This window comes from Phoca vitulina, unplaced genomic scaffold (genome assembly GCF_004348235.1).
Source record: "Phoca vitulina isolate PV1807 unplaced genomic scaffold, GSC_HSeal_1.0 scaffold80, whole genome shotgun sequence".
In the NCBI taxonomy this organism is placed as follows: Eukaryota; Metazoa; Chordata; class Mammalia; order Carnivora; family Phocidae; genus Phoca; species Phoca vitulina.
Window position 1 is genome coordinate 3,146,017 of NW_022589783.1, and position 70,772 is coordinate 3,216,788.

General features: G+C 48.0%; 1 protein-coding gene across 2 annotated transcripts; it reads left to right on the forward strand.

Moving 5' to 3' along the window:
- The first annotated feature begins 6,710 nt into the window (after window positions 1–6,710).
- PAXIP1 (PAX interacting protein 1) lies at window positions 6,711–57,413 on the forward strand. 2 transcript variants are annotated; one of them, XM_032394297.1, is made up of 21 exons: window positions 6,711–6,877; window positions 10,656–10,790; window positions 15,000–15,043; window positions 17,311–17,374; window positions 24,454–24,567; window positions 29,405–30,043; window positions 35,502–36,093; window positions 36,729–36,823; window positions 39,909–40,004; window positions 40,942–41,079; window positions 41,738–41,859; window positions 42,275–42,459; window positions 43,462–43,505; window positions 45,348–45,418; window positions 47,738–47,840; window positions 48,719–48,887; window positions 55,183–55,283; window positions 56,251–56,385; window positions 56,477–56,552; window positions 56,635–56,695; window positions 57,329–57,413. In XM_032394297.1, the coding sequence occupies exons 1-21, from the start codon at window positions 6,797–6,799 to the stop codon at window positions 57,342–57,344; spliced, it is 3,081 nt and encodes a 1,026-aa protein (XP_032250188.1). In that variant the 5' UTR covers window positions 6,711–6,796; the 3' UTR covers window positions 57,345–57,413. The 2 variants fall into 2 exon arrangements, with proteins under 2 accessions (XP_032250188.1, XP_032250186.1); XM_032394295.1 differs by lacking the exon at window positions 57,329–57,413 and having other exon boundaries at window positions 56,635–57,044.
- Window positions 57,414–70,772: the final 13,359 nt, after the last annotated feature.

A 70,772-nucleotide genomic window follows, 5' to 3' on the forward strand; every position in this document is an offset into this window, starting at 1 on the left:
CCTGTTTTCCTAATGGTCAAGCATTCAGACAGACCTCCCGAGAGCGCAGAGTTATCAGAGTGAAGCAGAAAGCATGCCAACCGGGGCCATGAGGCCAGTGGCTTAGTTCCTACCTGTTGGGTGTCTGTCTTTGTTTCTTCCACTTTCAAGTCTGTAACCCTGGACCCCCCCACCCCCCACCCCAAGTCGGCAAACCTAGGCCCAAAGGCTAAATCTGGTCCACAGCCTGTTTTTGCAAATAAAGTTCTGTTGCAACATAGCCTTGCTCATGGGTAAGCACATCGCCTAGGGCTTCTTTCACTGCAACAGCTGAGGTAAGAAATCAAAACAGTCTATGGACCATGAGGCCTGAAATCTTTTCTACCTGGCCTTTCACACAAAAACTCTGCTGACCCAAGACCTAACCTCTCTGAACGTTTCCCTATCTGTAAAATAAAACCCAATAGCCAATAGCGTAGCAACTTCGTGAGGAGTTAAGTTTTTAAATTTGCACAATGATGACTGTCTTTCATGGTGCCTCAAAACCAGGGTGAAGAATCCTTAGCAATATATTAATTCATTCAAAATGCATCCATCTACTCTTTAAATATGTGTCCACTGTCCACTTGACATCAGGCACCACTTTAAACAGCGGGGGAAACACATGTTAAGGGAAGTAAGACTTGTTTTAGTTAGTAGTGGAGGGATTATGTAGGGGTGGGTGGGGACGGGGTTGAGATGAAGAAGCATTTAAAGATAGTCTTTTTGGTATTTTAAATATTAAGTATTGGGATGAAGGCAAGCTCTCACATTTTAGGTTTCCTACCTTGTTCTATCACTTGCCCTGAAAATGGTTCACAGACGCATCACACCAGCCATTATGCTGGGTTGAAATAAACTCTCTCATATTTGATTGGCTTAGCCATCCTTGATCCATGCCAAAGAGCCTCCGCTTACATAATTTATTTGTAATCATAAATAGAAGGCACCAGAAAAATTCTATCTCCAGGCATGAGAGATGTTTTGAGAAATGGGCGTTTGATCTTGGCCATAGGAAGAAGAGGTAAGATCTGCATAGGTGTGTTCAGTGGAGAGGGTCATTCCAGATGGAGAGATCGACAGTTTGTAAAAAGCCATGGAGTTCTGGCTGTGCTTCAAGAAAGTCAAATAGTCCAGTTTGGTGGGAAGAGAGCATGGATGAAGGGGAGTGGCAGAGATAAGCCTGGGGTGCTCAGTTCTGGAGAAGGACGGGGTGTGTGTCAGAGTAACAGGAGGTCATGGAGCTCACTGGCGGCAGGCTAATGGGATTGAACTTTGCTCCACAGGCAGTGAGAAGCTCCGGGAAGTGTGGGGCCAGAGCAGGGAGCACTGTGCACCTAGCACTTCTCAAGTACTGTGGAACTCCTGGTAGTACCATGCCTGCTCTACACTGAACAGGACAGATATTTTCCAGATGGGATGCAATGAAAGACCAGCTTCTACTGTCTCAATTTGAGCCCTGATCTATGACAAATTCTGATCTATGAGAACGGTGGGCTATCCTTGTTACTTCCCACACAGCTCTTCCCTGAAGGTCTGTGATCCACTTCTCGGTACGGGTCTTCCAGAGCCCTGCCCACAGCCTCGTCCCCAGGTCAGGAGTTGCCGGCTCGCAATGCTGGCTCTTGGTGCTCCCAACAGGAATGGGTGTCTTCCTCTTCTTCCTATTACCCTGCAGAGTCCCTAATCATCCCAGTCCCCATGGCATCTCCCAACTTTGAATCCCAGGACCCTATGCTACTCATGTTGGCATTTAACATGCTGCTTAGAGAACAGCTCAGTCAGGGGCACCTGGGTGGCTCAGTTGGTTGGGCATCCAACTCTTGATTTCAGCTCAGGTGGTGATCTCAGGGTCGTGAGATTGAGCCTGCGTCGGGCTCTGCGCTCAGCAGTCTGCTTGTCCCTCTCCCTCTGTTCCCGCCCCCCTTTCAAATAAATAAAATCTTTAAAAAAAAAAAAAAAGGCTCTCAGTCATTCTGAGGGTGCGTCTTGACGGCTAAGCAAGGCCTATTTGCTGTGCTCCTGCATGCTCAACAAATGCTTGTTTAACGGAAGTGCATTTCCTATAATCAGACACTTCATTTTACTAAATAGGTTTGCGTTTAAAACTGTACCACCACCCAAGCTTCCCTTACGTAACCTGTGGCGGACCTGGGCTTCTGCCAGGTTGTGTGGGGTCATGGACAGGTGGCGATGAAGAGGCCTGGGTAAGCGAGCAGCTGTGGGCTGTCTCTGTTAGTCTCTGCACAGCAGAGGACTGATCTCTCCAATCTACATTAGAATGTATTGGAAAGTGGGGAAAAGAAACATACAGCCTCATTTTTGCTCTTTAAGAAGTAACTACTGAAATCTTCTTTGTATATCACTTCTTTAAAACATAGTTATCCACAAATTGCTTGTATCTATACACACATAAACACAAAAGAACGGGCCTATTTGGTTTCCACAAGCTATATGGATATTAGGCCATGGTTTTACTGTGTCGTCCCAATTGCCATTGGTGTAGTCCATTAACAAGTCTGAGGAAAATCTGAATATTTTAGTATGTCATTTATACGGGTGATAATTTCAGTCTTTCCATTATAATTAGCATTATTCAAAGCTTCATGATTATTGTATTGTCTTTAACTAAGATCATGTGGTAGGGTTATTTCTTATAAAATCCTATGTCCTAGGATATCTTTTAACCTTAAAGGATATATCCACTGAGTTCTAATTTGATAGAAATTATGGCATCCCAACCTGTTTTTACATGTATCATGTTTCAAAAAAAGGGGGAAAGGGCCTTTGCATGTACCTGATATCTCACCAAAATTCCCCTTCAGCTTGTCCTGTTCCTGCCGCTGATCATCAAGCAGTAAGTGTAAAACTTGGCAATATTCCCTCTTGTCATAAGCTTTCCAATTATTGAAAATTAAGTAACTCCCAATAGAGGAGAAATCATTAAATATATAGTAAATAATGAGGTTAATTAATTTAACCCCTTCTAATTAGGAAACTAATTAAATCAGAAAATTAAAACTGACACAAGACATTAAAATTGGGAAGTTTTGAACTTAGATGTAACGATCATCTCTTCCGTCTTCAGCCAATTCCAAAGGAGGAAGAGACATTAGCTGCAAAAATATTTATCAGTGGACTATTTTTAACTGATACAAAGCTAAATTTTCCATACCATAAATATTATTTTTAGAGATTACCTTTTTTCTATTTATGTGATATTAAACTTGTTCCTTTTAATTCTTCTGAAGACTGAATTAGAGTAAGTCCAAAAAGATGGACCAAATTCTCCTAGTGACTGTGATAAGTTGCTTAACATCTCTGGGCCTCAGGTTTCTCATCCTCAGAGTGTCCTATTAAAGAAGTGAGATTGATTCACAGTATCTTGGAGATGGAAATAGATCTAAAGAGAAGGGAAGGGAAGGGCTCAGGAAGTTAGAGTCGGGGTGTTAAATCTTGGTCAGTGTGACAGAGAACAGAACCACTGTGAATTTTATGATGACTGCTTCATTGCTGCATTGTAATTGTTACATTGCAAACAAATGTGCAAGAGTTGATTAAATTCAGGTACATTAAAAAACTATGGTATATGCATTAAATAATGCACATCTATCTACTGACAAGGAAGGACAATTCTTTAAGTGGCAACAGAAGAGTATGTGTGGTATAATTTTTTTAAGGAGAAACTATATGGGACATCTAGGAGTTCAAGTGTTGCTTCTGGGGATGGGATTTGGGGTAATTTACTCTTTTTCTTGCGTTTTCTAGTTTTTTTTTGTTTTTTTCTTAAGATTTTATTTATTTATTGGAAAGAGAGAGCACGAGAGGAGGGAGGGTCAGAGGGAGAAGCAGACTCCCCGCTGAGCAGAGAGCCCGAAGTGGAACACCATCCTGGAACTCCAGGATCATGACCTGAGCCGAAGGCAGATGCTTACCCGACTGAGCCACCCAGGCGCCCGTTTTCTAGTTTTTATACATTGAATAGCTAGATGATCATTGGCGGCAACTGTGCTGTCAGTTGAATGAACCTTTCCCATAAACATCCTTTGGGTTCCCAGGTTCTGCTGCGATAAAACTCTGGCTTGTTTGTTGCGTTTAACTTAAGTATCCCCTTTCATGAGAAAAGTTAAATGTCTATAAACCCAAATGAAAGGTTTACTAAACATTTCTGATGTCTAACTTTAAGGGGTGTGTGACCAGCTGAATAGAACAAAATGAGAACAAGACTGAGAGTGTTGTATTCAATATACAGAGATGTATTTTAAAAAGACACTTGGAAATACTTTTCTAAATAATGCCTCAAGTTCCCACCAGTAGGTACAATTTAAGTATTCCCAGCTCTACTTTTGCTTTTTCAATTTCACACTTCACTTTTTTGAAGCCCCAGGTTATCTAACTTGCAAAACAGAAAATGTGAAATGTATGACCTTATTTACCAAATTAGCATCAAGCAGTCTGTTTATTCTCTGAAAGTTATCAACAAAATGACCATGCTTTGAGCTTAGTTGGGAGAAGTGAAAAATATTAATGCTCAGTGTCCTGAGGGTAGTACGTGCATCAGTTAAATACAAAGCTTCTGTTCAATGAGCAGATGCTGTTATTACCCCTAAACTGGGACATCTTCTAAGTGCTACAAAAATCAATGAGAAATATCTATTTGTGAAAAAATACAGCGGTCTCAACGTGTTATTTTTCTTCCATAACTTTGCATATGGACATCTTATAGAAATGAACCTTTTCTGAAAATCATTTTTATGAGTCTTAGCGCTAGTTTTAAAAAACGGAACTGCCAACTCTAGTCCTTTGGCAGATGGGTATTCATGACTCCAGGATGTCAGTCTTGTGACTTCCTCAGAGCAGCCACCACCCACATGAAATCAGATCTCGTCTAAAGGTTTTTATTTTTCGTCCCTGGCAAGGCAGCCGTGTTCAGTGCACTCTCCTGCTTCCTCGCGTGCCGACACCCGCCTTCCGGGGGCTGGTGCCGCGCACGGGTGCGCCATCGCGGGCCCGCGCAGTTCCCGGGCATGAAGGCTGGTACTTTACACAGCGCCGAGTTAAAGCACACACCCCAGTCCCCTAGTCCGCCTTACTGAGTCATGTAAGTCCCAGCAGGTAAGTCTGTCCTGCTAAACGCTACGAGTTCTTTTCTAACCTAGAACAGAATACCTATGCGGTATGCTTTTCGTTTTTTAAAGTTATGTGCTTAGTTTGTGTTTAATCAGAGAAGAAATGAGCTAAACAAGTTCTGTCACGCAATAAAGGGCGAGCTAATTTTGGTTCGGTCTTTACAAGGGATTTATTACACCGACACTTTCGTAACATCGAACATAAAATGTGGTAGTGATCAACATCAGATACATTGTCCGGTATTCAGAGAGAGGAGAGCGATTCTTATTCAAACAAGCACTCGTGTTTTTATTTTTCATCTCAGGAATGTGCTGGCTGCCAAGCACACAGGGAAGCGACGAGCCCGCACGCACACTACGCCCGCGAGCCGGCCGCCGCTTCCCGCCTCCCCGTCCCGCCACCCGTCCTACCTCGTCCTCCTCCGTCCCCCCTCCTGCCCCATCCTCCCCGGCCACTCAGTCCCACCATCCCGTCCTGCACCATCCTTCCTGACCGCCCCTCCTGCCCCGTCTTCCCTGGCCGCCCAGGCCTCTCCGCCCCCCCGGCCCGAGCGCCTGTCACCGCAGACCGCACCTGGGGACAGAGGCCAGCTCAGGCAGGCCTCCGAAGGGAACTCCGGAAGTTCCCGGGTCTTTAAAGGACCAACTGCACTAACACTGAATTGAGAACGCTTATCACTCAGCAGCTGACAGCAGCGGCGGGCGGCCACCTCGGTCTCGGCGTCCTCCGTCTCCAGTTCCCGGCCGCACTCCCCGGCCCACGGCGCCGGCGTCCACTGGCTCCCGGGGATCCGCGGCGCCGCCAGGTGACGTCAGGGCGAGGATACGTTAGGGCGGCGTCGCCAAGGTGACGTCAGAGGGCGCACGTCACGGCGGACCGCCGCCCGGGGCTATAGGGGGAGGGGAGCAAGGCCTCCCTCAGCAGGAGTGCGGTGCGGGTGCGACTGGGAGAAGCCCACCGGCGAGGCCTGGGGCCCTCGGCCAGCCCGTGGCGCTCTCGGTCTGGGACGCTGTCCAGCGCCCGCCCCTCAGCTGGGACCCGGCGCCCGTGACCTGGCCTCTATCGGCCGCGGGCGCTGAGGCGTTACCTCAGGTCCCTTCGGGCAGCCACCGGCGACGTGGGCTCCTTCGGAGCCCGAGGCCAGCTCGCGCCCCTCGCCTCGGCCGGTCGGCCGCAAACCCCGCCCCCTCCGCCGCGCGCCTGCGCCGCTCGAGCGGCCGCGCGTGTTGATGGGAGGGGCCTCCGCGTTCCCTTCTTTCCCGGGACCGGCCCACTCGGGCCGCACCAAGGGGGGGGCGCGTTTCTCCGCGTCCCTGGGGCCCCCCTCGCGAGGAAGCGGCGGCCACGGGCTCCGGGTCTGCGGAGTGGGCTGCGCGGTGCCCTTGCCCTCGGGGCCGCGGGCCGCGGCGCAAGCGCGGGGCGGCGCCGGCTGGCAGCCAGCTCCTCGGCGCTCCCCCTCGGCGGCCGGCGGGATGGTGCGTCCCGCAGGGCGCGCGCGGCTCCCGCGCTTGGGCCACTCGGCGCGGGCGGGGGCGCAGAGGGAGGGGGAGCGGGCCCGACTCGCAGGACCGGGCCCCGGCCGCGCCGTTGGGGAGCGGGCCCCGCGGGGCGGGGCGGGAGCCGCCGCGGAGCTCTGGCCGCCGCGACCATGTCGGACCCGGCGCTCAAAGTTCCCGAGGAGATGTTCCGAGAGGTCAAGTACTACGCGGTGGGCGACATCGACCCGCAGGTACCGCGCCGCCCCCGCTCGCCGCCCTCCGCCCTCCGCGTTTCCGGCCCGTCCCCGCTCCCGCCGCGGGCGCGCGCCTGGGCGCAAAACGTAGGGACCCCGCCGCCCGGGCCCCGCCGGCCCTGCCGGCCTGCCTGTGCGGAGGCTGGGCCACCCGGCGCAGAGCAGGCCTGGGGACGGGGGGGCGGGGGATGCGGGACCCGTGGCACCAGAGGCAGGGGACCTGGGAGAGGGGACCTGGAGCGGGGACCTGGGGGGTGGTCTGCGGGACCTTCTGGAGGGAGAGGCAGGGGACTTGGGGGCGGGGGTTCTGCGGGATCTGCTACCGGCGGGAAGCAGAGGAGAGGGAGGGGACGTGGGGGTGGTCTTTGAGACCCGCGGCCCGGAGGCTGGAGGGCAGGGGTCTTCGGGAACCACGATTAGGGGGAGCATGAGGGGAGGGACGGAGATCTGGGTCGTGCTCTACTGGGACCATCAGCGGGCAGGGCACCTGGAAGGTGAGCTCAGGGAGGGGATGACGTGGAGAGGAGGCTACTTTCTGACCAGAGAGGAGGGGAGGGCATGGGGGGGGCATACCTCGGGCCTAGCACGGATTGTCACCGGCCTCCGCCTGGTGGGGGACCGGCGTCCTGTCGCATGTGGTAAGTCCCCCAAGCCTGCCACCTCAGCCAACTGCTACTTTGCCCCTTTCTGGGGCAAATTCGGACTGGGAGCATCCTTCTTGCTGCCCACCCCGTGTGCCGGGGTTCCGAGAGCAGACAGGGTGAAGCGGATGGAGCTCAACTAGGAGCCCCAGGTCCAGGCTGCTGGGGGCTTAAGTGAACCGCCCCTGGTGTGGCCGGCCACCGGAGCTCACACGTCTGGGCTGTGCAGCCTCAGTCGTGTGCAAAGCGGTCAGTTTGCCACCCGCGAATTCCCATTCTTTGATTTTCCTAATTGGGGGGATTAAACAGTAAATGTGGAAAATACCCAGGTAGCACCATCACTGTAAACATTTAACAGGCTCACGCCAAAGGATATTGTGTTTTTTTGTAAGTTTAAATAATACTTCTGTTTAAACATCGGAGTGTTACTCTTCTGCCATGGAAGCAAATCTTAGTTGAATATCTTTTTCAGGTCAATCCTCATAGTATTCCCTTTATTAAAGTTTGTGCAGTTAAAGTTACCTGGGGTGTCTCCTTTGCTGTGAGTGCTAAGCGTGGAGGCGAGGGAAAGCAAAGCCAGGTGATCAGACCTTAGTCCTCAGGAGTGGAGACAGGTGTTTAACCAATAATCTTGGTTGGCATGGAAGGAATTATGGAAGGCTGATTGTCTTGGCCTTCTGAGGCTGGTCTGTTAGTATCTTAGTAAACTAAACTAACTCCCTTGCATGACCCCCAAGGTGGATCCTTTTTCTACCGTAACTATAGGGTAAAGAGATTGAGCCTTGAATCTAAAGATACACAGGTGTTGAACCCAGAGTGATCACGATGAGTGCCTGTAACAGTGGCAGCTTTTTCCAGTATTGATAATTTTCCTGTCTTTCACTATCCATCCTTCTCCCCCACCTCCTTCCTACACTCTTTATTTCGTTTTAGGACTTTGGCTCTTATGAGGGACTTGAACCAAATGTTACTTAAAACCTGGAACAAGTTGAATTGAAACCATATTTGCTCAACTATGAGTCAAATTTAAGTGCTTAAAAATGTCCTTGGCAAACCACTTTGATGTGAAACAGTATATTTTCTAAACGATTTAGAGCCAGAAAATTGATTCCCTGAATCTTGTAAAAATGGATTCAGAAAGTTCACGTATATTGAACATCTTGTACCTGTTAAGGCGTTGGCCTAGATGGCGGATGTAATCTGAAGATAAATGGAACCTGATACCTCTCCTTGAGGTTCCCTCATTGCTGAGGGTTGGGGAGCACACCTGAAGACATTATGGTATAGGTGGTAGGTGCGGCAAGGACAGACTTTTCTGCTGGGGTGCCTAAGAAGAGGCACCACTGAACTTTTTGAAAGTAGGTGTCTTCTCAGTGGGGTGTTGAGCTATACACAGAAGTTAAGAAGAGGGTGAGGTGATGTCCTTTTTGTGGAATGTATGTGCTGAGGAACGGAGGCGTTGATATATTTGGGATACACCAGGATGACCAGTACACCTGGTGCAGAGTGATGTGAGTTAAATCTAGTCAGATTCAGTAGTGTGGAGACTGGAAAGATGCCTGTGGTTTGGGGATCTTTCAGTCCATGAGAAATCAGTATTTCAGTAGAGTTGTAGAAAAGGCAGGCGACAGTGGGTGAAGAGTGAGCAGGAAGTGAGGAAGTGAAGACAGGTCGGTCTGTTGTTCCAAGCGATTTGTCAGCAAGAGGAAGCAGAGTAGGGGCCTGGATGTGTGTGAGTGCGTGTGAGGACCAGTGGGAACTTCATTCTTCGTGGGTGGAAGGGGAGAGATTGAAATCTCAAGACTCCTAAAAAAGGCAATATGGTTGGAAATGCAGACTGGAGGATAGATAAAAGGAGGGTGCCATATTCTGTGGGTCAAGTTGAGTGAATGTGGAAACTAAAGATGCTTGGAGGTGAAGGGAGGAAAGTGGAGGTGACCTGTGGCTACAAACCACTGTTTCTTTTTATTTAGAACAAATACTTAGCATTGGCTCCAGTTGCCATCTCTGGGTGGTCAGTAAAATACTCTGAAAAAATTTACCCAACTTGTGGGAAAATTGAGCTATGTAGGCATCAGGTCACCTTCATATGTGGTGCACACCTGGGCTCTTCAGGCTCTACCCTCACCTCCACCTGTCTCTGAAGTCTCTGGCAGGTGAGTAGCCTCCGGTTCACTTACCTCTCTGCACCTGGGGACCCCACTCTCAGAACTTTGGCCACCATTGACTCCCCATCTGGTGGGGGCCCACATCTTCCAGGTACCAGTGAAGTCTTTTCCTAGGCTTTCCACATGGCATCAGAAGGATGTGCCCTAAACTGAAGTACTTTTCTTGCTTCCCCACCGCTGCACTCATAACCTGTTTCTCCGTGAATGCTACTGTTGTGTCCCCAGCACTTTGTCTCTTGCACTCCTACCCCTTCCAGGCACCGAGTCTTGTGCATTCTCACTTCTTTCTTCCTCCTTTCCCTAGTGACAGTCCTTGGTTCAGTTACCTGCTGCTTTCCCCTGGACTACTGCCGTTGTCTCAAACTCAGTCCATTCTTTTTGCACTGACCATAATCTTTCGATAAAATCTGGTCATGCCATTTCCCTGCTTAGAACACTTGCGTCGTTCAGAAGACACTTCTGTATGAGAATAAATTGCAAACAGTTTTGCATAGCACGTGACAGTCTGACCCTGTCACCTGTCCAGTGTGTGAATGCTGCTCTCTCCCCCCGTATGTATTTTTGTCTCGCTAACTCCTTAAGTTCATCAAGATTCTGCTCATGTAGCTCCTCTTCTAGAAACTTTACCATTTGTGGTGAAACTACCTGTCCCTAAGCCTTGAAGTTTGAGCCTGGGCACCCAGTCTCAGCCCTGAAATGTTGTCTGTCAGACCTTCTGTTTTCAAGACAGAGACGCTACCTAGTACCTGGCTCACAGTCTCCATGCTTGCTGGGTCAGTGGGTCAGGATCTGCTGCTTTCCACTGTCCTCAAATGTTTGATGGCATATGATTCAGAGTGAAAGGTTATTAATTCTGTGTGGTGAACATGGTGTGTTTTTATTAGAATTTTCATTGTTTACAACAATTTGTGTAAAACAAGAATGAAATGCAGTGTTTTTCATTTTAATTTGTGTGGTTTTTTGAAGGTTATCCAGCTTCTCAAAGCTGGGAAAGCTAAGGAAGTGTCCTACAACGCACTAGCCTCACACATAATTTCGGAAGACGGGGACAATCCTGAGGTTGGAGAAGCTCGGGAAGTCTTTGATTTACCTGTAGTTAAGGTTAGTAGAAAGTCTCATTAATTTTATATACTTCATCATGTGTCTTGAGATCAATACAAAGTCTTACCGTAACTCAGAGTGTTTGCCGAAATACTGCTTTGTATGGGAAGTAGCGTGAAGCCCGTTGTGTTAAATCATGCTGTGGCCAGGTTTCTGTGCATTACAGGTAACTCTTGATGGGTCCGCTCATGCACCTGCGGTGGTGTGGCCCGGGTTCCTCTCTGCCCAGAGCTCTCTACGCCAGGGACGTGTCCTGCAAATGGGTGTGTCAGCCTACAGCGATGGGCACTGGGGATTCATGAGAAAGTGTGCTCTCTCCCAGGCCGGCAGAGTCCTGTCAGGATATGGCCCCTGGAGGGACCACTTTCTATCCCCACTGTGGCAAGTGGTCTTAATTTCCAGCTAGACACATTGGAGGGAGTCCTGCCTCCCATTTGCTGTGCTGTTTAACTGCTCTCCAACAGTGGTCACCGTGACTGTTTCTCTCACTGTCCACCCGGTGGCCATTATTGGTACTGTCTAGCTGACTCGGGGTGGTTGGTTCTAGAAAGTGGGGGGCCTCACCTCATGGGTGACTTGTTCAGAGTTTGTTGATCTACACACGGTGCTGTTCTCTTGCTGCTTGTAGTTGAGTTGACTGATGTTAAATGCATGTTTTGAAATGTAATTTTGTAGTTTTGGTCCTTCAGTTTTTTTTTTTTAATCGTAGCTGTTATATGTTTGTTTTAAAATAGTTCAGTTCCACTACCACTCTTTTCTTTATGCTATCAAATACTTTGCCTAAAAATCAGTATGAAAATCATTATGGTTTAATAACAAGAGAGGCTAGGAGTTAGGAAAGATTGCCAGTCAGTTAGACTGGGGTGCCGAGAAGCTGGCTGGCCACTGGGAAGTCTGCACCTCAGTACCCAGGTCTGAAGCTGCCTTGCAGGCTTAGGAACCTGATTTTTGAAAATAAACCTGAAAGCAGATCTGTCTCATGAGAAGGTTCTCAGAAACCAGACTCTCCAGAGATGGCATGTCAGTCAGAGTGACTACTAATTTACAGCAGTGACATGCGGTGGTCACGATCCTGCCCTAGACTCCTTGTTTCGGCATGGCCGGCTCCCTCGTGAAGCCGGAGCATCGGCAGGTTTCCTGCTCGATTAACCTGACCCCACGTGGTGAGAGAGACAGGCTTGTGACCGGCGCACTTGCCTCCCTGGGACCCTGCTTTTGTCTCTGGTTTGCTTCCATTCTTCCTTAGCTGTGGGGACGGTATCTCCGCTCCCTCAGCAGCCTGGAGCCCCTGTCTCATGACAGTGACTTCCCCTAGATTGTGCGGGTTGCTGCGTGAACCTGAAAAGGGCAGCCTTAGTAACCAGTGTTGGGGACTAAGGTCATTGTTGCCAGACCATTTAGAGCAGTGGTGCTTAGATCTCATGACGCTCCAATCCCTTTTCGCAGCAAGCGCTTTGTAATACCCCCTCTACTATCCCTTTGTTTATATGTAAGAGGATATTATGTAATTTAAAACCTATGTGTACGCATTATGTATAAATTGCCCAACCTGAAATGTAAAGGAGAAAAAAAGGAAAATAAATGTGTGTTTCAGTGTATAAATCCTTGGGCACAAGTCCGTGGAGGATGGGGTAAGGAGGTGAGCTGCTGGGACTGGTCCGATGGGAAGGGACTGCCACAGATGTGGGCTGGTCCCCCGAGCTCGAGGGTGAGGGAACCAGCTGGGGGGTAGCATTTCAGAGTGGTGACCCGTCCTTGCTAGAAGGCCAAGCTCAAAAGGCAGTCTTCTTCATTTTACGTGTTGTGTTTCTGGAAAAGTCAGGCTGTAGTAAGGCTGTGTAAAATACCTATTACCCAGCTTCTGTAATTACCACCATTGCGCCAGTCTGGCTTGATAGACCCCCATCCTGCTCTTCCCCTTTGGCTGTGCTAGCATGAAAGGAGGCCCCAGGCACCCTCATCTTTCGTCCGCTCCACAGCTCCAGGCTGCTTGTGGTTTGTGGCAGCGCCTGTTCTGTCCAGGGACTGCAGTGCCCCAGGACAGGATGATGGAACCTGTCAGAGCTGACCCAGCAGTTGGTGTGCACCCCACGATGGTGCTGCTAGACCCTCAAGTTCTTAGTCTGCGTTCAGCTGGTGGAGGCAGAGGCCCGGTTCCATAAGCACAGATCCTTGGCCTTTGACTTATTAAATTTGTCAAGTGGATTTTATTATTACTATTTTTTAATTTTTTTAAAGATTTTATTTATTTATTTGACAGAGAGAGACATAACGAGAGGGGGACCATAAGCAGGGGGAGTGGGGGGGGGAGAAGCAGGGGCCCGGGGCGGGGCTTGATCCCTGGAGCCTGGGACCATGACCTTAGCCAAAGGCAGCCGCTCAACAACTGAGCCACCCAGGCGCCCCCAGAATAATTTTTTTAATGGAAATCTTTTTCTCAGTGGCCTTAGGGCATCATTGGAAATGCTAATTATGCTGACTTAGAGTGGGCTTATTTTTATATATTGTCATTGGCCTTTGGGATAAATAACTCCTTGTTACTATGCTTTTCTAGTTCTCCATTTCTGCTTTATTATTATTGGTGTGTCCTACTGACTTGGCATTATTTTATCTAGACTCCTGTAAGTGAGGGTCTGAGGATGGGTCTGCTCTGCATGGACATTATGACTAGCCCTAAATCCTTGAATGAAGATACCTATACTTGCCTCCTCCCCCAAGTTCTCAAAGGCACACTTCCCAGGGTGTGTGCTGCATGAGAGTTGGAAGGGGTACCTTTCCAGAGTGTCAGCTTCCGTGGTCACACTCCTGTGCTCAAAGGCACCTCTCCCAGTGTCCTCAAGAAAAGTTGCACCTTCACCTGCCCAAATCCTATCACAGTGCATCACCCCTAGGCTCTGAAAATCCTCCTGCACTCTAGACGAAGGGATTAGTAAAGCAGCCTCGTGCTAAGCCATGCAGCCAAGGATCTCCACGGGGCTCTGGGTGTTCCTGTGGAGAATAAAGCTCGCCCACGGGATGATGTTGACCGTAGACGAGTCAGAGCCAGTAATGGTTCCTCACGCTGGCCAGCCCCCTTGGATTAACTGAGGTTTGCCCAGGATTATCAAAAAACGTGAAGACACATTGCTGGAATGCATGAATAGAAACATGAAGTGCTGTCTGTCATTGTGGTGCGCTTAATCCAGTTAAGTTAGTGTGCTCGGCAGAATCACCAAATCATCGTGAAATAATGATCCCAAGTACGACCAGTCTTTATTTAATTTTTTTATATATCCAGTATTCTACACCCTGTTCACAGAAGACACTCTGTTATAAACTGAGGCTAAAACATTGTTGAGGTCACCTGAAAAACGAGGGGATTTGGTTTTCTAAAGTCCTTTTAAGGTCTGCATGACTAGACTGGAAGGTCAGTGAAGATCAGGGGCCTGGACTACGAGGTGCAGGAGAGCAGAGAGCACATTTCCCTCTTTGGTGGTTCCGTTCGCAGTGCCTTGCACCGTCTCTGGTACAAAATAAATTCTTGATAAATACTTGATGAATAAATTGATGCATAAACAGTAAGCACGTATGTACATTTCAGTGGGTTGAAGTTTCTGGACTTTTCAGCTGGCTAAATGGGATATTATGTAGTTGAATGTAACTTTAAAAATTAAATGTAGAAATGTAAGATAATTTTTAAAAAATATAAATTACCCCAAAAGGTGGTAATTAAGCTAAGGTTTTATAATTAATCTGAATTTCGGAATTTGAGGTACTTTTCATGGTTTACAAATGTTCTGTCTATTGGGGTTTACTGAAAACACTCATGAATTTACACTTGGTTGGATTCAGGATTGAAGACAGGATGTTCCTGGGATGGGGAGGGGGTGGGGATGACTGTCGGGTCCCTGTCCTTACAGTTGTGAGGACAGTGTTTCTGGCTGGCCTAGACGCTCACGCTGTAGTAAGTGTGTACACCTAGAATTTAAATTTTTATAGGTAATAATTTTTAAAATATCTGGTGGTGCTTCATTCTATAATTGAGCTTTTCACCTTGGGCATTAATAACTAATCTGATATTTTTTACTACTTCAATACTCATGATCTGGGTGCTTTGTAATCTATTATAACAGAGCTTTTAATTTCTACAAGCAATGCTGATGAAAAAAATGTCATTTTGATTATAAATTGAAAATATTTTTTGATTTGAGTTCATATTTTCTTTTTCAGCCATCTTGGGTGATTTTGTCCGTACAGTGTGGAGCTCTTCTGCCGTATCCTTTTTGGGGAAGGGAGGAGGGAATCTGGGTTTAAGACTGACACGGTAACCAAGTGGATTCATTAGTTAGGACAGTTTGTGTGTGTGCATTCTCTGTCCCTCCTGTTTTCCCTTCTGTATCAGATTTGATATACTTGATCCTTGTCACCCCTGGAGGGAGGGGCACCAGCTGTGGGGGGCATCTCTGGGCTGGAGCTTGGGGCACGAGCCCTAGTTCTGGGACTGGGCTTTATGATCTCAGGCATAAGATCATGCCTGGACCTTCTCTGGACCTCAGTTTTCTTGTGTCTGGAATAGACCATTTTTTTGATGTCCAGTTAGGTGGAATATTTCTAAAATTGTAAGTCTACCTGAACCAAATCATGAGTTACTTGAAGAGTAGATAGGGGAAGAGAACAGCAGAACATTTTTAGTTTCATGTATTGTTACTTACGATTACGTTGGATTAAAGGTTTGTTTAACAGGTGTTGACACCTGCTGTGGGCTGAGTACTAAAACCAGAGGGGTCACAGAGATTTCATTGCTGCCCTCAAGGAGCGCCCTTGCTCCCTCCCATGCCCGTGTCCCTTGCCTCATTTCTTGAGTGTGGCTCTGGTGCACAGTCCTCCCCGTCTTGTGTGAGCTGTCAGGCTGCGGTTAGTGCCCTGAGCCTCACGACTTCTGTTTCCCTCTGCCAGCGTGGAGCTGCGCTGGAGAGTCCTCCACGCGTAACCTGCTTGTGGAAGTCACTTCTCGTAAGGGGACCTGGTGCCACACCATGGTGTTAAAATTGCAGCCTCCGGCAGAGATGATGTCCTTCCTCTGTTTTGTTTTGCCCCTGTGCCAGGCAGTTCCTGTGAATGCATTTTTACTTATTGAACTGATGGAGATGGAGGGAATCTTTTTATATTAAATATTTATAGGTGGCCTCACATAAACAGAAAACATCCCTTTGTAAGCAGTTCTTGGAGGATGTGCAGAACTTAGCATCTCCAACTCAAAAGTTCTAAGATTCCTCATAATTTGAAGAGTTAAAGGAAATCCGTTCCTGTTTTGTTTTAGTTTTTGTTCTTTTGGTTTCTTGGGAGTTGTAGTCTTTATAAGCCCAGGGTGGAAAAAGCCTGGGAGAGAGAGGGGTAGTTTTGAAGATGAGAGGTTAGTTCTTCCTGCTCTGGATCATTTATTCTCCGTACAAGATGCCTTAAGAAGCTGTCACTCCCCTGGCGTTCATACTCGCCTGTTCCAGAGCAGCTTGAAGGGACATAAAGGGAAGCCTGCAGACTGTTGGACAACACTAGATTTGCCTTTGTTCATGTTTCCCCAAGTCTTTGGAAGTAGAAAGTCCTTGAGGTAAAGGTAGGAGGATGGAAACTGATCATGGATAGCGGGCCTGAGGGCATGATGATGGGTCTGCAGAGCGTATTGCAGTCAGACAGGCTCCGGTCTTTCTAAGGTTTCTCAGCAGGGCTGTGTAAGAGACTTCCAGATGGCAGTGGAATTTTCAGTCTGATCTGTTTTTCTTAATTCACTTATCTCAGTGGGTATACTCTTCTCCTGTAGGGAGAACAAAGTCATACTTTAACCCATTTTGAATTGTAGACACTCCAAATTCTTCAAAAAGTCATTGTGTTTGAGTAGAGTGCAGGCACCTAGAGGTCATTTCTGCTTGCGTAGACACATGTGCCCGGTGTCTGGCCCACAGTAAGCTCTCTCGAGGGAATTTTATCTTGAATGAATTTTAAAAATCAGAAAACTGAAGCTCAGAGTTGGTCTTGCCCACATTCATAAAGTTAGTGGTAATAAGACTAGAACTCAGGTTCTTTTATGGAAGATTCTCTGCCAAACCACATAAGTTCCATTAATGTTTCCTTCTAAAATAAACCCGAGACTTTTCATCTGCTTTTAAAATAATGGCTGTGCCATATGTGTGTGTAAATATGTATCCGTGTGTGTTTGTGTGTGTGTGTGTGTGTGTAGTGAGCTAGCTCTCAGAGGTCAGAGGTTTTCCCCGTGAGTGTGCTGTGCCCGGGTTATTGAAACGACGTCCTTGGAGATGCTGGATCAGAAAGTGTGCTTCACACACCTCCCCGTTCTTTCTGTGCTGTCCACTGCCCCTTCCTCCTCCAGTCTGCCCCGTCTCACTCTGGTCAGCCTGCCTCTTTCCTGCGTGGTTCCAGTGGGAGGGAGAGGGTGGGTCACGTCCACATGGGCAAAGAGGATGTCTTAGTGAAATGCAGGTTGCACTAATCTCATTTAATTGGAATCTTAATAACTTTCAAACAGAGTAAATGGTTTTTCTCCAGAGTCATGTCAGATTTTTTTTGGAATCACTGCCTGCCTCTCCCAGGTAAGCATGGTTATAAGCTGTCTGGTGGTGTTCACACGTAACGTTCTGCACTTTTAGAACATTGGGTTTATGACCTGTTGGTAAACCAGTTTTAAAGAAGCTCTTTACTAAACTGCATATTTGGTGTGACCTTATGACACATTTATGATTATTTAAATATTCATGCTTAGTCTTAAGATACAAAGTTTTAACGGGTGAAAATGGTCTTTCTAATCTAAAGGGTTACAAAGATACAGAATTTGAATATGAAAAACTAGTAAAAATGAAATTAAGATGACAAGAAAAATTCAGTCATAAAGGCAAAGAATTATTTTAATAAAGGGCTCATTTAGATCAATAAGAAAAATAAAACCTCAGTAGATAAGGCAGAGAAATGAACTCACAACTTTCTATAAAGAGGAATTACAAAACAAGTGTGACAGAACATTTGACACACTTTATTATCCAAGATGTGAACGTTTTCACAGCGCTGAGATGAGCCTTTCCACTCGAGCTGGTGACCGAGCGTCCAGCACCGGCGCCCCCCGCAGACATGCTCCCCTCCCTGCCGGCGCGAGCGCAGGTCCGTGCGGCTGTTGTCTACAAAAGTTGCTGAATCAAGGGCCCTAAGATACTCCTTTTCTTTTCCGCTGCAGTTCTCTTATGTTTAGAAATTTATCCCGAACTGGTAGAAATAAGGGTAGACTGATGGATACAGGTGTTTAGCAGAGCATTATGTAGACTAGGGTAAAATTGGAAAAAAAAGATCAGATCCTCCTGTGTTTGGAAACAGTTCAGAAACCTCTTCTGTGCACTTACATGATAGCCTAACTACGGAGCCAGGTTTGAATTCTGCTCTTTGAAAATATGGAAAGAGATGGGAAAGGCTTTCAGTGGGGAAGGAGGCAGGTCATTAACAGCGTGTGCAGTGTTAGGAGTAACCAAGTAAAATATAGGAGAAAGAGCCGAAAGGGGGGACCAAAATGTCAGCAGTGGGGAATTCTAAGTAGTGGGAAAGTGAACAGTCAGTATTTTTAAATTGTATTTGTCCCCTGCACCGCCAGCTGGTAAACCCTCAGACTATAAAAAACCATTATAACAAATCCAGCGGGTGTTGCTGGAACTCAGCTGGAAGTTGCACAGGGCGGTGTGCTGAGCGTGAGGACGGGGAGGGGCGTTGCCGGTGCTGCTTCGCGGACCCGCTCCCACGGCGACCCTGGCGGGGAGCAGCGGGGCCCCTCCCTGTGGCAGCCTTGAGGAGAGGGCGTGGGGGGGCGTTGGGTGAGCTGGGAGTCCTGTCCCTGTGACGGGGGGTCATGGAGCCAGGTGACGCGCTCTCCCAGTGGCCGCCTCGTCTCCCCTCCACCCCTCCACCCTTCCCTGACCACACAGCAGGCAGGCTCAGAGAGGGCTACTTTGTTTGTATCTCTTGTGGATTCCTGAAGTTCTTTAAAATTATAAAATTCTTTTTGTTTTTGTTTCATTCATTTAATAGGGACCCTTGAAATCTTAGCTTTTTTTTGTCTTTTAAGAACAGGAATTCTGTTGATACTTGTATTTTTCACTGTTTTTCACATCTGTGCTGTAAATGTATATAATGATAATGATCTTTGAAGTGGGCCAAAATGGAAACCTTTTAATGACAGGTTCTGTGGCTCTGTATGACTTTTATTCCCTTATACGTCTCTGTATGTTCCAAACGTACAATAAATATCAGAAAAGTTTTAAAAATGAGGACATTATTATTATTCCTTAATGTATAAACACATGTTGGCTAAAATGTGAGTTTTGCATTTAATTATATTTTCATTTATTGGATTTGTGGGTTCAGAGATATGGAGCCCACTATCCAGAGGGTTCAGGTTGAATGAGAGAGGAAGAAGCTGGGGTAGGGAGTCCCGAGGTATTTTCAGGGACTGAGGTGACAGTGACACGGTATTTGCAGACCTGACTTGGGGAAATAAGAAAATCAAAAATATGTGAGTATAAGATGATTTCAGGGTTTTAAATTTGGTAATCAGACGTCCTTAAATATTAACTGAATTTAGCATTAGAGAACATTTTCAGTCTTAGAAAAAACCAATAGTTACATTTAACAAAGGTTGTAATAAATGTACCAGATTATTATTTGTAAATGCTCGAGTCTCTGCCATCATTATTATAATGTCAGGCTTATGGTACACACACCACCTGCTGTGTGCTGTGGTAAATCCCGTGGCCCCGATGTCAGTGTGTGAGTTCACAAGAACAGGCCCGAGTGTGGACGGCAGAGTCAGGGAAGCCTGTGGGGAGGGGAGAGGTCAGACCTGAGGGGCCTGAAAGAGTGGGCAGAATTAGAGCAAAAATGGGGAAGGCGGGGTGTGTTTGTGGTAGAGCCACATGGAAGGAGAGAGGAGGAGGGCGCCGGGGAACAAAGCATGTTCTCGAGATGCAGGGGGGTGGATGGTGGGGAACACGGGACCTGAAACCAGGTGTTGGAGTTTGAGCTCCCTAAAGTAGCCGGTAGGATGCTTCTTTCCTTTTTTCTTATATATTTAATTTTGCATTACACAATTTACATTAGGACATTTAGAAAACACAGGAAAGCAAACAAATTTAAAATCCTTGCAGTCCCATAGGTGCAACCCGTCTGGGAGCAGTAGCAGGACACAGGGGCGGGGCAGGGATGGGAGTTAGGGCCGGAGGGAAAGGCGTGGTCTTGGACTCGAGGCAGAGGTTTGGATTTGGGATGGCGCTGTGCACGCAAGGCCCAGACAGGAAGCAGCAGGACTTGGTGACTTGGGCACACTTGGGACGAAGGAGAAGGCAGCGCCCACGGTACTTCTCTGCACCAAGTCCTGCAGGAGCTGCCTCCACGGTAGTGAATCATGAGTCCTGGGCGATGTCCTCCATCAGACCAGGAGCCTGGGGGCAATGCTATCTAGCATCACTCCTGGAGATGGGAAACGGGAGCCTGGCTTCTCAGGGAAGATGGTGAAGTCGGTTTGAAACACGTTGAGTTTGGGGTGTTGATCAGCTACCCAGATGGGGGGCCGTGGAGATGCGGCATGAAGGGCAGAGAATTAGCTTCTTGCAGAAGAAGGTAGAAAGGCACATAACCAGGAAGAGAGTCTTGGGTTGCGTGCAGTGAAGATTTGGGAAGAAGAGAGACTTGAGCATAAATAGAAGTGGTGCTGGAGGAGTAGGGTATTGTTTTTAGAAACCAAGGATGAAATCAGATGCAACTAGTTTTTATTGCTGGAAAGGAGCAGCACCCCAGGTAAAGGTCTGGAGCACTACTTTGTGGCAGGTAGTTGTGCATAGCTTCGTGTGTCCCCTCAGTCCTGCCTGTGACCCGGGAGAGGAGGAGGGCAAGGGTGCTGGACAGGGACACAGGACTGCCGACTGGCCTGGGGGCCATCATGCTGCCTTAGGGGTCCATGTGGATCTCAGGTTCTGGGCTGAGCAGACGCAGATGTAGTCAGCAGAGGGGTGGGGAGGGGGAGAATGGAGAGCCCGTGGAAAAGGTACCAACTAGGTGGTAGAGAGCACAGGCAGAGGTGAGCAGGCGTCCCTCGGTCGTGTGGTCTGGGAAGTGGCCCAGCCTGTGGTTTTATCTGGGTGCGAAACTCACTGTGGGCAATGGCTGGGTCCATGGGGGACAGAAAAGTTAATTTAGAAGGACCTTTGACAGTGTCTTTATATCCTTTTAGCAAATTCATTAGGTAATAAAAACTGGAATCCAGAATCAGAATGGTCTTTATGGATCACTTAGTACACCGTTCATCACTGAGGATGATGAACTGGAATCCCGAATGTGTCATGGGATCACATAATAAAAAGCTGTGCTTTTGAGTTCATGAAGATTGATCAGATAAGGATGGACAAGATTTTACTTGATAGTTTTTCATGTGCCCAAACCCTGGTTAAGAAAAGTGCACTGGGGACACTAATATTTTGTGGTTGCTAAAAAGTATTAATGTCAGTTTTAAGATGTGTTAACAGACAACATGCACAGTGTGCGTGCAGCTGAGGGACTTTGGTGTGACAGATACCTAATGAGCACTTCCTTCGTGACAGGAGCAATGCCCAGGGGTACAAATCAATTTAGATAGGCTGTCTTCCCCTCAGTAAACGTACATTCTAGAAGGGGAGACAGACCCATGAATAAAGTGCACGTTGTAGTGCACACAGAGGTAAAGGAGGGTGTGAGCAGGGAGCCATCGGATGGTTGATCTGCACCAGGTGGAGGCTCTTTGGGTGTCTGCACCTCTTCCTGAACACTGGAGCACTTGCATGTGCACACATGCGCACGCCAGGCAGGACCCCGCCCTGACGAGAGGACTGTTTGCTCGGTGGCTCTCAGTGACCTGTCTTTTCCCCGTCAGGGTGTTGATACAAGCTGGAGCTCTTTGTTGGAGTCTTCCAGAGCTCTCCCAGGGAGAGGTAGGGAAGGGAGCTTGTGCCGGCGGGAGCTGAGCAGCACAGACACCATCCGCCTTCCCCTGACCCGGTATCGATGCAGGCGGGGGCCCCGTGGTAACACGCTGGGTGGGTTTCTGGGGATAGGTCAGGAGTCTGATGGAGAGCCTGGCCAGGTCGTAATTTAAATCTTGAAGACTAAAAGGAAAAGCCCTTTCCATTCTGTATCTCAATCGACAAGTATTTCTTGACTGCCTACCCATGTGCCTTGCACTGTGCTAGGTACTGTGAGCGAGACCCCCATCTTTAATCAGGACGGCTGTAGTTTCTAATCAGGGTGGGACAAGGACATACTCGGGGGGTGGCTAGAACCAAGGAGTGTCCTACTTGTGTGAGACCTCCCGAGAAGGGCGGCTGTTCCTGATCACTGTGAAGGAAGCTCTTAGTCAGTGCGGGCCGTGGCTGAGATGACCGTCCTCTGCTCCATGTTCTTTGAGGAGAGCGGAGTGGGGACAGTCAGCCTGCAGGTCACTGGAGCGTGACCGGCCCGTAGATGCCTGTGTAGCTTGCTGCGGGAGTCCAGGGGCAATGGTCGGGGAGCGGGAGTCGAGGGTGGGTAAGGCGTGGAGCCAGAGCGCCCCGCACACATGGTGTGGTTGAGACACAGACGTGGGCGCGGCACCGGGGGGTCGGCAGCCACACGGTCAGGATGGTCTGACCTGCCACTGAAGCAGTTGGGTTGGGTCTTCAGGTCTCGAGGTCACATCCAGGCTTTGTTAGCCAAGATGACGAGATGGGTAGTTTATGAAGATTGTTTTCTTTAAAAGAAAAAAAAAAGGAAGACACTTTTCCCCAGTTATAAAATTAACGCTCTTGAAAATTTGGAAAATACAGAAAAGTATAAAAATGAAAACAGAAATGTCCCCATAATTCCATCACCACTACGTAACTATTAACATTTTGGTGTGGAAAGAGCATTCTTAGTTATTAATTATGCGGACACAGATTCATTAAATGAGCTGGTGTGGATGTTTGAAGCCATTTAACCCAGACGCGCATCGAGGAAGAATCTGGTTCATGGAAGTTCTCTGAGTTGCCAGGAGCTACTTCTGGAGACCGTGTATCCATTCTGGGTCTCCCTCTCTCCCAACCGATGTTCTTTCCGCAGCAATACACTTCTCCCTGTTGAGCCCCAGGCCTGTGACGCAGGCCGAGGAGGGCCGCGGACTAGGCTCGCTGCGGTCAGTTCACCTGGGGCTGCCCGTAACTGGCTAGTAGCCCCGGCGCTCCAAAGAAGGCACATCGCGGTTATGTTTCTTTAATTTCGTTTTTAATAAAGATGATGTAATGATTCATTGGAGTAGTCTGTATTATCATGTAATTAAATCTCACCTCTCCAAACGCTGCAGGAGATAAATGTTTTCGTGAAAGCCTCTAGTAAAAATAAAATTTTCTGATCCAGTCTCTGAAATGTGACAGTGACTAACTAAAAGAGATATAAAATAGTGATTTTTGAAGGTGATTTTATAAAATTAATGTGTTCTTACTAGTAGTCACAGTAGTGTGGAATGCAAAATAATTTCTAGAAACATTTGTAAACTGGATGAAAGTGGATGTAAAACGTTAAGAGTTCTGGTGAGCTGAATAATGGCAGGTTTTAAAACATGCTGTTTATAATACTTTACAGAATTAACATGAGACAGTGTTCAGAATTCTTAACAACCATAACCCTCAATTTATAATAAATTACCCAGGAAAAAAATTTACTTCGTTAAATGATTACCTTAGAATTAATTAACACACCTTTACCTTTCTTGTTTCCTTTGTCTTTTAGATCTAAAACTTTATTTTTTAGAAATTATTTTTGGTAGTAACTGCCCTTAGAGAAGGATAGAACAGTGGGAAAATGCAGATAGGCCTGGGTTTAGACAGACCTGGGTTTTAAAAGCCAGCTTTTCTGATGATTAGCTGTAATTTTTGTAAGTTTGTTTCCTGGTCTATACAATGGGTCTAATGATTCCGACTTCACATGGTGGTCATCAGGATTAGGAATGTTTACAAAGCCCTTGGCACAGTTCCTGGCACATAGTAGGCAGGCAATAAACGGGAGCTGTTTCTGTTCCCGTGAAAGCCTCTTTTCCAACATGAGCCACTTGATCTGGAGTCGACTTCATCACTTACGCAAGCATAACAATTATTCCTTTTATGCTTGCCTTATTTCCTTTTATGTGTTAAGTAATTACGTTTTTCCCTGAGCTTACAAAGAACTATTTTTATCTTTTTATTTTATTTATTTCATAATTAGTATTTATCTATTAATGACTAAGGAGTTCCTTAATGATTTTGATACTGCTATTTAAACATTTTAAAACATGACAGTTGTAAGATGGAATGATGTACTAGTTCCTTCTTTTTTTCCCTATCCGTTGTTGAAATAATCCTCCATTTTTTTGGAGTGTGGATGTAAGTTTTTTTATTCATTTGGTGACGAAGCAAAAAAAAAGATGTCTATAAAACTATCATGATAGGAATGAAAGTTTTTGTTATGCTAAGCAAATAGCGAAAAGCTCATCTATTTTCCCCACTAATACCCTTAAGTTTATTTCATTTAAGTAGATCGAGCAGAATCGTTACGATGTTAGAGTGTATTTTAATGATAGCCCTGCGTGGATTGAAATGTGTGTGTACCCCTCTGTCAGGTGTCGTCTGACGACAGGAGTACCCTGTGGGCTCTGCTCACCTTCTACGGGGGCGCGTGTCGGCTACAGCTGGACGGGACGTGCACGCATCTGGTCGTTCCAGAGCCGAAGGGGGTAAGCGCTTCACGTTCTCTTCCTTGTCCGTATTTCCAGCAGTCACGTGTTGTTGTTGCGTTTCTCTTAAATTAATGATTAGATTCCATGTACAAAAGCTGGTTCTCTCAGTTTGTATTCTTTAGACCCGGCTTCGTTCCACAGAGGATGTGCGAGGGTTATCAATCCAATGCTGAGCCAGATGTCACCTCTAAATACAGAGAAACGTGGGTTTATTTCATGGAGAAAATGGGAAAGTTTTTTGAATCCCTTGAGTTTCCTTTCAAATCCAGTCAACCTTCAGTTCATTTTTATTTGTGAAAATATGTAATTTTAGTCTTCGTGCTTCACAGTGTTTAAAAAGGCCTCGCACTGAGGATAACTTTGTAAACGTGTATTTGGTGACGTTTTCAAGTCTGTTTCCTTTTTAATAATCTAGAATATATAAAAACACATTTATCTTGATAATACAGGGTTCCTGTGTCTCACCCCTGGTGAGGTCACAGACTTTTGGTTCTCCAAGTGGGCCCCGGGTCAGCCTCATCAGCCCGTCCTGTGGATTTGTTAGAAATGCAGACTGCGCGCCTGCCCGAGGGCGCGTGGGGAGCCCAGTCACCTGTGTCAGGCCCTCCCGGTGATTCTGATGCACACGAGAGTTTGAGAACCACCGCTCTCTGGAAGCCAAACTCTGGTCCTCCCATGAACAGTTATTTATAACTTTGAGAGGCAAGACCAGTGTATTTATGCCGAGTCAACCTTCCACATATTGGTATCCCCTCCATTTTTCCTTATTTCAATCTAAATCAGCGCTGTCCTCCTGTTTTCCACGCGGGTGAGCTGCCGTGGGAGGAGCGAGGTGTGTGCAGTACGAGGCCAGGGCGCCGCCACCCGGTGCGCGGCTCGGGGCTGATACACTCCTGCCCTGCCGGGCAGACCCCTTTCACGGGCTTTGAGGCTGAGCAGGGCCGATCCACAGGCGTGTGCCATGCACCACCCTGGTTTCCTGACAGCAAATTTTGAGCCAGTGGGTGTGGTTAACGTAGTAAGCCACACAAACCAAGAAGACTTGTCTTCTGTGAAAATTTAAGATTTGAATCTTAAAATCTATTTGAGTAAAAAATTAGATTTTGCATAACAGTTTAAGAAACATAGTATGCTTTGGTTATACTATTTTATATTAAATTTTATAATTTATGGCTAAAAGTAAATCATTTGATTTTAGGTGGTAGTTTGAAAGGAAACAAAGTCTTTATAGCTTTTGTAGGGATGAGCAATACTTCTGAAGAGCCAGATGATAATTTAAGAGGCAGTATATGAGTGGGGTGGGTTTATCAAACAGACCAGCTGATTGCACACAAAAATCAATGGCATCTCTTTAAATCTTTTCTTTTTTTTAATGAACAAAGAAATGTTTAAATGTCATAGCGAAACTACCTTTCATACTCTTGAATTTTTAAAAATGCTCAGTTAAGTGGAGAAGAACGGAAGTATTTAGTAAAATCCACAGGACAAAGTATGCTCATTCGATCCTGGCCGCTGCAGGCTTCTGCGTGTAAGCGCACCCGCCGGGGTGGCACCGCGCCGGCCCCCGCCCCCACCGACCCCAGCAGCCTCACTGCTGGCGCCTGGGTCCGCGACATTGAATAACTTGTAACCTTGAGGATTCAAGAATTAGAATGACGTAGCTGGTAAATTAGCCCTGGCAAAGGCATTCGACATTGCTTTATTCTTGGGTCGCCTTGGTTTAAGCAGTAACTGTCCTTCGCTGACAAAAACTACTCATTGGTGAGAAGGGAGAGAAAAACCCGAGTGAAATATACCGTGTTTGACTTGAGTGTTGTGCGTGGGTTTGTATAGGAAGCAGGCAGGTCATTCCTGACATGCTCAGGGCCCGCACTCTGTGCAGACGAAGAACCCAGGGCTACCGACGTGGATCCCAGCGCTAAGCCAGACGTTTCTCGCTGATGTCCAGTATGCTCAGCAACTGCACTTCATGGCAGTGGTTTTATTTTTGCTACTTGTTAACAGAATTTAAAAAATTTATTTCCTATTACTTCAACAAACATCTTTCTACCTTGGAAAATGGAATATATAAACTGTTATTAGGTCATCTTGTATATTTGTATTATGTAGTTTATAAATGCTTTGGTATATATCCGGACTTGATGTTCTCCTGAGACAGCTCTGGCTCTTTTGGGACAGGTAGTCAAGAAATTAAGTGTCTAGTCTGCTATAAAGACTTAGTCATCTCTATTTATTGTGGGAGGGTTGATTTAACATTTCATACTTAAATATTTCAGAATGATTTTTAGAATAAAGAATACCAAGTTTTTTTATTTTTGTTAATGTTTATGTTAATTCCCATTGGCACACAGTGCTGTGTTAGTTTCAGGTACACGGTACCGTGATCACTTGCCCACGTTGCCCGGCGCAGGTGAGCACGTGGCCGTCTTCATGGGCATCTGCACACGAGTGTACAAACGCTTCTATCTTAATGAAAGATGTTACGGTTGATACATGCCGTAGTTTTATTGAGTTAAGCATTTAGCTGTCCCCACATGCTTCAACACATATGTTTAAAATAAGTTTAAGATACACTTGTATCTTTTTTTTTTAAAAGATTTTATTTATTTGTCAGAGAGAGAGAGACAGAGAGCAAGCACAAGCAGGGGGAGCGGCAGGCAGAGGGAGAAGCAGGCTTCCCAATGAGCAGGGAGCCCGATGCGGGGCTCAATCCCAGGACCCTGGGATCATGACCTGAGCTGAAGGCAGACGCTTCACCGACTGAGCCACCCAGGTGTCCCAAGATACACTTGTATCTTAATAAGAAAACCTGTCACTTCAGTCATGGTGTAAACACAGTGCAGTTTCACGGAGTTAAACGTGCGGGGTGGGGGGTGGGGGCGAATCGACACAGTCCTATGGAGTCGACACAGTCCTATGGAGTTGGTGGCCTGGCCCGTTTGGAGGGGGATGTAGTTACAGATAATGAAGCCTTAAAGTACTTTGCATCCTTTCATTCGAGAACCTGGGAATTCACCTTACACAAACAGTTGAGATTTAACTGCAGTTTTTCATAGCAGCAAAACACTATGAAGAGTAGAAACAGCTGGAGTAACTAGATGGCGCTGGAGGTGACCGAGCAGTAGCCCGCGACACCGGGGGCTGCCTGAGCACACAGCTGGGCAGCACAGCGGCGGGCTCGGGGTGACACGTGCAAGCCGTGGTGTGAGATGGCCTGATAGCGAGCGTGGAGGCCCTGAGGGTGGAGGTTTACCAGTTAGAGGTGCGTGAACAGTGTCATGGAGGAGCCAGGCCAAGCAGGAGTGCAGAAGGTTACTGGAGCTGAGCGACGGGTGCAGGGATTTATCATGGCTGTCTCCACTCTCAGCTTTGTTCGAAAACGTACATTAAGAAGTTAAAAACCAAGTGCCAATGTGGAAGTGCACATATGGACGTGGGAGGTTGTTCGTAAGACATTCAGTGAAAACACATCATAAAGTATCTACGCTGCGACAGAAGGGTGCCTCTCTCAGTGTGTATATATACGTATATATTCATAACAAAAATAATCACAGTGGTGATCGCTCATCGTAGGGTCGTGATTATATGTTTTCTTTTTGCTTCACTTGTTATTTGTGTGCTCTCCCATGACCAAGTGTTCCTTGTGTTTTAAAAAGGTTTAAAGTAGAATATCCTCAGCAGTAACAGTGAAATCCCGTAGATGTGGGTGGTCTCCTTCCTTCCTGGGAGGCCGATCCCAGCCGCGCGGTGCTGCTGTCGGCCTCGCCACACTGAGAGCGGCCGTCTGTCCGGCACCTGCACCTCCGGGGCAGCCCTGTGACTGTCACCCTTGCCCTGACTGTAAGCAGCAAGTGCCACCTTCAGTCCCCTCGACAGGAAACGGATTTTAGTGTAGGGCCCTAATGACGTGTTTGCCAGAGAACTGCTGTTATCCTGGGCTGTGGGAGCAGGGCCGTGAGATTCTGTTAGTAAAGCGAGCCACGGTTACCAACTCATGGATTTTAGAGCTCCTGCATCCTATTACCCTTGCTTCCTATTTCCCATTTATTTCTTTCTTCCTTTGGGATTTGTTCCGTTCTACACCCTTACTTGCAGGAGAGAGAGCCCCTGCCTGTGACCCCCTTTTCCCGGGGCTGGACGCTTTGCTCAGCGACACCCCCACCAGGCCTCACTGTGCAGTGCGGCTTTCCCCGAGCCATGCGGCTCACCTAGTGGAGCCCTTCTCTAGTCTTATTCCCACATCACTCAGCCGTGGCTTCACATCATACTCTCGCTGGCCTTTGCTTTCTCTCCAAAGCTAAGTCGTAAACCTCATTAGGTCAGAGACGTGTTGTGTCCTTTGTGTCTGTGTGGAGTGAGCTCAATAAACTCTAGACGCCTCAGTAGGAAAGCCTCCCCATGAAAAGTCGTCCGCCCTCCCGTGACTGTGTCTGATGTCCTGAAGGAGCTCTGCCCTGCAGGTACAGCTTTGTAAAGTTGTCAAATAAAAACTAGACGAGGTGGCAACTATTTTCATTGTAAGAATTTTCCATGGGATTGCTAGCTCTACTTTTTCCTAAAATACCGTATTTTATAAAAGTTCATTTTAAACAAAATCTTCTATGACTACTGTTGCAGGGATGAGGCCGGCCTGAGATCATAGATCTGTGGTTCATTTTGGCTCTAGTCCTGCATCTGAAAGGAGTTTAAGCTTTTCTGTGAATGAAATGACAGTTACAGGTGCTGAACGTTTCAGCCGTGTGCCTGTCCTAAAGTTCTGTTTTTAAATTCACACTTCTAGGGAATTTGATAAAACTTACAGCTTTGTTTGTGTGTGTTTGTGCTTTGCTTGTAGGAGAAATATGAATGTGCGTTAAAGAGAGCAAGCATTAAAATCGTGACCCCTGACTGGGTCCTGGATTGCGTATCTGAAAAAACCAAAAAGGATGAAGCATTTTATCATCCTCGACTTATCATTTATGAAGAGGAAGAGGAGGAAGAAGAAGAGGAGGAGGAGGAGGTAGAAAATGAGGAACAGGAGTCCCCAAATGAGGGTAGTTCAGATGGAAAATCAAGCCCTGGCAGTTCTCAAGAAGGATCTCCTTCAGGGGACCAGCAGTTCTCACCCAAATCCAACACTGAAAAATCTAAAGGGGAGTTGATGTTTGACGACTCTTCAGATTCATCACCCGAAAAACAAGAGAGAAATTTAAACTGGACCCCCGCTGAAGTCCCACAGTTAGCTTCAGCGAAACGCAGACTGCCCACGGGAAAGGAGCCTGGCTTAATTAACTTGTGCGCCAATGTGCCACCCGTCCCAGGCAACATCTTACCTCCTGAGGTCCGGGGCAACCTCATGGCTTCGGGACAGAATCTCCAAAGTTCTGACAGATCAGAAATGATCGCTACTTGGAGTCCAGCTGTGCGGACACTGAGAAACATTACTAATAATGCTGATATTCAGCAGATTAGCCGACCGTCAAATGTAGCACACGTAAGTCACTCTTTAAAGAACGGAAATTTAAATAACAGATTTTAGAGTTGGGTTCTATAGTCTGTTTCGGTATAGTTTAGTATTTTCTGCTTCTTCAGAACAGTTAACTTACAAGCAGTATTTGTGTGAGAACTTGTTTTACAGTTGTGTGTGTGTATAGATCGGTGTCTCTCAAATTCCAGCAGGATGCCGGTGACGAGAGTGCTTGCCCCTGAAGAAGGGTTTCCACTCTTCCTTAACTTAGAGTTAGCAGTGGCAGCAGAGAGAGGCATGATGTTGACCAGGTGGTCCTTATTTGCTTACAGTTAACTTCTGGGTAGGGAAATGACATAACATGAATTACTCGTTCATTACGGAAGCCTTAATCTTAGTTGATAGTTTTATGATTGGAGCTTGTTGATACGGAATGGATTTTAAAAGTTTTAGTAGATAATGTCTTTCAATTTAAAACTAAAAGAAAGTAGTTGAGGTGGTATATCGGCCACTGGGTACATTTCTATAGGTCAAGGAGACAAGGTGGCAAATAGGAAAGACAAGTTTCAGGTGGAGAAGACAGACAAATATGAACAAAAGGGCTTCTGTAGGTCTGGGTGTTTTGAAGACTGTAGTAGGGGCTCATATAATAGCCGTTGGGGGAAGGAGGCTATTTAGACGAGGTGGTCCGGGAGGGCCTTATGACGGAGGGGGCGTGAATGACAAAGGGGCCATGGGAAGAGCTGGGGGCAGAGAGTTCCAGGCGAAAGGAACAGCAACTGTGAAGACCCAGAAGCAGGCGTGAATTTGCTGTGTTGTAAGGGAAGAAAGAAAAGTGAGACTTGATGTAGTGGGGAGAGCTGGAGCACTTGCGGGGGCCTGTGCCCCCAGCACCCGCACTGTTCTCCCAAAGGGGCGAGGCCGCCTTCTGAACAAGTTGTTGGGGCTCTAGGAAGGGTGACCAAACAGGTATTTCTTACCGTACATGACAGTGTCACTGTTGAGTATGATTGTGGTGGTGGTTTTAAAAAGTCTTTTATTGGAGATGGCGTGTTAAAAATACTCTTTTCTTCCTGTCCTCCCTCCCTTGACTTGGCAGTGAGTAACTGATAGTATGTGGTTCTTGAGACTCTGGAAGGTGGTGTCATCCAGAATAAGGTCGAAGAAAAGAAAACATGTTCTTGAGATATCAGAAGGAAGAAAATTAAGATGGCATGAAGCAACGTGTGTAGGGGAAGAGGGGTAATCGGGTTTGAGGAGGATGGAAAATTCTGGAATAGTTGATACAGAGATCCTGGGAAAACAGTATTGTTGGACCTGGTTAGGACCCAGTTTCAGGTTGGCAACCTAGCTTGGGATATTAGGAAGAGTGAGTAAGATGGTAACCAAGTCAGGAGGGGGTGGAGGGGCAGGGACGATGACGAAGGAAGAGGCAGAGCAGCGGCGGTCAGAGCCTGGTGTAGTTGACTTAGCGATTTGGGATGTCTGCTGGCTTTGCAGAGGAAAGAGGGAGAGCAGGGTTGCACGCCAGGAACTGACGTCACCTTTTGCCTGACACCTTTGGTTTGGTCCAAATAATTTTTTGAATTTTTTTGCCAAAATCATGAGATTCTTCATAAAAGTGGGATTTTTGGCATTTCTCAAGAAGTGGATGAGCCCGTATTTTGCAGTCTGAATGGTGACAGTGCTTGGTGGCTGAACCGCATTTTCCCCTTTTGCAGTGAGGCGCCTTTGGCCTCCACGCCCAAACTTACTACCCCTGTCCCATCGCACTCTCTCTGACTTCCCGGGGCCCAGGAGGTGACTGAGTTTGCATAGAGGACAGTCTGGAGGGTGACTGGGAGTGAGGGCTGAGGAGAAGGTCCCTGAGGTGAGGTGGTCAGAGCACGGCACAGCCAGGCTTGTCCAGGTGCTGCCCGTGCTCCCATGGGGTCCCCAGAGGGGAGGGGAGAAGACGGAACGCAGAGAGAGCGCGGTCGGGGGGTCTGTGGGCAGCAGCACCCCTGCTGAGGAGTGGGTGGCAAAGCCATGAGGGGTGGTCCCAGCACCAGGGGGCTGTCGGGGGAGCAGAGGTGATGGTCAGAAAGCTCTGGAAGGCCAGGGGCTTGGGGCGGGTGGGAGAAGGCAGCAGGGAGACAGCCTGGAGGCAGTCCGAAACCAGGGAATGGTGGTGTCCCTGAGGTGGGAGAGGCTGGGGCGTGCAGGCAGACCTGTCCTGTGCAGATGAAAAGAGGAGACGTGAGGATTCAGTGAGCCGGCATGCTCAGCTCTCAGCCTGCAGCCCGCAGCCAGCCCGGGGAGTGCTCGCGTAGCCCTCCTGGAGTTGAGGGATCAGGAACGGGGTCAGCCATTCAAACAGGACAGACGTGCTCCCTGCTCTTCATTTGCTGGCTCTGCAGAGAGTGGCGGGGATCGCTGCTGGGCCTTTGCTGCTGTATTTTGTAGTGTCGCCTTGAATCCCTCGCTCCCTAAATTAGTACTTGGATATGGAATAATCTCATGTGAGGTGGAGATGAGTGACCACACCAGGGAGTTGGGGTGCACCCTGCAGGAGAGGTGTCAGAAGCCGGCTTGGCGCTCGCCATGTGCTGTGAGGCGGGAAGCGGGGAGGGCCCGGCCCAGCTCCAGGGAGAGCGGCTGTGAAGAGGTTTTCTGAGTTTTCAGCTGTGTAAGAACCTAGGACATTTTGCTGCCACCAGATGTGAAGAAAATGAATTTTTCAAATGTTACAAATGGAAGACAGATTTAGCTTAAAATTAGATCGGGGCTTGGAAGGATATAGCTAACCATCAAAATGTGTTTAAATTGCAGATTTTTAGTGGTTAGGAGCCATGTTGTTTGTATTGTAATTCTTTATGTATTGGGGCACTCAATAAGTAAGTAATTTAAAGACTATGAAGGAAAAATTCAGACTTGACATGCATTAAAAACTGTTTGCAGTATGGCAAATTATGTGATCACGCAGCTAAGAATCTTCTTTCTTTGATTCCTCGGGACTAACATACGTGTTCAGCCAGAGGCAGATCAGAGGGTTGAGATGCCGTCTGATGAGGACAGGAGGTGTCCTGAGAGTCCTCTCACTGGCTGGCCTGCCGGGTGCCCGGCTTTCCAGGCCAGTGTCCGTCTCACTGTGGCCGGTGCTCTTGTCCTGACCTCCATCTGCTCCCAGCTGCCCTGTGCTCACAGCCTGGCTTCCCCCAGCTTCTCAGCTCATGGTCACCACACAGAAGGTGCCCCGGCCCTCCTGGCCTCCTGCAGAGTCCTCCTGGCTGCTCTGAAACGTGAGAGCTGAGAGGGCAGCCTCGGGCTCCTGGCCGTGGAGAGTACATGAAGGGTCTTTGGACCCTCCAGAGCTCCCCTTTCATCTGGGGGTGGGGGCACAGGGGCAGCAGCACGAGGCAAACGACCGGCTCGACCCTGCTCATTGTGGCAGACAGGCCTTTATTCCTTACTACCAATCAAATTTACATGGGTTGTTACTTCTGAGAGTAAAAAAAAAAATACATGTACAAAATTTTAAAAATTCAAATGGCATCCAAGGCTATAAAGTGAAAAACTCCCTCCCACCCCTTACTCCTGTTTCCCCTCCAGAAGCAGCCACTGTTCCTGACTCTGCTCTGTGCTTACAGACTCGTGGTTGGTTCACGTAAATACAAGCAGGTGTTTGCCGTCCTGCCCCACGTGGTTTTCTCTGGAGGTGTGAGCCTCGCAGTTGCTGTTCTGCCGTCTGGGTGTGGTGCATGCTGAGGTCGATTTCCCTCCACAGGGTATTTTTTAATACTTTAAAGCATAGGAAGAAATTGTTACCCTGCTATTTTGAATTTGTTAAAATTTTTTTTCTGTTTAGAGCTCCACTGAGGAGTTTTTAAAGTACGCAGAGAACTCCTTACAGAGCTAGAGGTCTTACCGGTGAGGCGGTGGCACGGACAGCTGTACCGAGTGCTCGTATTTGACCTGCTTCAGTTTTAAGCCCCGATGTTTCATCACTAAATCCAGAGTCTCTGTTACTTTGCAAATTATATGACCTTTATGTTTTGGAGTCTATTTAAGTGGAAGGTAATATTTTAAGATCCTATTTGAGATTTCCTTATAGCTGTGGCTTACGTTAAGATTAAATGTCTAGAGTTTTATTTAAGTGGCAAGTGTGCTTTTGGTAGGGTTAAGTTGTATTTCTTGAGTTTTAGTGAAATCTATTTGATTGTTATAGTTCTTTTTTTTTTAATATTTATTTGACAGAGATAGCGAGAGCAGGAACACAAGCAGGGGGAGTGGGAGAGGGAGAAGCAGGCTTCCTGCTGAGCAGGGAGCCCGATGCGGGGCTCGATCCCAGGACCCTGGGATCGTGACCTGAGCTGAAGGCAGACGCTTAACGGCTGAGCCACCCAGGCGCCCCTGTTATAGTTCTCTTGACCATCAGAAGATGGTTTCCAATTTTTGCTATTTGAGCATATTGGAGTAAAAGATTCATTGTAGAACATTTCTTTGGTTTTATTCGGCACTGTGCAGGATAATAAAGTAACCCGCCATCTGGTACTCTGGCATCTCCTGACTCCCTGTCCTGCCCACTCCCACCCCTCAGCTTGTACAGAGCTCTCCGCTTACTCCTGTCATTGTGAAGCAGAATGAAGTAGAACAGAAACAGTCTGGCTAGTTGGGTTTTTCTCTAGCTCAGAACACTTTTGCTCCATCTAAAGAGCCCCAAGTCCTTTTTGAGGAAGGCTAATTTACCAGCTGTACTGATGATTTCTCAATTGGGGGAACGTTTACCATTTAAACAAACCTCCTGTTGGTGCTTTTTCTCTCCCCTGTTGACAGAGCGGGCAGCGCACAGGGCAGGGTAACCACAGATGAGGAGGTGCTGGTCGCTTTGGTGGGGTTGTCTGCTGTCCGTGTCGGGTGCTGTCACTTGGGGTGGTCTTTATGTTGCCTCTCACTGGGCCGCTTTTGTTGTTGGAAAGGAGCTCGGGTCAGGCTGAGGGCTGCTGGGTCCGCTGACGTTCCCTGGAGCATCCCTGGGTTAGGAGAAGTCTGTGGAGCGTTGTGGAGGGAGAAGGGGTCCAGGTGGGGCGCTGTGCACCGCAGCACATTGCATGGTGGCACCCAGACGCACGCTCAGGCCCTGGGAGTAAGTAGGACACCTTTGTTTTATTTTCCTTTTTTTTTGCAGCCCTGTCACTGTGGTCTATAGAACACATCAGCCTTGTGAGTTGGTATGTTTGTCAGCTCTAAGTCATTAGCTTATTCCATTTTACTTATTTTCGAGTTTTGGTGGTCTCAGAATAGGAATTCACTTACCTTATTGAAGTTGGTGAGGCTTTCATAAATATAAAAGAAAAACGCCCTATTATTTTTGAAGTTGTTTGGTGCCTTCTGTTTCGTTCAACATTAAGGAAATGTAGGAGATGCTCGTATTGTCTCCATGAAGGGAACAGGAGTACATTTCAGTAACGATTGCTAATGACTCTGCCTAATTTTTGTTTTCTAGATCTTACAGTCCCTTTCCGCACCTACAAAAAACTTAGAGCAGCAGGTGAATCACAGCCAGCAGGGCCACGCAAATGCCAACGCAGTGCTGTTCGGCCAGGTGAAGGTGGCTCCCGAGCCACACGTGCCGCAGCAGCCGCCACAGCCCCCGCCGCCGCCCCCGCCGCCGCCCCCGGTGCTGCACCTCCCCGCCCAGCAGCTCTTGCAGCTCCAGCCGCAGCCACAGATCTCCCAGCAGCCTTATCCCCAGCCGCCGCCGCACGCCTTCCCCCCGCAGCCGCTGCCCTTCCCCCAGCCGCCGCTGCACCGGCCCCAGCAGCCCCTGCAGCCCCTGCAGCAGCAGCACGCCCTGCAGCAGCTGCACCAGCTCCAGCAGCAGCAGCTCCAGCAGCACCAGCTGGCCCAGCTCCAGCAGCAGCAGCTCCAGCGCCTGCACCAGCAGCAGCACGCTCAGAGCCAGCCCCCGCAGGCCCCGCAGCCCCCGGCGCAGCCCCCGCACCAGCCCCCGCAGCCGCACCAGCAGCCCCCGCACCAGCAGCCCCCGCACCAGCAGCCCCAGCACCAGCTCTTTGGACACGACCCAGCAGTGGAAAGTGAGTCCTGTGGGGTTTGTCTGTCTTTCCCCCAAATGCTGAGAGAGGGGGGCTGAGGGCAGGCCGAGGATTCATCTCAGAGCCTTGCACCCGGCGGAGGACCGGGTTCTAACAGTAGAGCAGGTGTACGGTCTGCCGTTGGGGACGGCGTCCCCCTCGAAGGAGACGCAGAGTAGTCCGCGCCAGGCCTTGGCTCGTCGGTTCTGGTTTTTGGGTTTTTTTAAGATTGTATTTATTTATTTGACAGAGACAGACACAGCGAGAGAGGGAACACAAACAGGGGGAGTGGAGGAGGGAGAAGCAGGCTTCCCGCTGAGCAGGGAGCCCGATGCGGGGCTCGATCCCAGGATGCTGGGATCATGACCTGAGCCGAAGGCAGACGCTTAACGACTGAGTCACCCAGGTGCCCCAGACTCGTCGGTTCTGTTTTCTAATCATGAATACAGGCATCTGGCTAGTGTATTCCTCGCAGTATTTCCAGTGTGGCACTCCCGCTCTGGCTGGACGTGTCCTGGTCGGGAGTGATTCACTTTGTAAATTCAGATTGAGCTCAGCAAAATGAACGCTTTATTAGTTTTTGTGCACACATGCTCATATTCACGGGGTTTTACTTTTCTTGTATAATTCTCTGCCAGTTCCGGAAGAAAGCTTCTTACTGGGCTGTGTGTTTGCAATTGCCGATTATCCGGAGCAGATGTCTGATAAGCAGCTGCTAGCTACCTGGAAAAGGGTAAGTTTTGCTTGAGGAAGAAAAACTTTGTCCTGAATGCTCCTCCAAATGTGGACTGGACTTGATTCATCTGGCTGCCCTCCCTGACGTACGCATATTATGTTGTGAATGTATATTACGGGCATTTTTATTCACGTTCTCTGTGACCTTGGGCAAACCACTTTTCTGGGCTTTGGTGTTTAGCTGTAAGGGGAAAATGTTGGACTGTGTCATTCTTCAGTTTCTTTCAGCTCTTAAATTCTACGGGGCACGAATTATTTGTATGTATGTGGGGCTGTGAGAGTAAGATGAGGGTTTTGGTGCCCTGCACCAGGGACCATCAACTTAGTCGTTTCTGTCTCCAGAGGCAAGTGCTGGGGAATCGTAGCCTCTCCAGCTGCGAAGGGACCTCACAGTCGCTAGTCTAGTGGTGGGGCTGTAGTCCCAGTGTTCATTATTCTGTATGGTGGCCTTTAAAGAAAAGGAGAAGTAAATATTTTCCCCTTCAGTGCCACAAATCCAAAGTGATTGAAATTTAAAAGAAAAAAAAAACAAGTCTAGTAAGTGTGCTTCAAGTACACCTTGAATGGGCTTCCCTCTGGACATTCCTGTTGTGTAAATCCTGTTCTGTGCCGAGCATGCTGGAAGATGTAGGGAATATTGATGAGTGTACAAGATGGAGAAAACTGTGTCTCGCCTGGAGAAATAGCCGTCTGTGCAGGGGATGATGAGGCAGGACGGCAGGTGCAGGGTGAGCCATGACACAGAACGTCCCCCTTTGGGTGGGAGGTCTGTGCCTTGGAGAGTGGTCTGTGGGACCAGGTGGTTCCTGAACTCGGTCTTAAAGGACAAGTAGGAGTGGGTGCTGGAGGGTGTCCCAGCTAGAGCGGCACAGGTAGACCGGTGGTGCGTTTGGGGGTGGGGCCACGGGAAGGCACATACTCCGGGCTGGGCCATCCCTTGTGGACGCTGGCTTTTCTCCCTGTAGCTATTAAAGCACAGAGAGAGAGGAGAGATGCACGTGTAAATCATGAAATGTTGAATTAAGGGAGAAGAGGGAAGTGATGCCAGTAACCTGAACTGGGGCAGTGGTCAGAGGGAGGAGGGGGAGAGGCCTGTTTGAGAATTACAGCTGCAGAAAATTCTTCAAAAATCATGGAAGTGTTAGGAGGTCATGTGTAGAAACTGTCCTAAAAAGCAGTAGAATAACTCGAAGATAGAAAAGGTAGAGAAAAGTTTGCTTTCGTTTTGTTAGGTTAAAGCATTAGTCCGGGAGGGCCGGCGTTAAGTAACAGGAGTGGGAGAGCAGGGGTGAGGAGGGCGCCGCGGTCAGCGGGTCAGCGGCCTCACTGCGGCCTAGGACGGCGTGTGCGGTCCGTCCGTCCCGTGCCCCGGGGAGGACGGCCTCCTCACACCTCCACGGTCAGCTGTCCCTCCCGCGGTCCCCAGAGCGGCGCTGACGCAGAGATGGGAGAGGGCTTGTCGGGCTGAGGCCGCACAGATGGGACGGTGAGCGGAGCAGGGAGCCGGCCTCCGCTGGGGCAGGAAGAGCGGTCCCCGAGGGGTGGGGGTGGGGGGCCGCTGCTGCCAGGCCGCTCGGCGGGCTTTATCGGTGAGGGACACGCCGTGCCATCTGCTGCGGGGGGACAGGTGCCCCCACAGCGTAGTGACTCGCAGCAGCGACACCTGGCAGCCCAGCGTCTCCTCACGGGTGGGACAGCCAGCCGCGGGGTCGTGGGCTCGGGCTCTCTGCCGCGGCGCGGTCGGCGGGATGACGGGGGCCGCTGGCGCGCTGCGTGGCTGTTGGCGGGAGGCCTCCGGGCCTGGCCGCACGGGCCCCTCCATAGGGCTGGCGTGGCCCTGGCTCCCCCCAGGGCGCGTGAGCTGAGGCAGAGCAGGGGGGAAGCCTCCGTGTGTCTCCCGACTGTGTCTTAGAAGCCACACGCGGTCGCTCCATATCCTGTGGGACCAGCCCATACCCAAGCGAGGGGATCAGGCTGACGTCCAAAGGGAGGCACATCCGGGGATGTGTGGGCAGCTTTAACCACCGTGGTGTTCTCTGAAGGGTTTGGGAGTGACCTAGGGAAAGGTACGCAGAAAAGGAAGAGAAAGGCGGGAGGGCAGGAGTCCGGCTCTGGACCAGCCTGCGGTGGTAGATGCGGTGGGAGCCCCGGCCGCAGCCCCGGAGGCCGAGCTCCGGTGGATTAAATTACACGCGAATGGTGATGTAGCCACCTGAGGAAGGCTGGGGGCAGGGGTGTAGATGCGGGCCAGGTCGGGTACGTTAGTCATCACCGGAAGACACGGCAAGAGCGCGGAGTTTGGCTGCTTCAGGGGACTGAGAACCAGTGGCGTGGGAAATGCCGTGTTCATCGTGCCTTACTAAACTATGTGCGCGAGCTGCTAGGATAACGAAATTTCAAAAGTAAACGAAGCAGAATTGTTTTGCGGGGCACCTCTCTTTTAACAGCCAGTGGAAGTCTGTCTGGTGCACAGTTGTTTGGACTGTGACGCTCGCTGGCCTGCCGCGTTGAACGCCCGCAGTCCGACACAGAGCAGCTGCTCACCCCCAACTCGGAGTCTGCTGTTAACAGTTTCTGGTATTCACTAACGTCAGCCTTCTTTTTCTTTTTTCCCTTTAGAGAAATGGTTTTTAACCAGGGTGGCTCTGCCCCCCAGGGGCTAAGAATCTGGCCTTGTCTGAAGACAGTTGTCATTGTCACACCTGGGGGGTACTGTTGGCTTCCAAGGGTGCGGGTCCGGGTGTGACCCGCGTCCCACCAAGCGCGGGGCTGCTCTCCACGGTGCGGCATGAGCTGACCTAAAACAGCCGCAGCGCCAGGTGGGGAAAACCCTGTTTCAGAAAGAGGACGTTCCATTTCTCTGTCTTTCCTTCTGGAAATTCAGATTCAGTGAGCTCTGGAGTTCATTTCCGTTTTATGGGGCTGGGTGGGAAATCCCGTAAATACAGCCGATACACATCGTACATCGTTTGGTGAAATAATGATGGATTTTTTTGATAGCAGTCTAGTTTGAAATTATAATTCTACTCTGTTTTCCTGAGTACTTGAAGCTGGTTACGACTTGGGGTCTTGTGTGTGTCTAGATAATCCAGACGCACGGCGGTGCCGTGGACCCTACGTTCTCCAGCCGGTGCACACATCTCCTGTGTGAGAGTCAGGTCAGCAGTATGTATGCACAGGTGAGTGGGGTCGCCTCAGCTGTGACCGCAACAGGTCTGTCCCTTTTCATGGACCATCCGAGGCTTCTAGAGACTAGTGTGTTTGGAAAGGACTCTTTGTGCCTCTGAAAGTAGGGACGTACCTTCTTAGTAATTGTCATCGATCTTCAGTGGGATAGGTAAGTTGGTGGAATCCTGGCCTGTCTTTGAGCACGGAGGAAGTGAAGGCGATCCCAGGTAGTGTTAAGGAAAGGACACAGTCCTGTTACTCGATTCAGAGCAGCACGACGGAGTGGGGGCGGAAGCAGGATTTCCTGCTGCTGCGGGGCTGTGTACGCAGGGCTGGATGGAGACGCTGTAACGCCCTGCAGGGCACCGGCGCTCTCGGGGCGTCACCTCCTCCGTCCCCTGCAGTCCCTTCTCTCCTAACGATGTTGTTATTGGGAGACAGGCCGCTGTCGATAGCTATGTGATGAATTGCCTCCCAGAAACTCCTCTTAAACACCGGAACCATGCACTGGATCCACTTTCCAACTGAAAACATAGAAATGCTTGTGAGGGTTTTTTTTTTCTCCTCTGTGGTTAATTTTAGGTAGGCAATTACTCTTTTTCGAACTTGTTCTCTTTGGGGCCCTCTGTGTTCTTAAGGGAAATTTTAATTTTGATCATAAACTTTAATCATTCCATGATCAAAGTTATTTTTAAGGTTGTTATAAAATTTGTTGCTTTCGTCCCCTGTTGCAGGCTGTTGGTGTGTAGGTAGTCCCATTCTTGTGTGAAGATCAGCCTGCTTCTGTTGTCATTTGTCACTTTGGTAAATCGAGTGCTTGGTGTCATGCAGTCCCTACGGGGCTTCTGACGACGGTGTCACTGTAGTTTCACGACCTGACCGTTTGGTATTGGATCCTGCAGCTACACGCACCCCAGCCCAGCAAACCTGTAATCTTATGTTTGGCAGGCGATCAGGGAAAGGAAGAGGTGTGTCACCGCGCACTGGCTGAACATGGTCCTGAAGAAGAAGAAACTAGTGCCGCCTCACCGTGCCCTCCACTTCCCGGTGGCGTTCCCCCCAGGAGGAAAGCCCTGCTCTCAGCACGTAAGGGACATCCCTTTGCTTCGCGATCCTGCAGCGGCTTCCTGTCTCCTGCGTGGGCCTCTGAGTCCCTGTCCCCGCATGCTCCCTCCGGCCTAGCTCGACAGGGCCCGGTGGTGCCAGTCCCTCATTTCCCTCATTTCCTGGGTCCCTTAAAACCGTCACGGTTCCCTGCGTGGAGCAGAACTTAACCGAGGCTCTCAAATCTCTGACACTACTTAAAATCCTAAAGTAAACCAGGCATCTTGCACTGGGAGTGGCCCCTGCTGGTGGGACTGTGACCGTAGTTGTAGGTTCTCTCGCTCCAGTAACCTCCAAATTGGGATCAGTGAGGAGAATGATGAACTGGCCGATTAATTTTTACATGCTTAATAAAAGAGCTTTGTTAAAATGATCTGAACAGTGTCCTGTTAACACAAGAAAGGTTTTCCCATATTTGGCGTCATGGTTGTTGCTCCCCGTCTGATGGCGACACATGTAACCTGTCGACCATGAACAGGAGGCTGGTTTTGACTTTCGTAGGAGGGGCGTTACCGCCTCTATGCAGAACGCAGGTAAAGAGTGGAAACACGGGTGTGTAAAACAGCAAGGCACGGAGAAGCAAGCGTTCACGGGTTAAATGCTGCTGCGTCTGGGCCTTATTTGCTCTCTTTGTGCTTAGATTATTTCTGTGACTGGATTTGTCGACAGTGACAGAGACGACCTGAAGCTAATGGCTTACCTGGCGGGCGCCAAGTACACGGGCTACCTGTGCCGCAGCAACACGGTGCTCATCTGCAAAGAGTAAGCGCGGCTCCGTGGCCTCGGGTGGCCTCCAGGCCACACCGCGAACCGCGGGGACTGGCTCCGCAGGCTGCCTCGTTCTTGGGAGCGTGGGAACCTGGGTCGGTTAGAAGAATGGCAGTGCTGGGTTTGATACAAGCAGAAGTACCTGTAAAACACGGGGACGAAATTGGATGCGTTAATGAGATCAGAATTAAGTGAGGTACTGGGAATAAGATAAACTTACTGAACTAGTGGACGACCTGCTGACCCAGCATGAGGGGGGCGTGTCCTGGAATTACCAGCCAGGGGTTATTGTCAACTCTGCCGAGCTGTCCCTGCTAGTTCTGTGGTACCATACTGAAAAGAAATGTTACGTTCAACAGCGTCGACAAGCCTAACATTTAGTAAAATGTGTTTTTTCCCCCCAAAAAAGACCAACTGGTTTAAAGTATGAAAAAGCCAAGGAGTGGAGGATCCCCTGTGTGAACGCGCAGTGGCTCGGCGACATTCTCCTGGGGAACTTCGAGGCGCTGAGGCAGATCCACTATGGTCGCTACACGGCGTTCAATCTGCAGGAGCCATTTGCCCCGACTCAGCACTTGGTTTTCAGTCTTCTGGGTGAGTGGAGTTTCTTGTGCTGCCCGATTTATCGGTGTGAGGCTTCCACGTGCTCCCGCCACCTTTATTTACCCGAGGCACAGCCGTGGCGTTAGCTGTCCCGTCGTTTTTAATTCCTGTCGTTTCCTGTCTCCTTCCCACACTCCCTTCCTTCTGCCCACCCTGCGCAGGAGGTCTGTTGGTTCCATGGTCTTGGTCGCCGTCTTAACAGACGCTCACAGATGGAAGGAGCACTCCAAGCGTTGGCGTCCTGTCTCTCCAGCCGATGACTGCTTCTCTAAAACGCCCCCACCCCGTGCCCCGTGCCCGGCTTTCTCTGCTTCAGTTGTAGGCGAGCTCCCCATCTCCTGCCTTTGCCCTTGTCGGGCCCGGCTGCACAGACCCCTGCCCTGGGGTCCGTTACAATACTCAGCTGTGCTGTGTGTGCTCGAGGACGTCTGCTCAGGAAAACGGTCGTTCAGACTCTGCTTTAGTGTGCTCGCTTTTCAGAAGGCTCATTCAGTTTGATTTCCAGACGGTTTTAATCACGGGAAAGCTCTTCAGTTTAAGCCATAATCTCCGTCCCGGGAACAAATGTGCCCGTCTGCCTTCCATTCTGAAATGAAAGGGTTGTAACGACTCCTCGTCCTTCCTTGAAGAGTTCAGCCCGGCCGGCATGTGGGGGATGTGCTGCGGTCCTTCACGCTGGCCTCCCGTCGCCACGGGTGGTGGTGGTTCCCAGACGTGGCTGACGGCGGCCACAGTGGGCTGCACTGCTCTTTGTCCTAGAGCTCCTCACCTAGAGAAGGCTCGAGCACAGGCCCGGCAGCTGCTCGCTGCTCTCCCCTGCCCTTGTCCTGGAAGGGTTTTTTAGCACAAGCATAGTTCTTTGATATATCCTTGATAAATGTCCACAAAGCCACCTGCGTGTCTAAGGTTACCAGCCCCAGAAAAGGGTTTCCCAAGCAGGCTTTTCCACTTACGCAGTGTATTGTTGTAAAAATAACTTCTTTCTCTCTCTAGATGCTTGGAGAGTCCCGCTGAAAGTGTCGGCGGAGCTGCTGATGGTACGTCCGTGGCCTAGTCGCCTAGGCCGTCACTGTCTTGTAAAATCGCCGTAGGCATAGATCTGTATCTGTCAGTTACAAACTCTTCAAGTAACTTGTCCACACAGCAAATGAAGGTTGGATCTTCTCACCTGTCATAGATGTTCAGCATGCCCTGGGTCCTTTCCCCCCTTAATTGGCGGTATCGTCAGTCGTGGGCGCTTCTACGTGGAGGAGCCCCATTGGCTTCCGAGAGCTGTGTAGCTGCTAGGTGGGGTGGGGAAGGGAGTAGGATGCGCGCCTGTGAGCGGGGCGGGAGCCCTGAGCGGCCCCAGCAGCTCCGACTCGCCCTGAGCTGCAGAGGACACGGGGAGGGGGTAGGTTGGAATGCCAGTGACAGTCAGTTAGGAAACAAGGCTGGGCTGCCCTCTGGGTGGGGCCATCGGTCAGGTGTGACGGTAGGACACGAATGGCGTTTCGGGCTGTGTTTCCAGGACACATCTCAGTGACGTCACACTGTAGAACTCACCTCCTGGTCACTGTCACCGCTGACGTGCCCGCCGCTGTGAGGACAGCCGCGGTTTCCGTGGTGGTGGCAGTTCAAGGCTGGGGGTGATGTGCGTGTTACCATATATACTCTCCTGGGGGTTTTAACTGCTGGACTTCATGTGCACGGACACTCAGCACGTCCCTGGGAGCTGCGGAGGTGAGGGAGGCTCTGTGTCCCCTGAACAGCTAACTGAGGAGCGTGCTCTTGTCAGGGTTACAAGGAACAGCTCAGCCTGTGTTCTGATTCGTGAGGATCTGCCGTGCTGTTTCCAGATCTAACCTGGAAGCCGAGGATGAGCGTCCAGAGTCTGTTCCCTTCATGCTGATGATAACGTGGTCACATGGGGTTTTTTCCCTTTACTTAAACTAGTAATGATGATTTTAAGAAAACACGAGCAGCTCTGACACATCAGCAAAAGCAGATATTCTTCTAATTCATGTGGATGAAAGCAGCATTACGGGGGCCTTCGGGATGAAGCTGGGAACGTGGTCCTCAGGGAGGAGCCCTCCCAGGTCCCCGGGGCCCAGACGGCTCCATGTCAGAGTCGCAGAGCAGCCCCGTTACCCTTGTCTGCGTCCCGCTGCGTGTTTCCTGCTGCTGCTGTGTGTGGTGCTGGGGACGCTTGAAGTGCTCGCGGCTGCGAGGGCCGAGGCCGTGTCCTTGTCCGGGTGCGCGGAGAGGAGGGGGCTGGCCCCGGGTCTGGCGGGGCGAGCGGGTCTCAGGCGTTTGCCGTGTACACGCGGACTTCTGGGGCTTGTCTGCATACGGCAGCAGTATTTAGAAGATGGAAAGGGGAGGCTTCGGACAGTGAAACAGACAGTGTGTCTTTGGAAACAGCTCTGGAAAAGCTGCCCCGCTCCCAGGAGAGCTGCTCATCTGTCCAGTGAGATCTGTGAACCGTCCTAGCCGGAATTCCTACTTGAGGAAGTGTCAGTTTTTAGGGGATGTAACTGCACTGAGAACGTTTTCCAAATTCCAAATTGGGACACAGGACAACACATTTGAAGTGAAAACTGCCATGCGGTGTTGAGGGTGGAGGACTGCATGTGCAGCGGGGGGACGGAGACGCCCTGAGGACCGGAAGGGTTTGGGGAACCTGGAAGGCAGGCCGAGGGTCACACACAGGTTCTCTGGAAAGCCTTCCCGCTCCTGGGTGGTGACCTCCTTGTCACTGTCCTGGGCAAATGCTAGTTCTGATGCGGTGGAGAGCACGAATGTTGTAGGAGAGGGTTTGGTTACTTGACACATAAGTCTCTTAGAAGCTCCTGTATTACTTGTGAGATTGATGAAAGCGAGTGATATTTTAATTACAGGGTGTGAGACTACCTCCCAAACTGAAACAGAATGAAGTGACCAACATCCAGCCTTCTTCCAAAAGAGCCAGGTATGAAGGATCCCCTACATCTGCTGTGGTTGGTTATCGTTTACAGGTCCGTTTTAGAAACTGGTCACAAGTGGGGAAATTTCTGAACATTTTCATAGTAAATAGGATTTGCTTATTACTTCACAACTTTGTTGTGATCTGTCTCATTACTGGACATAAAGGTGGATAGACAAGTATTTTTTTTTTATTTAAAAAAAATTGAATCTTTTTTTTGTTTTTGGGTTTTTTGTTTTGTTTTGTTTTTTGTTTTTTTAAGCAAAACCTTATCAGAACCTCAGGAACGCGCAGCTGCTGTGGCGGACCAGGTGGGAGGCCTGGCGGGGCTGGCCGCGGCGCACCAGCGTGCGCAGGACGGTGCCCTCTGGCTGCGCCCCATGGGCCGGGTGGGCAGGGGCCGAGAGCCCTTTGGAAGCACGTGTGGGGTGGCACTGGTCTCACCTGCTGAAGACCTGGCTGGCCGGTGTGGGTCAGTAATGAAGTCCTGGCTTTCGTTTGATTAGTAAGGTACCCCAGATACAGGATGAACTAGGGAGCTTTCTTGAAAGCCATTATTTCCAAGCTGCCTGTGGTGAACCACAGTTGATTTGCTTGGGCTGCCCTCTGCAGTCAGCCACCAGTTTCCCCTCGTCTCTCCCCTGCTCTGCATCCTACGTGTTCCACCCCCACATCACAGTCTGAGTTATGGAAGTATTCACTAACATCCTAATTATGTGATTATACATATATAAAACTTTTAGTATGGCAAGAGCATGAGCAGTGGGGGTGGGGGGCAGAGGGAGAGAGAGTCCCAAGCAGACTCCGTGCCCGGTGCAGAGCTTGACGCTGGGCTTGGTCTCACGGCCCTGAGATCAGACCTGAGCTGAAATCAAGAATTGGACGCTTAACCGACTGAGGCACTCAGGTGCCCCTGTGATTACATAGTTTTAAGATGGTCATCAAAATCCACAAATAAACCTTAAAAAATTATTTTATCTAGACGGTCTCAAATGTAAGCTAAAAATGGAATTTGAAAATTCTAAGGATATGTAAAATACTGATTTAATTTAAAAGGTTTGCTTAAGTCCGATAGCTTGTTTTGAGCCTCTTGTGTAAGACAGGGCTGGGGGGGGGCAGAGGGCCTGTAAGAGGCTGCAGCTGCCGGGACACCCCCTCAGTGACTGACGACCCAGAACAGGCCTGTTAGGAACGGTTATCCTGGCAGAACCAGCGAGACGGGGAGTCCACCCAAAGGGTGCCACCTTTTTTTTTTTTTTTTAAGCTTCCATTTTTATTTATTTATTTACTTATTTTTATGATGTTAATCACCATACATTACATCATTAGTTTTTGATGTAGTGATCCATGATTCATTGTTTGCGTATAACACCCAGTGCTCCATGCAGAACGTGCCCTCCTTAATATCCATCACCGGGCTAACCCATCCTCCCACCCCCCTCCCCTCTAGTTTCCCGGAGTCCATAGTCTCTCATGGTTCGTCTCCCCCTCCGATTTCGCCCCCTTTATTCTTGCCCTCCTGCTAGCTGCTTCTTTTTTTTTTTTTTTAACATATAATGTATTATTTGTTTCAGAGGTACAGGTCTGTGATTCAACAGTCTTACACAATTCACAGCGCTCACCATAGCACATACCCTCCCCAGTGTCCATCACCCAGCCACCCCATCCCTCCCACCCCCCACCACTCCAGCAACCCTCAGTTTCTCTCCTGAGATTAAGAATTCCTCATGTCAGTGAGGTGAGGTCATATGATACATGTCTTTCTCTGGTTGACTTATTTCGCTCAGCATAATACCCTCCAGTTCCATTCACGTCGTTGCAAATGGCAAGATTTCATTCTTTTGCCGCCTTTTTAAAGCCGTTGAAAACATTTGTAATTGGGAGGGGGAGGGGATCAATGGGTTACTTTCCTTGGAGGTGCCATGCACAGTCTTTTAGGGGAGACCGTGTAAGAGGAAAGAAAGGACAGGTGCCTCGCATTCTCCTTGATGGAAAAATCCCCACACACTTAAAGCTCCCGAACAGTTACTAAAACAATCCTTTGTTTGCTAAAGAACATTTTTATTTTAAGTAAACAGGGTGCCTGGGTGGCTCAGTTGGTTGGGCGTCTGCCTTCGGCTCAGGTCATGATCCCGGAGTCCTGGGATCGAGTCCCGCATTGGGCTCCTGGCTCAGCGGGGAGCCTGCTTCTCCCTCTGACCCTCCCCCCTCTCATGCTGTTTCTCTGTCTCTCTTTCTCTCAAATAAATAAAATCGTTAAAAAAAAAAAAGTTTATATTTTAAGTAAACGAAGTCACCTTTGTGTTTTGTGTATGTATTTTATAGAATTGAAGATATACCACCTCCCACTAAAAAGTTAACACCAGAATTGACCCCTTTTGTGCTTTTCACTGGGTTTGAGCCTGTCCAAGTTCAACAGTATATTAAGGTAAAATTATATTCTACTTTCTATAAGGATATTTAGCACTGTGCCTTTCTGTATATATTTGCTTTGGGTAGCAGTTAATTAAAATAACATTTAATCAGGAATATCCTAATAATCTTAACAGCATATACTTACAAAGGAGTTGTAGTAGTTTTTATGGCAATAAGTAGTCATTAAATTGTTAATTTTTCACCTTGTTCTGTGCTTTTTATATTTAGTTTTATACTTAGACACCTGCTTTCTTAGTAGGACTCTGGCGATTAGACCACGGCCCATTCTTATAGCCATGTGAACATGAGCAAGCCTGCTCGAAGGCCATCGTCCTAGAAAGCCCCAGCTTAGGGGGTGCGCCGGCCACTCTGCATCCCCCAGTGAAGCCGCAGGCCACCTGGGGGGGCGCAGGGGGAGTTGGGCATGTGTGTACTTGGACAGGAAGTGGGACACGACCTTAGATCCACGTTCTGGAGTAGTAGTTTCCTGCTGTTGGGCGGCAGGGGTGGGGTGGGGTGAAAAGTTCACCTGTGTCGTGTTGGATTCCTACATTGTGCTTTTCACTGTTCTTAAGGAAGAGAAATCGTAACAAATGCCATTCTAAAATTAGTACAATTTAATTTTTTTACGTTTACAATTGAGTGTAGTCACTGAGGTCTTTTCCATGTGTTTGCGTCTTCTCAGTCACGTCCTCTGCTGGGATTCCTTGACACCGGGGACTAGGTTGCTGTGCTTCACTAACCCCCGTTTCAGCTGCAGGTCTGAGATGTGCCGCCTGGTTCTCAGGGACTTGATGTGGAGGGCTGTGGCGTCTGTGGCCGTGATGACAGCGTGCGCACCGGGCCCCCGTCAGTGCCGCGCTCATCTCTGCTCTGTGCTCCTCCCTTCAGAAGCTCTACATCCTTGGCGGTGAGGTCGCCGAGTCTGCGCAGAAGTGCACACACCTCATCGCCAGCAAAGTGACACGCACGGTGAAGTTCCTGACGGCCATCTCTGTGGTGAGGCACATCGTGACCCCGGAGTGGCTGGAGGAGTGTTTCAAGTGTCAGAAGTTCATTGGTAGGTGCTAGCGTCACTGCCGTAGTGTTTCGTGCTGAAAACACACCTTTTTTTCCCTTGAGTTTGTCCGTTTTCATCCCAACAAACATCTAGTTTGCTATTTCACTCCTGACAACTCACCATTAAATTTATAAATTTCTTCCATGTCCCAGCGAGTCAGTGGATAGTTTTGCACTGTACTATGAAAGAGAAAGGTTTCGGTCATTTGGGCAATGTTAGGGGAAAATAAGCTCTCTGCCACTGCTTTGTTTGCTGATATTTTGTTTGGACATTGGCTGTTTCCAGTCGAAAGGCGATTCTCCCGTGCAGTGGTGTCCGTGACGGTCCTGGCCCGGGTTTGATGGCAGGTTCCGTCGGAGGGATGGGTGTCTGCCTCCCCTTGCCCGCCTCCCGTCATTCAGAGCCCCAGGAGTGGATTCCTTCTGGGCAGTGGGGAGAGGCTTTCTCTTAGTGCACCCTACTACACATAGAGTGAATATAAATTCCACACAGTTTCTCCACGAAGCTATATGGCCAAAATTGATTTGAGCCTTCGTTAGCCTAAGGAGCAGTGGTGTTGTCTTCCCTGTGTGGGCCTTCCCAGCCCATCGTGACCCCTGCACGTGCATCCTCAGCCCTCACCTGGCCACTGGTCTGGGTGGAGCGGGAGAAAGGAGCTCGGCCCCGTGACAAGCGTCACCGCAGTCTGTTTGGTTTCTTGTTTTAGGTTTTTAAGCCCCAACCGCAGTGGTGCTAAGACTTAACTCCCTCCCTTGTGTCCCCCCCCACCCGCCCTCACGTGGCAGTGACAGCGGTTACCGACCTCTGGTTAGGGCGCGCGCACAGACGCACACAGACGCGCACACTCGTGTTCCTCTGCCCTGGATGCTGCCCCCCCCTTGTCCCCGCCCCTGGAGCTGTAGGATGATATGGGTCCACCAGACCCCCCGAGACCCTCCTGGTCCCCACTGGCCTCGCACTGTTCTGACCCATGAAACTAACCATATTTGTCCCTAACAGGGGCAAGTGGTTGTTAATGTTAAATTGAAGCATTTCAGATCCATGTTATTTTCTTGGACACTGGTGTTTAAACCTAATTCAGTCTTTAATTTAAAACAATTAATAAAAAGTATATATATTTTAAAGTTCATGTAGTCTAATATACAGATGAGAAATTACGATCCAGAAAAATAAGTTATCTTCTTACTTATAGCAAAGCTAGAACCAAACTTAAAATTCCATGATTGTATATCCACGTCAATCATAGGAAAGAATCCTTTATATGAAAATCAATAATAAATTCTCAATTACAATAATACAGCCGATTCTTGTTATTCATGGTAATTACATGCTCTACAGAGTGGCCACAGACCCCAGATTCGTGCACACTGAGCTGTTGCTCCCAGAGGAGACTCGGGGCTGGGTTCCCCAAGCCCTGGTCACATTTTCATCAGCTAATCGATACCTACCCTCGTGGGCTCCGTAAAGCCCGGTTGGCTATGTGCCTCTGTTTAAGGACACTACTAATACCTCTCCTTGCTCCTTCCCACTGACGACCCGGCCGGCGGTAGCCGGCATAGCTGAGCCTGAGTGGAGCCGTCGTGACTCGTGCTTTGTCCCCACGGCACGGCACGGCCTCTTCCCTGGGGGGCACTGCGGCACCACGCTCCATGCTGGGCATTTGAAACTAGAGTCACCAACAAAAAGCATGAAAATGTGAACAAATTAACACTAAGTAGCCCACGAAAAGGAAAACTTGATGGTATACAGCTTCGCCTTCTGGGAACAGGTGCGTCTGGCAGCTCGGGTTTGGCCCGTTACGAGCGTCTCTGCGAAAATGCCACCAATGCTGATCTGTGGTTACAAATACATTGTACCAAGTAGGCCAGTTCACAAACACAAAATCCACAAATAGGATAACTGTGTTAATACTTAGAAAATTTTTCAATTGAAATTAATTTTTTGTTCTTAAAAGATATTAATGAAATACAAAACCTAACGATGTAGGCAAAAGAAAAAAGTTGTAGAAACAATTCCCATAAATTTATGTATTAGCTCCCAATTTTGTAGACGAGCTATAAAATTTAGAATATGACAGTCTGTTCCTTCATTGAAATTTGAGTTGCTTTTATCAACTTTACCAATTTGTGAAACATGATTCTTTTATCTGTTTATGAAGTTTACAGCAATTCTTATTTCACGAAGTTTTGGTTGACTGACTTTCATTTGTATGGTGTAACTGTTGATCTCTGAGGGTTAGAAGGTGATTTAGTCACACTGTAAACATTTCGTGTTTAATAGTAAATATTCAAACATTTCATATTTGATCCCCCAAATATCAGGATTTCAGAGAATTTTTCCAGGTTACAGTAATTGCCTTTTCTAGGTGCCATGTAGTTAGTACATACCCTTTTCAGAGTGGCTTCTTTCACTTAGACGCATCTCCGTTTCCTCCCTGTCTTTTCATGGCTTCGTAGCTCGTTTCTTTGTGGCGCTGAGCGATACTCCATTGTCTGCCTGGACCACAGTTTATCTGTTCACCGACTGAAGGGCATCTTGGCTGCTTCTAAGTTTTGACAGTTATGAATACAGCCACCGTCATCGTTCTTGTATAGCTTTTGTGTGGATGTAAGTTTTCAACTCCTTTGAGTCCATACCAAGAGGTGTGATTGCTCGATCATGTGGTAAAAGTATGTGTTTAGTTTGGTAAGAAGCCACCATTCTTCCAAGTTAGCTGCACCATTTTGCATTCCTGCCAACGGGGAGGGAGAGTTCCCATTGCTCCACATCCTTGCTTGCATTTGATGTTATCAGTGTTTTGAGTTTCTACCATTTTAATGGTTGTGTAGTGGTCATCTCATTTTTGTTTTAATTTGCAGTTCAATGATGACCTAGATCATGGAACATCTTCTCAGGTGCATATTTGCCATCTCTGTCTTCTCTGGTGACGTGCTCGCTTCGGCAGCGCATACACTGCATCTTCTCTGGTGACATGTCTGTCCAGACTTTTTGCCCATTTTTTAAATTGGGTGGTTTTCTTATGTTGAATCTTATGAGTTCTTTGTATATTTTGGACAGCAGTCCTTAATCAGTTGTGTCTTTTCCAACTATTTTCTCCCAATCTATGGCTTGTCTTCTCATTCTGTTGACATTGTTTTCCTAGAACACAAATTTTTAATTTTAATGAAGTCCAGCTTATCAATGATTTCTTCCATAGGTCGTGCCTTTGGTGTGTATCTGAAGTCATTGCCATACTCAGGGTCATCTAGATTTTCTCCTGTGTTCTAGGAGTTTCATAGTTTTATACTTAGGTCTGTGATCCATTTTAATTTTTGTGAAGGATGTAGAGTCTGTCTAGGTTCCTTTTCTTGCATGTGGATATCCAGTGGTTGAAAATATGATCTTTGCTCAGTCGTGTTGCCTTTGTTCCTTTGTTAAAGGCCAATTTATGTTGTTTATGTGGGTCTGTTTCTGGGCTCTCCACCAATCAGTTCTTTTGCGAGTGCCACGCAGTCTTGATTCCTCAAGCGTCGAGGTGGGCTTGGAAGTTGGACAGGGGCAGTCTTCCAGCTTTGTTCTTGTCCTTCAGTGTTGAGTCGGCTGCTCTGGGTCTTTTGCCCTCCATATCAGCTTTAGGATCAGTTTCTTGGTATATGTAAATCTTTTTTTTTTTTTTTTTTTTTTTAACATTTTGAGAGCGAGTGCGCGCATGTGAGAGAGTGCACGTGAGCACGCACGCATAAGCAGGAGGAGGGGCAGAGGCAGAGGGAGGAGCAGACTCCCCGCTGAGCAGAGAGCCTGATGGATGATGCATGGCTTGATCCCAGGACCCTGAGATCGTGACCTGAGCTGAAGGCAGACGTTTAACTGACTGAGCCACCCAGGTGCCCCAGATCATTTATTTTTAATACATATATAAAGATACTTTGTTTTGGGGGCACCTGGGTGGCTCAGTCGGTTAAGCGTCTGCCTTCAGCTCAGGTCACGATCCTAGGGTCCTGGGATCGGGCCCCGCATCAGGCTCCCTGCTCAGCGGAAAGTCTGCTTCTCCTTCTCCCATTCCCCCTGCTTGTGTTCCCTCTCTTGCTGTCTCTCTCTCTCTGTCAAATAAATAAAATCTTTAAAAAAAAATTTTTTTTTGTTTTTGCCAAAAGTTGACACTTTTGGATTATTTTCTAAATTTTTCAAAAAGAATATTGACCTTACTTGGGTGATTTGTAGTAATGTCTGAATTTTTGCTTTCACAGTCATTTCTTTTACCCATCTTTTAACATTTTAGTGATTTTTAAACATATTTGGCTTTTGAATTTAAAAAATCTCACTTTTTTATTTGAAACAATCACCAAGTTACCAAGCAGTTGCAAGTGTAGTACAAATTGCTGTTTTTTCCTGAACCATAAAAGGGTACGTTGCTAAAGTTACGCGCCATCATCCTCGAACACCTTGATGTGTGTTACCTACGGAAAAGGCCATTCTGCCCCATGGCCACAGTACAGCCCTCAGAGTCCGGTCCACGGCCACAGCCTCGTCCTCAGATGGCTCTGCGTCCCAGGGATGTCCCTCAAAGCCAGAGGGTCCGGGTCAGAACTGTGCACGGGGTCGCCACGTCTCCTCAGTGTTCCCTTGTTGCTTCGGTTGATTATTTGCTAGAACGTCCCTCTGTCTGGGTGTACCTGCTGCTTCCCCCCGATTGAGTGCAGGACCGCCCCGCTCAGTGCCGGGTCCTCGCTGCACTCCTGCCAGGGCTTGTGCTGTTCTGTTGTGTGGCTCATGGGTCCCTGGGAGCAGGTGACGTCTGCTGGCCTTCTCTGTGCAGTATGTCATTTATGGGGAAGTAGTTGAAACTGTGCCAGTATTACTGTTCCTTTATTATTTCCTTGTATGGACTCCTTTTTGAATTTTATTCCATGGGTTGTTATCGTGCTGTCCTTGATGTCCAGTGAGAGAGAGCCACTCAGGCTGGCTTCAGGGTCCCGCAGTCTGTCCCCTTGGTCTTCGAGCACTTCCTGGCTTTTGGCACAAGAAAGTTCTAGGCTCATGTTACGCTCTTCTGCCCTGCGTTTTGTTTTGAGATTGAGCGCGAGCGCGCAGAGCCTAGTGTGGTATCCCCTGGGCAGGCGGGCGTCGGCTGCGGCTGTCCCGAGTCGCTTCTCCGTCAGCAGCACTGGCCGCTGCTCGGTGACCCTCCGGGTCCTGAAAAGGCACGTCTGCCTCCGCGGTTGCCCTGGAAGTTGCCATTTCAGATATTTCATGTGTGACTGTACTTCCTGTTCATTTTTTACTTCTCCAATTTTCGGACATTATCTTTTTCCACCTAAAACAGTATAGCAGCTTTATCTGATTGGCTAACGGATCTTGTATTTCTAGCACTTGTTCATAATTGCAGTGTCTCTTTACTGATTGGATTGCTCTTGCCCAGAGTCAGCAAACTGGCTCATGAGCTAAGAATGGTGTTTTACATATTTAAAGCCTCATTGCTTCATGAAAAGGATATTTGGCAGAAACAGTGTGTGGCCTCCAAGTCCTAATGTGTGTGATCTTGGCTGCCCACCTGGCCAGCCCCCACTCCACACTTCCCTGTGCCGCACTTTTGGGGACCGTATCATCAGGTTAGACCTGTGTTATGCTACCTGGTTGTTATTATGAAGTGAGGAAGAAATGCTTTTCTGAGCATGAGACGTTTATAAGAAGCTTAAAACATTTTGTGATCTTTGACTTTTGGTAAATTGGACGTTTCTTAAAATGTTAACCATGAAAACTCTGAAAAACAATTAAAATTCTCCTGTGTCCTCAAGATTTGGTGAAACTATTCTTCATAAGTTGCTACCCACTTTCCTATATTTAAAAGGAATCTGTTAGATCTATACAATGGATTATCAGTTCCTTGAGTCTAATGAGACTTGTGGTCATCACATATACGTTGGATGTGATGCTGGTTCTCAGCTGGTCGCTCTGGGACTGGGGTTCTCCACGCAGGATCTGTGAACTCCCTGAAACCATGTGGAATGGTGGCGGGGTGCAGAGGGGAGGTGTGGCAGTAGAAGAGGGTCCCCAGCTCTCAGTCCATTTGTTTTCAAAAGCATATGACCTCAGAAGTTTAAGCTACGCTGTGGAGAAGGGAGTCTGTCTTTCATCTTGTCTGACTGTTTTCAGGGGAGAATAGCTGAGATTTCATATTCAGTGGTTTCCCAGGGAAGTTAAGTGTGAGCCGCGAGTGACATGCCCCTGACCTGCGGTGGGGAGACCTTCGGGGTGGATCCCGTGCCCGGTACTCCGCAAGTCTGCACTTTTCTGAGAGGGCGGCTCTGTTTTCCAGATGAGCAGAACTACCTCCTTCGAGACGCTGAGGCCGAGGTGCTGTTCTCTTTCAGTCTGGAAGAGTCCCTGAAAAGGGCGCACGCCTCCCCACTCTTCAAGGTAAAGGGTAGTCAGCAGTGTCCCCGCAGGTGCCCCACATGGCACAGTCGAAGGGACAGTAACTGAGTGGGTGGCGCACACTCCTGGCCTCTGGAGGCTGCTGGGACGTGTTCCTGGGGGCCTGTGCTGGGGAGGCCCGGTGGGCCTCCGGAGCACTGCTCTTCACGAGTCTGCTAGAGACACGCTCGACAAAGCACCTGGGTGTTTAGAGTGTATTTATGAATAATCCAATTGGCAAGAGACATTTAGGTTGATTTTTCTGCTTCTCACAAATCTTTGCTACTTCATGTTCTTCTCATTAAATGCATACTCAGCTGGAGAATGAAGATTCTTGGGAAAATATTAATTGAATGTGTGCCTAAATAATTTAAGACAGGATTTTTAAATATTTGTTTGATTACTTAGAACAACTTTTTTTTGTATTGATCTGTTTTTTACCCTTCTCAGGGAACCAGCTTAGGAATGAGAATGGGAATGTTAAGATGTATCTTACCTAAAATAGTCTGAATTTTCTAAATGTTCTTTTTCTGTGAGCGGTTTAAAAAAAAATAGTATCTTGTAGTGCACTTCAGAGAACAGGCGTTAGAAAGTTACATCTTAGCCATCAGGATCCTCTCCTGGTCCGAGCCCAGGGAACACACAGATCTGAACGAGGGGTCTCTTGCTTGACACAGCGAGGCGGACGGAGTAGTGTTCTCACTGACCCCACAGAATCCTTCATGTCTCTTAGGGACAGGAGTTCCAGTTACTTTGACTCATCCCGGGTCTTACCTGACGTGGGACAATGCTTCAGTTAGCTCAGATCGGCATCCTGGCTTCCTCCAGGCCCACTTCAGGCTGGGGACCTGCAAGGGCTGGGACTTCTGTAATTTCACAGAATTATACATTTGGTCAAAAATCATGGTAGAATTCATGAAAAATTACCCTAAAAATTCAGTTAAAAATGTGCACGTATTTTTATTTTTAGGCAAAATATTTTTACATCACACCTGGAATCTGCCCAAGTCTCTCAACCATGAAGGCGATTGTGGAGTGTGCAGGAGGACGAGTGTTGTCTAAACAGCCGTCTTTCCGGAAGCTCGTGGAGCACAAGCAAAATAAGGTGGATAGAAGGAAAACAGGCTGCTGATGCATCACTGTGCCAGATGAGATTCCTTGTTCAGTAACCGATAAACTCATTTTCTTTTCCTTAGAGTTTGTCAGAAATAATTTTAATATCCTGTGAAAATGACCTGCACTTATGTCGAGAATATTTTGCCAGAGGAATAGGTAAGTCAAGTCCCACTGCTCTTGCCCTTCATCGGAGCGCGTGCAGACACGGCACCATTTGAGCTTGTTTCGTTCCTTTCAGATGTGCACAACGCGGAGTTTGTTCTAACTGGAGTGCTCACACAGACACTGGACTATGAATCATATCCTTTTGGAGAGCAGCCCCCACTGGTGTCAGAACCGTATGTATTCTGCATGTATGCCCGAGTTAGTGATAAAAGGCCTGGTGAGTAGTTGTGGACACCGTGCTGTAGCATTTTCTTTATATAATTTGTACTTTCTTTTCCAGATTTAAAAAAAAAACCCGTAAACGCCTGTTATGTACTCCTTTTACCTTCAGAAAGAACTGCTTTAAAAGTTATGTGGGTGTCCTCTCAGGGGCCTTTTTTCCATCTAGAGACAGAAGGGAGACGGATTGATTTTTGCCCTGGGAGGATGGGTCGGAGCTGCAGGGCTTGGCAGGTTCAAGGAAGGAGGACTTACTTACCTGGGTGTGGGGGTCGGGGGGGTAGGGATGGGCTCCCAGGCTGTCAGCCTGTGCTTCATCAGCCACGACCGCGGCTCTGACCGCAGGGCACGCTCGCCAGGTCCTGCCAGTGCAGGGCGTCTGGTGCACTCGGGCTGTGTGAGTTGTGTGCATGGGCATTTTTAAAGCTCCCTGGGATTGAAATGTGCAGCAGGACTGACGGCTTTATGCCAGCAGGGTACTTCCGTAACTAGATTTGGGACCCTGTGTGCGGTGTTTGTTTGAAATGGTTTTTCCTCAACAAGCCTACATATAAATTTAACTGATGGCGTCGACACTGCGACTGGAGCCCTGGGACGACGTCCGGCCGTGCCCGCTGTCGGGCGGAGCAGGCCGCGCTCCCCTTCAGGTGCCCGTGTTTTCCAGCTGCTTCAGCAGGCAGGCATTTTAAAGCAGGAGAACACAGATAATAAATATACTGCATCTTATTAAGATGTGTAATTTTATTCTGAGGAAACATAAATTATGTTTTGTATTATATGAATTTACGAGCCCACATTAGGTTTTATGATTCATTTGCCAGGTTTTTAAATGTTTTCACAACACTGTTAACAGAACTTCGGCTACAAATAAAATGGTGTAAATAAAGACCTTGTTATCTCTAAATTATGAATGTTAAAGATTTGAAATGTTTTGTACTTTATTTTTATTTCTTATACTCTTTTCTTTTATATTGATATCTTGCCCACATTTTAAATAAATGTACTTTTGAACTTTGATCCTTTGTTTTTTGCATAATTTATACGATTTACAATAAACTGGATCACATTTTAAGTAATTTCAAGGCAAAATAGAGTATCTGGAAGGCAGCCATCCTCTGCCGGCGTGATAAACTCTCAAGCAGAGGGACAGCCGCGTCCCTGCACCCACCAGTCACATCCTGCTCCGTTCCACGTCCGGTGCTTCAACACTTCCTGTGGGACCGCGTCCGAGGCCACCGTCCCAGACGTTCAGAGTTGCTCTCACTGCTCATCACTGTGCTCATCGGGTGTGTTCCTGAAACACTGAATTTGCTTCCATTACAATTTCTGCAATGTCTTCCCTAGGAACAGTTGTGACCCGCGTGACAATTCCTTAACTGCACATTCAGTTTAATTCCGGAATACAGTGTAGGTAGTGCAATGCACTAAAGACATGAACACGGAATAAACTGAATTCCGTGTCGGGAGAGTTCTCAGTGTCCCTACACTCAGGACAACCCTTCCTAAGGTGTTCCTCCCAGCTCCGCTGGCGTACAGCTCTTTCTCCACGTGGAAGGGAAATCACCACACACTTCACAGTTTTAAGTAACGGCCAGTGTCTTCAGGCGCTTCTGCCCTAACCCTCGACCTTCTGTGGGGTTTCCCAGGGAGCTCACCCCATTACCGGGGGGCACACCTTCAGGCTCGCTCAGCCTGAAGTGACTGACATTTTATTGGCTGCCGGAAGTATTTATCTTGACCTCTATAAAGTATGCCTTAAGAGCACTTCTTAGATGTACTATATTCTGGCATTTACTTGTATTTTTAACAAATTGTACCTCAAGATGTGTCTGCTTTGAAGCTAATCGTTTTGTACCTAAGCAAACTTAGAAGTACTAACCTGTAGAACTGACCACTTCCTGTCACGTACAACAGATGGAATTAGTGTTGATATGAAGTATCTTAGGTTCTGCAAAATCCTGGAAGGGAAGAAGAGTTTCATATTTGAGAACACAGTTTTGATTGCAAAGTATTCAGAATGCTGCCCTACGGCTCACACCCTTGAAGGAAAGTGAAGGCGCGGATGGAGAAAACGGGCCTTCTGTGCAGAGTCCCATGCATCTGTTCAGTCTTCAGTGGAGACAGGGTGTTTGTTTAACCAACATGCAAGTATGACTGATTTAACCTTTCAATTAGTGTTTTGTTTTTTTTTTTTTCAAAAGCTGCCAAGAAAGAATTCTTAAACACTCCAGGAGCTGTCTGCAGCCAACTGGCTTGCCCAGCTGCTGAGCACGGATTTGGTGGCTCGGGAGTTTCATATGAACGTAGAAGAATAGAGATTTCAAGTAAATGCTTCTTAAAGAAGTTGATTTAAGAAGTTATTTTCTCCTAAGAAAAGGAAGTCTTTCACTCAATCCTGTTGTTTTGTCTGGCTCAAGGTTGTTTAATGGAAATATGACCTACATAAGCAATGTAAAAATTCCTAATAGCCACAGTAAAAAACATTTAAAATTTTTTTAATTTTTATAATATAACACCATGTATCTAAAATATTGTTCCAGCTACAGGTCATCAGTATTTTACAAAATTATTGTGATAGTGGGTTTTTTGTTTTTTGTTTTTTTGGTGTGGTCTTTAAATCTACTGTATTTTATTTACACTTAGCGCACATCTCAATTCTGACACTGAATTTTCATTAGGAGTATTTTATCTGTATTTAGATTTCATACCACTTACAATTTAAAAAGATTTCTATGCCCAGGTTATTCAAAGCATGAGTGTGTTCTAGTAACAAAATTAGTGTCAGTTAAAATTAATGTTAAATAAGATTAAAAATCCAGCTCACCTGCACGAGGTGCATCTCTGTGCCTGGTGACCAGGTGTAGCCGTCATGTCAGTGGCCGTCTGCACGGGCTCTCTGGAAACGCGAGTGCCAGTGAGGAGGTATACAGTCCGTCCAAGCAGCTCCAAGATCACTGCTCTGTGCAGAGTCACCGGAATTCCACTCCCCGCCACAGACAGGTCGCAGGAGGTCTGCTTCCATCTGGGTAGGTGCAAGGTGTCGAGAGGAAAGTGGAAGAAATACTGCGTGTCCTTGCTCTCGTTAGGAAAGGCTGGACATGTTTTAATCCTGCTGGTATCTGGTGACTGAAGAAAGAACGGCTGCGTGGTACCGGCCGCACACCACTGGCCTGTGAGCAAACAAGGCTGCTGGAGACGTCCTGCAGGCAGGAGGCAAAAGCCCCTCTAACCCAAGTGCTCGCACTCCCGGGAAGCCCTCCCACATCTCTGATGTTTGCTGAATCAAAAAGTAAACGTGAAATTAAGGTCTGCATTCATGGGAAGCTGGGTACCTCCACATACCCACCAGTGACCGTCAGCATCCCGCACACACGTCTGTCCCGTCGGCCGCCGCGCATCCTACAGGGCCCCATCCCGGTTCTCGACGCGCCCCACAGCAAAGGGCTGCCCCCCAAGGTGCCCCTCTGCCTCACTGCCCATCTGCAGCTCACCTCGCTCCGCCGACTCAGCTGCACGAGTGGTCATGTCTGTGCATCCCCGTTACCATCGGGCTCATCTCCTTCCCTCACAAATCTCCGCGAGGTCTCCAAGATGCCTCCTTGCCTCCAGTCTCTTCCCCTCCCCGCTGCCCTCTGTACTGCTGTTGCATTCCTGCTAAGAGAAGAAAGTCCCCGAGTTGTCATGTTTGAAGTCTTTCTTAAAGCCGTGTGACATGCCCACCCAGCTCCTCATTCCCAGCAGGCACACAGAAGGACTTCCTGTTCCTCATGTCAGACTACCCTCCCACTCCTGTCCGGCAACCTTCCCCACTCACTAAGACCTGTAAAGCCTTTCCTGGTTCTTGCAGGTTTTTCTGTTGCCTTAGCTTCTGATCCAGTCTACACAAGCAACAAAGAGAAAAACAGGTAAATTGGATCACACCAAAATTAAAAACCGTTTGTGTATCAAAAGGTGCAACCAACGGTGAAAAGGCAGCCCACTGAATAAGAAAAAATATTTGTAAATCCTATACCTGATAAGGAGCTAATATCCAGAGTAGATAAAGAACTCCTACAACTCTTCACAACAAACAACCTGATTTTAAAATGAGCAAAGGACTTGAATAGATGTTTCTCCAAAGAAGATATATGAATGGCCAGTAAGCACGTGAAAAGATGCTCCACATCATTCATCATCAGGGAAATGCAGATCAAAACCACAGTGAGCTACCACCTCACACCCATCCGGATGGCTACTATCCCACAAAGAAAAACAAAAAGATGTGAAGAAATTGGAACCCTCGTGCACTGTTGGTGGGAATGCCGACTGGTGCAGCCACTCTGGAAAACAGTATGGAGGTTCCTCGAAGTTTAAAAACAGAACTACTTATGATCCAACAATTCCACTTCTAGGTATATCCCCAAAAGAATCAAAAGCAGGGTTTTCGTGAGACATTTATACACCCACGTTCACAGGCGGTATTATTCATAGTAACCAAAAGTTGGAGGCAACCCAAGTGCCCATCGACTGATGAGTAGATAAGCAAAACGTAGCATGTGCACGCAAAATACTATTCAAAATCCTGACGCCCGCTATCACAGAGGATCCCGGGGACATCATGCTGAGTGAGAGAAGACAGTCAAAAAGGGACTTCCTACTGTCTGATTCCACTTGTGTGAGGTGGTGGGCATGGGGGGCAGAAGAAGGGGAGTGGGAGTGAGTGTGTAATGGGGACAGTCTCAGTCGGGGGCGATGGAAAGTTCTGGTGGTGGTGGTCACACAACCTGCACATGTGCTCAGTAACACTTCACTCTACACTGCAAAATACCTAACATGGCAGATTTTATGGGTTTTACCACAATTTTAGAAAATGAAGGCGGAAATGAAGAGCGCTAGTGAGGAGTGAAGGCAGAAGGCCCTGTCGTGGGCTCACCCTCTGGTCTTCCACAGGCTTTCACTGAACACACAGCGCGTGGTCAGAGCCCCTGACCCACACGCAGAGCTAATCCCAGGCGAACGGATCGGTGCGTGTGGGTAGGCGTGGACGTATGTCTGCAGTTTTCTGTGGCTCCCGTCACATCTGAAAAAGACTTTGGCTCAGGAAAGATTAAAGATTTACTGTGTTAAAAATAAGACAAAAACCAGTGGATGGCGAAGCACTTCCAGAATCACAGAATCAGGGTCTGTGCGGACTGCCTCTCCAGAAGAGCGATGAGGACAGACGTAAATGGCCCAAACAGCCTTTTCAGACCATGGAAGGCTGGACCCTTCTGCCCACTGAGCCATGGTGGGTTTTGGTGTGAGGCTTCAAAGCTCCAGGGCTTCTAAGTTAGGCCGTCCGCACCGTTTGGGCCAGGATGACCTCCGAGGTCTTCACTGCCGGGCAGGCCGGAGGACGAGCCTTCTCTGTCACTCATCCCAGTTTGCCAGACGATGAAAGGAAGCCCCACCTGGGATGGAACAGGTGCAGGGACCCGGGAGTGAAGAAGGTCAGGATGCCCAAGACTGGAAAAGCTGTCACCTAAGTACAGGGAGTTAGGAGTGTGGCCTGGGGACCGCCAAGCCCCCGGGGGTTGCTAGTCTGTTGGCGCACTGTCGCGGGTTTTGTTCTCCGGACCTCCGAGTGAGTGGCGGTGGTCTGCAGCTGCGCCCGCCCCCCCACCCGCGCTGCAGGAAGGGAGGAAACGGGTTCTGAAGTCCAGGATGGTATTTTCTCCGCTGAGTGAGAAGCAAAAGAAATCCTCCCCCGTGGGAAGGTCACCTTGAAGCAAGCCGCCCGAGGCTGCAGCCCCAGTGGGAGGGGAGCGCAAGGGGACGCGCAGTCAGGAGCGCGGTCGCCGCCGCCCCTGCGAGGTCACTACCGCCCCCCAGCCGGGCCGGGAGCCGCGGGCAGCACGACACGCACACCGCACCCCGCGGCTCGGGTGAGGCCTTCTACGACCACCGGCTCCGTGTTGATGAGAACAGCGCTCCGTTAGTGCCAGCTGCGCAGAAGCCCGCCGACCGTGAGGCCGCTGAGGCAGAGCCCGCCGCTCGCGCCCGGTTCTCTCGGGGGAGGGAGGCAGAGAAAGGCACCCCCTCGGCGGCCGCTCCTCTCGGGGACCCGGCGGCTGCTGCGCGCGGGCTGGGCTGCTGCCTTGAGCGTCAGCCCCGAGGGTGCCCGCGGCTCGGTCCCGCTCCCGGGCAGGCGGACACCGGCGGAGCGGAGACGAGGGCCGGCGCTGGCCAAGGCAGCAGGGAGAATTCTGGGGAGACGCGAGCCGCCGCCAGCCGCGGGCGAGTTCTAGAGGGCCTGGATGGAAGTTCCTTGGACGGTTCAAAACCTCTTCAATGAAGACTCCCAGATCCGCCTTGAGAACCACCAACGGGTGCCTTGGCTGTGGCTAGACACGGTGCCCTCAGGAGACAGCAGGTGCACCACTGCGTGACATCTGGAGCATGACCTTCCTGATTTGGACCTAAACTGCAGTCATGAGCTGCACCTCACCCCAACCCAAGGTGAAGGCGGCCACCTGCCCCGAGATGCAGCGCGCGCTGCCCGGCCTGGGTCCCCGGAGGGGCAGCATGGCAGCTTCCCGCCAGGTGTGCCAGGACACCGGGGTGCTGGAGTACGGAGGGGTGCCGTCTAGGTTGATACGGATTAACAACTGTTAACATTTTATTCTAGAACCGTCTGTACCCTTCCTTCTGCACACTGGCCCAAGGAATAGTTTTTATTTTCTCAGGTGGGAGCCCATTGCAGCACCTGACACGAGAGAGCCGAGGCCGTAGAACGGGGCGTGTGGTACCTGCCCAGAGCCGGCCTCTCTAACAATCCCAGTCGTCCTGATTCTTCTGCAGTCAGGATTTCTCATTTGGAAACTTCATTTTGCAAGTGCACGTACAATACTCGGTTTGTATTTCTACTGATTCCTATTTTCAGATTTGCTCTAATATAGAAATTGTGTATGATGGTTGCTCATCATCACTGTCATCCGGCATCGTTAGGCAACAGAAAGATGATGGTCCCAGTTTTGGATTATGTGTGATACTTTGATAAAGTAAATTTTCAACTTCTAACGTTTGTGGGCCCTGCTCCTGGACTCCTGCTCCTGGAAGATATACTTTAACATTTACCGGGATCAAAATGACTTGGCGAAACCTCAGATCACGGGTTCTATTTCTGTCCTGGGCTCACACTGTACATCTGCTTTGTTAAAAACACAATAAATAAAAAGAAGCATTCCAAACATAAAGAAAAAAACCCTCCCCGGTTCCCAGAAGATTAAGGCCATTCAGCCTTACACATATAGAAACATAAGTCTGACTTCCTGGCATGTCCTTCCTCAGGATGATTTGTAACTCTAGGTTTAAAAACAACAACAACAACATATAACCCTGCACCATGTTCCTTCCCCAGGGCACCCTTCTTTGTGAAGATTGTGTGTGTCCCCGGCAGTTGTCCTAACTTGCACTCGAATAAGACTCTTTCTCTTTAAAAATTTAAAAAAGGTTTGTTCTCTCCGCCTCAGCATTTCTTAGTGCAGTTGGCAGGATACCTGAGCAACTCACCTGACAATGCCTGGGGGCCGTCTGGAACTCAGCTCAGTACCAGCACAGGCCCTTGGTGCCCCTCCGACTTCTCACGGGTGTATTGGTGAAGTCTCCTGATATCCAGCCTCCTCACTTTGAATCAACAGTCCTTTTATTCAAGCTGTTGAGGGTTACCAATAATGTTCTCTAGGTGAGAATCACCAATAGGATTTAGTTCTTCTAATTATAATTAAATTGATAATTATAACTGATGTTATAATATAAGGCTGGAGTAAATTTTCTACCTAAAAATATGAGAGCCTGAATCATTCAGCTTCAAAGAGAAGGAACACTTGCTCCTTCCAGCCAAATGGTGCTTTCAGGTGACCGAAAGCCTAAAGGAAGTGTCTGATGATACTCCTTGGGATGTGTAGTGGTCCCATAGGAATTTCCCATCTCGTAAGGTAATTAGCGATTGGTTCGTCCCCGGGTGCACAAGTAAGGATTGATCATCCAGTGCTCCAAGTCCCCTCGATGGTCTTAGACCTCGCGGGGAGAAACCGACACACGTAACAGAGTGTATCACAGCCCTTTGGAAGTGACACAAGCAGCACCCTCTGGATCCACCACACTTAACATCCTTAGATCTTACTCAAGATAAGGCTGAAACTAGAAGGAATGGGGAACCACGCTTCCCAAGCTGAAGAGCTCCCAGAAAACCAACAACCACCTACAGGAATTCCGGCAGGCTCTATGCACAGCCCCTACGGAGTCTCTGCTTGCAAGCGCTTACCGAAATGGGAAAACCTGCCTAAGGATGGATAACCTCAGTCTCAGATGGCCCGAATGGGGTTCTTTCAACATGTCGGAGTTATTTTTCTCGTGTACACAATTAGAAAGCCAGCTGTAAGACCACGTAACCAGAAACTACAAAGCCATTTTGGTCCAATGAAGCCCCCGGCTTTTGGGAAGGAACCAGCAGCGTTCAAAGAGGCGCTCTGGGCTTCATTCGGTTTGTTGCTGCAGCTTTTGGTCTCTTTGGACAAAACCAGCTGTGTTCTGACCGGAAAATGGAAAATAATTAACGGATCCATAAATTATAATGCTATCCTGTGATTGGATTTGCTTTAATAAAAGGGAAATATTTGGAAATTGGGTCTTTAATGTCCTCTCCACAAATTTTAGTGAAACAATGGCTAAATTTTGTTTGCGTCTTGTGTGCGTGTGTCCATGTGTAGTAACTGAAAGATATTTTCTCCACCTTGGGAATGACATTGCTCAAATTAATTTGTAAAGGAGCTCTATTTAATTGGTTTAAAGGCAGGCACTCGTAAAAACTCTCTAAGACTCAGAAAGATTAAAACTAACTCAAATGTTTTTCAAGTTTTTATGATCTGGGATGAAATTCCCTACATTCAGGCTTTTATGTTACTCTGTAATAAAGATGCCTCATGTGAAAGAACCCAACGATGGTCCAGAGAGATAGAGATGGGCAAAAATCTAAGACACCCAACCCCCTCCTCAGTAGTCAGAAAAATGAGGAAAACAGGCAGACATTGGAAATCCTAAATCCACCTCCCCACGCACAAGCACTAGAATTGACGGCCAATCTGTCTGCCCCTCTGCCTCCCCCTCCAGAGGGCTGAAAAGCACCCAGAGAGAAGGCCTGTTTTGCAGGAGGGAGACATGGGACACGGAAACGGAGAGATGTTAGTCCCCGCTTGAATCTGCCTCAGCCTCCCCTTCCCCCAGTTCCCGCACAGCCACCATCAGGGCCGCTCACACAGCTCGCCCCATACCATCCTCGGTGCCTCCAGCACCGTCTGCTGCTCTTCCGCCCTCACTGCCTAGGAGCAAAAGCACCCAGAGCCGCCAGGCAGGCCACCTCCTTATGAGGTTCAAACTGGAGCACCTCCCAGATCAGCCTGAAGGGGCCCGAGGACTCGCCTGGACTCAAACCACCCACTGAAGATTTCCCCACAGAAGCCCCAGGTAAAACTGACGGGCGGGGCGGGGGGGGAGACACAAACTGAATGATGTCTCAACGGACGCAGGTGCAGCATATTCAGTATTAAAACTAATTCAAGGTTGTTGGTTTAATTAAGAGACACATGTTTTTGGCGCTATCAACATCAAATATAATACAGCGAATCAGCTTTTATCCTACCTGAGTTTATTAAATTCATCTGGTCACTGTTGTAATCTGTCAGCAAAAAATGACTTAAAACGGTGGTGGATTTTGTTTCATCAAGTTTTCATGGGTAATTGTTAAGAGCAAGTAAATTAAATTTTAAGGAAAAGGTTCAGAAACTTTTAAATAGCTTCCAAAATCTTTGGTAACCTAAAACTTTGAAATTTTGTTAGGTTAAATAACAAACTGGGTTGAATTCATTGAATATCTAAGTTTTTTCCAAAAAAAGATAAAATACTGAAATATCAATTACTAAACATGGGTTTATCTGCTTTTGGCTTATTACAGAGAATCTAAAGATACTTGGGTCTCCTGGTAAACATGTTTTATGCTTTACTGGAAGTTGTACTATGAAAAAATATGTTTCTAGAACACATAAAGTATATTCATAAACTTCCCAATCTAAAGATTTCTGGTGTAGTAGTTCATAATTGGTTACTACATTTTCACAGGAGACTATGGTTTCCAAGAGTGAAAATTCTAAATGTAATTGAGACTGCTGGAAATAAGGAAACCAACTCTGTATGTAGCGAAAGTAGAAGATATGTAAGGAAGGTATAAAGAATGAGAATAAATTTTTGTTGAGAGCAAAGAAAGTAATTTTGTCCTAACACAAGACTGGTTATTTAGAGAGAAAAAACTTATGACGAAGTCTAAATGCAAAAGGAAGTTGTTGGTTTGTGAAGGGGACTCTTTGGAAAAGAATTTTATATGTGGTCAGGATGACTAAGATTGGAATAAATGAATTTTAAAAATACACTTGTAGGGGCGCCTGGGTGGCTCAGTCGTTAAGCGTCTGCCTTCAGCTCAGGTCATGATCCCAGGGTCCTGGGATCGAGCCCCGCATCGGGCTCCCTGCTCCGCGGGAAGCCTGCTTCTCCCTCTCCCTCTCCCACTCCCCCTGCTTCTGTTCCCTCTCTCGCTGTGTCTCTCTCTGTCAAATAAATAAATAAAATCTTTAAAATAAATAAATAAATAAAATAAAAAATAAAAATACACTTGTATAGGATATGAGGGGGAAGATGGCAGAGTAGGTGATCCTAGGCTCACTTTGTCCCATGGATACAACTAGAAACACCCACATCACCTGGTTGTGTACACAACCCAGAATATGACCCGAAGACTGGCAGAACAGACTCTCTATGGCTAAATGTAGAGAAGAGATCACGTGGAAGAGAGTAGGAAGGGAAGCCCATAGGAGGGAGGGATGCTGCAGGCATGGAAGGGAGAAGAGCAGACCCCACCCCAGGCACCAGGAACCCATATCCCCGTAACATTTGGCTTTGAAAACCAGAGGGGCCTAACTTCAGGAGTTCTTAATCAATGGGCTTAACACCTGTGACTTTAAAAATCAGTGGATGGGGCCCTGGGAGAGCGAGGAGAGTTATGAGGAAACTGAGTTCCTGCCCTTAAAGAGACAGCACAACAAACAGCCCTACTGAGATAGAGCATACAAGTAGCAGTTTGAAAAACACCTGGTGTATACGAGGAGATTTATTTACTAATCTCAGAGCATGTGCTGGAGGGGCAGCAGGGATCTTTGGGAGAATCCTCCAAGAACAAAAGAACTGGTGGGTGCCACCTCCCTCCCCTGCCCCAGCCTAGATACACAGACACCGGCGGGAACCAGCACAGCACAACCACTCTCCACCTAGCTGGCTAACAGTGTGCCCTGTCACCACGCACTTATGTGGAGCTGCCCCTCCATCCCCGCCTCAGTGAGTTTTCCTGGGCTGATGCAGGTCTACTCCTAAGGACCAGCAACTCTGCTGGGACCACCAGTACCCCATCATCACATTCTCCTGTGGACCTGCCCCCTCCACTACCCCTTTGGCCAGAACCCATCCAAAGCCAGTACCACAAGCCTGGCAGTGTGCAAGGAGCTCCAACAGGGGCCAGCACTGCTCCAAAGTGACTCCCACTCCAGAGAATGGGAAAGATAACATACACCCCAGTTCCACTGCTGGGGGCAGACAGCTGGTCTGACTACAGGCCCTGCTCACCAACAAAAGCTTCTCAGGGAAAGTGCCCTGCAGTCTGGTGCTACTGCATCTCACAAATGCTTGGTCTGACTCCACTGAAGCCTAAGGTGGCCCCAGACTGGCCACCTAACAACCCAGGGACAAAATCTGCCCACAACAGGCAAAGAGAGCCACTACAGACAAATGGACTAAGGGAAAAAGCAGCAAAGCCACAATAGCAGGGCACATGCAACATACACAGGAGACACCCCTGAAGGGTTCTGTTGATCAGGGGACACAGCACTGTAGGGTGCCATGGGATTCTTCCGAAGGCCACTGTTTTCCAAAGCAAGAGACATAGCTGACTTTCCTAACACACAGAAACAGACACAGGGAGTTAGATAAAATGAGACAGAGGAGTTTGTCCGAAATGAAAGAACAAGACAAAATCACGGCAAGAGATCTAAGCAAAACAGAGAAAAATAATATGCCTGGCAGAGAGTTTAAAGTAATGGTTATAAAGATACTCACTGGACTTGAGAAAAGAATGGAGGACCTCAGCGATACCATCAACAAAGAGAAAACATAAAGAAACAATCAGAGATGAAGAACTCAATAACTGAAATTTAAAATACACCAGATGGAATAAATAGTGGACTAGAAGAAGCAGAAGAATACATCAGTGACCTGGAGGACAGAGCAATGGAAAGCAATCAAGTTGAACAGGAGAGAGAAAAAATAATAACAGAAAATGAAAATAGACTAAAGGAATACAGACACCATCAAGCATAATAACATTTGCATTATAGGGGTCCAAGGAGGAGAAGAGAGAAAAGGAGGCAGAAAATTTATTTGAAGAAACAATAGCTGAAAACTCCCCAAATCTGGGGAAGGAAACAGAAATATAGATCCAGGAGGCACAGAGAGCCCACAGAAAAAAATCAATCCAAGGAGGTCCACACCAAGACACATAGTAATTAAAATGGCAAAAAAAAGTAGTGATAAAGAGACTTTTAAAAGCAGCAAGAAAAAAACAATGACAACAACAACAGCACATGGAACATTCTCCAGAATGATTTACAAATTAGGCTGCAAAACAAGTCTCGACAAATTCAAAAGATCAAAGTCATACCATGCATCTTTTCTGATCACAACACTATGAAAACAGAAATCAACCACAAGAAAAAAAAATCTGGAAAAACCACAAATAAATGGAGGTTAAATAACTTTTTAGTAATCAATGAATGGGTCAACCAAGAAATCAAGAAATACAAGGGAAACCCCATAAGGCTCTCAACTGATTTTTCAGCAGAAACTTTGTAGGCCAGAAGAGAGTGGCATGATATATTCAAAGTGCTGAAAGAAAGTCTGCAACCAAGAATATTCTATCAGCAAGACTATCATTCAGAATAGAAGGAGAGATAAAGAGTTTCCCACAAACAAAAGTTAAAGGATTTCATGACCACTAAACCAACCTTAAAAGAAATGTTAGAGAGGACTCTTTTAAGTGGAAAGACCATCGCAGGAGTAAGAAAAGTAGGAGGCACAAAAGCAGCAAAATTAAGTGTATCTACAAAAATTCAATGAAGGGACTCACAAAATAGAAGAATGTAAAGTATGACACCATATACCTAAAATGTGTGGCAGGAGAGAGGAGTAAAAATTTCGTGCTTCTAGAATGCGTTCAAACTTAAGCACCCATCAAATTAACATGGAATTCTATATGCATAAATGTTATATATAAATCTAATGGTAACCACAAATCAAAAACCAGTAAAAGATATGCAAAAATTAAGAGAAAGGAATCCAAGGATATCACTAAAGACCAACAAACTATGAAAGAAGAGAGCAAGAAAGAAACAGAGAAGAACTACAAAACAACCATAAAGCAAGTAACAAAATGGCAATAAGTATATACCTCTCAATGATTACTTTGAGTGTAAATGGACTAAACAATCAAAAGACACAAGGTGATGGAATGGATAAAAAAGCAAGACCCATCTATCATCTATATGCTACCCATCATTTAAGATCTAAAGACACATGCAGACTGAAAGTGAAAGGATGGAAAAGTATCATGAAAATAGAAGTGAAAAGAAACCTGGGGTAGCAGTACTTTATATTGGACAAAACAGACTTTAAAAGAAGACTGCAACAAGAGACAGACAAGGACACTACATAATCATAAAGAGAACAATCCAACAAGATATAATTATAAATATTTATGCACCCAACATGGAAGCCCCCAAATACATAAAGTAGCTAATAACAAATATAAAGGAAATAATCAATAGTAATAATAGTAGGGGATTTTAACAACCCACTTACATCAATAGATGGATGATCCAA

What these genes read in the sequence shown, in the direction of transcription:
- PAXIP1 (XM_032394295.1), top strand. Translation starts at nt 6,797, where the DNA reads ATGTCGGACCCGGCGCTCAAAGTTCCCGAGGAGATGTTCCGAGAGGTC. An exon ending in TCACTGCCTGCCTCTCCCAG is followed by an intron (nt 17,375 to 24,453) that starts GTAAGCATGGTT and finishes CCCCTCTGTCAG; the next exon opens with GTGTCGTCTGACGACAGGAG. An exon ending in CTTGGTTTTCAGTCTTCTGG is followed by an intron (nt 42,460 to 43,461) that starts GTGAGTGGAGTT and finishes TTCTCTCTCTAG; the next exon opens with ATGCTTGGAGAGTCCCGCTG.